The sequence below is a fragment of the Psammomys obesus genome, unplaced genomic scaffold (assembly GCF_907164565.1).
Source record: "Psammomys obesus unplaced genomic scaffold, mPsaObe1.curated_primary_1811, whole genome shotgun sequence".
Lineage (NCBI taxonomy): Eukaryota > Metazoa > Chordata > Mammalia > Rodentia > Muridae > Psammomys > Psammomys obesus.
This window is the reverse complement of record NW_026591816.1, coordinates 5,113,928-5,186,016: the sequence shown is the minus strand read 5'-3', so window position 1 is coordinate 5,186,016 and position 72,089 is coordinate 5,113,928. Positions and strand designations below refer to the sequence as shown.

The following is a 72,089-nucleotide window of genomic DNA, read 5'->3' as shown; positions in this document are numbered from 1 at the left end:
TTTCTACTTGGCAACCAAAATTAAGCATCATAGCTCTATTTTTTGACAACTTGATATGCAAACACTTCACTTTTAATAAAAAAAAATATTTCATCCTTGACTCCTAAGTTTCATAATGCAAAATTTATTTAGTATATCTTGAAATGTACCAATCATCTTTTTTTTTAATTTTTTTTTATTAATTACACTTTATTCATTTTGTATCCCCCCCATAAGCCCCTTCCTCCTCTCCTGCCAATCCCACCCTCCCTCCCCTTTCTGCATGCATGCCACTCCCCAAGTCCACTGATAGGGGAGGGTCTCCTCTCCTTTCTGATCTTAGTCTATCAGTTCTCATCAAAATTGGCTGCATTGTCCTATACTGTGGCCTGGTAAGGCTGCTCCCCCCTCAGGGGGAGGTGATTAAAGAGCAGGCCAATCAGATTAGGTCAGAGGCAGTCCCTCTTCCATTCGCTATGTAACCCACTTGGACACTGAACTGCCATGGGCTACATCTGTGCAGGGGTTCTAGGTTATCTCCATGAATAGTCCTTGGTTGGAGTATGAGTCTCTGGGAAGTTCCCTGTGTTCAAATTATCTTGTTCTGTTGCTCTGCTTGTGGAGTTCCCGTCCCCTCCAGCTCTTACTATTTCCCACTTCTTACATAAAATTCCATTCACTCTGCCCATTAGTTGGCCATCAGGCTCAGCACCTGCTTTGACAGTCTATACTGCAGAGGCTTTCAGAGGCCCTCTGTGGCAGGTTCCAAGGTTGTTTCCTGTTTTCTTCTTCTGGCTTTCAGAGGCCCTCTGTAGCAGGTTCCGAGGTTGTTTCCTATTTTCTTTTTCTTCTGATGTCCATTCTCTTTGCCTTTCAGGATGGGGATTGAACATTTTAGTTAGGGTCCTCTCTTTTGCTTAGTTTGTTTAGATGTACAGATTTTAGTGGGTTTATTCTATGTTGTATGTTTATGTGAGTGAGTATATACCGTGCATGTCTTTTTGCTTCTGGGACAACTCACTCAGGATGATCCTTTCAAGGTCCCACCAATTACCTGCAAATTTCATGATTTCCTTATTTTTCTTTGCTGAGTAATACTCCATTGTATAGATGTACCACAGTTTCTGCATCCATTCTTCAGTTGAGGGGCATCTGGGTTGTTTCCAGCTTCTGGCTATTACAAATAAAGCTGCTACAAACATGGTTGAGCAAATGTCCTTTTTGTGTACTTGAGCCTCTTTTGGGTGTATGCCTAGGAGTGGTATGGCTGGATCTTGAGGAAGCGCTATTCCTAGTTGTCTGAGAAAGCGCCAAATTGATTTCCAGAGTAGTTGTACAAGTTTACATTCCCACCAGCAGTGGAGAAGGGTTCCTCTTTCTCCACAACCTCTCCAGCATGTGTTGTCCCTTGAGTTTTTCATCTTGGCCATTCTGATGGGTATAAGGTGAAATCTCAGGGTTGTTTTGATTTGCATTTCCCTAATGGCTAATGAGGTTCAGCATTTCTTTAAGTGCTTCTCTGCCATTTGATATTCCTCTAGAGAGAATTCTCTCTTTAGCTCTATTCCACATTTTTTAAGTGGATTACTTGGTTTATTGCTTTTCAGCTTGTTTAGTTCTTTATATATATTGGATATGAGTCCTCTGTCAGAAAAAGGGTTGGTGATGATTCTTTCCCAATCTGTAGGCAGTCGCTTTGTTTTGATGACGGTGTCCTTTGCTTTACAGAAGCTTTTCAATTTCATGAGGTCCCATTTATTGATTGTTGCTCTTAGAGCCTGTGCTGTTGGTGTTCTGTTCAGGAAGTTTTCTCCTGTACCAATGAGTTCTAGGGTATTTCCCACTTTTTTTCTAGCCGATTTAATGTGTCTGGTTTTATGTTGAGGTCTTTGCTCCACTTGGACTTCAGTTTTGTGCAGGGTGATAAGTATGGATCTATTTTCATTTTTCTACATGTAGACATCCAGTTGGACCAGCACCATTTGTTGAAGATGCTATCTTTTTTCCATTGTATGGTTTTGGCATCTTTGTCAAAAAGCAGGTGTCCGTAAGTGTATGGGTTTATTTCTGGGTCTTCTGTTCGATTCCATTGATCCACCATTCTGTTTCTATGCCAGTACCATGCAGTTTTTATAACTGTTGCTCTATAGTACAGCTTGAGATCAGGGATGGAGATACCTCCAGAAGATCTTTTATTGTAGAGGATTGTTTTAGCAATTCTCGGTTTCTTGTTATTCCATACAAAGTTGAGAATTTTTCTTTCCAGGTCTGTAAAGAATTGTGTTGGCAATTTGATGGGAATTGCATTAAATCTGTAGATTGCTTTTGGTAAGATGGCCATTTTTACTATGTTAATCCTGCCAAGCCATGAGCATGGGAGATCTTTCCATCTTCTCATATCTTCCTCTAATTCTTTCTTCAGAGACTTGAAATTTTTTTCATACAAGTCTTTGACTTGCTTGGTTAGGGTTACACCAAGGTACTTTATGTCATTTGTGGCTATTGTGAATGGTGTTGTTTCTCTAATTTCTTTCTTAGCCCTTTTCTTTTTTGTATACAGGAGTGCTACTGATTTTTTTTGAGTTAATTTTGTATCCGGCCACTTTACTGAAGGTGTTTATCAGCTGTAGAAGTTCCCTGGTAGAGTTTTTGGGGTCACTCATGTATACTATCATATCATCTGCAAATAGTGATAATTTGACTTCTTCCTTTCCCATCTGTATCCCCTTGATCTCCTTCAACTGTCTTATTGCTCTAGCAAGGACTTCCAGCACTATGTTGAAGAGATATGGAGAGAGTGGGCAGCCTTGTCTTGTTCCTGATTTCAGTGGGATTGCTTTAAGTTTCTCTCCGTTCAGTTTGATGTTGGCTATAGGCTTGCTGCATATCGCCTTTACTATGTTTAGATATGTGCCTTGTATCCCTGATCTCTCCAGTACTTTAAACATGAATGGATGTTGGATTTTGTCAAATGCTTTTTCAGCATCTAGGGAGATTATCATGTGGTTTTTTTTCTTTCAGTTTGTTAATATGGTGGATCACATTGATGGATTTCCGTATATTGAACCACCCCTGCATACCTGGGATGAAGCCTACTTGGTCATAGTGGATAATATCTTTGATGTGTTCTTGGATTCGGTTTGCAAGTATTTTGTTAAGTAATTTTGCATCAATGTTCATAAGGGAGATTGGCCTGAAATTCTCTTTCTTTGTTGAGTCTTTGTGAGGTTTAGGTACCAAGGTGACTGTGGCTTCATAGAATGAGTTTGGTAATGTTCCTTCTGTTTCTATTTTGTGGAATAGTTTGAAGAGAATTGTAGTTAGCTCTTCTTTGAAGGTCTGGTAGAATTCTGCGCTGAAGCCATCTGGTCCTGGGCTTTTTTTGGATGGGAGACTTTTGATGACTGCTTCTATTTCTTTGGGGGATATAGGACTATTTAGTTGATTTACCTGGTCCTGATTCAGCTTTGGTAAGTCAAATCGATCAAGAAAATTGTCCATTTCATTTAGATTTTCAAATTTTGTGGCATATAGACTTTTGAAGTAAGTCCTAATGAGTGTTTAGATTTCCTCAGTGTCTGTAGTTATGTCCCCCTTTTCATTTCTGATTTTGTTGATTTGGGTGGTGTCTCTCTGCCTTTTAGTTAGCTTGGCTAAGGGTTTGTCGATCCTGTTGATTTTCTCAAAGAACCAGCTCTTGGTTTCATTGATTCTTTGAATTGTTTTATTTGTTTCTAATTGATTGATTTCAGCCCTGAGTTTGATTATTTCCAGCCGTCTACTCCTTTTTGGTGTGTCTGCTTCTTCTTTTTCTAGGGTTTTTAAGTGGGCCATTAAGTTGCTTGAATGAGCTGTCTCAAATTTCTTCTTGAAGGCACTTATTGCTATGAACTTTCCTCTTAGCACTGCTTTCATTGTGTCCCACAAGTTTGGGTATGTTGTGTCTTCATTTTCATTGAGTTCTAGGAAGACTTTAATTTCTTTCTTTATTTCTTCCCTGATACAGCTGTCATTTAGTAACAAGTTGTTTAGTTTCCATTTGTGTGTAGGCTTTTTGCTATTTCTGTTGTTGTTGAAGTCCAGCTTTATTCCATGGTGATCAGACAGGATACAAGGGATTATTTCAGTCTTCTTGTATCTGTTGAGGCTTGCTTTGTGACCAACTATATGGTCTATTTTGGAGAAGGTTCCATGAGGTGCTGAGAAAAAGGTAAATTCTTTTGTGTTTGGGTGTAAAGTTCTGTAAATGTTTGTGAGGCCCATTTGATTCATGACCTCTGTCAGAGATATTGTTTCTTTGTTTAATTTCTGTTTTGTTGACCTGTCCTTTGTTGAGAGTGGGGTGTTGAAGTCTCCCACTATTAATGTGTGGGGATCTATAATGTGGTTTAAATTTTATCAATGTTTCTTTTACAATTGTGGGTACTCTTGTATTTGGGGCATAGATGTTCAGGATTGTGATGTCTTCCTGCTGGAATTTTCCCTTGATGAGTATGAAGTGTCCTTCCTCATCTCTTTTTATTAATTTTGGTTGAAAGTCTATTTTATCAGATATTAGAATGGCTACTCCTGCTTGTTTCTTGGGTCCATTTGCTTGGAAAGTCGTCTTCCAACTTTTTACCCTCAGGTAATGTCTATCTTTGTGCCTTAGGTGTGTTTCTTGTATGCAACAGATTGCTGGGTTTTGTTTACGTATCCATTCTGTTAATCTGTGTCTTTTTACTGGAGAGTTGAGTCCATTGATGTTGAGAGAGATTAATGACGAGTGGCTGTTAGATCCTTTGATTTTGATGTTGGCTGTATTCATAAGGTTGTGTGCTTGGTTGCTTTTTGTTTTGCTGTAGTAAGGTTAATTATTTCCTGTGTTTTCTTGACAGAAGCTAATTTTCTTGGGTTGTATTTTTCCTTCCAGTGTCTTCTGTAATGCTGGATTTGTGTGTAGGTATTGTTGAAATTTGTTTTTGTCATTGAATATCTTGTTTTCTCCATCTATGAGGACTGAAAGTTTTGCAGGGTATAGTAGCCTGGGTTGACATCTGTGTTCTCTTAGGGTCTGCATGATATCTGTCCAGACCCTTCTGGCTTTCATAATTTCTGTTGAAAAGTCAGGTGTGATTCTAATGGGTTTGCTGTTATATGTTACTTGGCCTTTTTCCCTTGCAGCTTTTAGTATTTTTTCTTTGTTCTGCATACTTACTGTTTTGATGATTATGTGGCGAGAGGATTTTCTTTTCTGGCCAAATTTGTTGGGTGTTCTGTAGGCCTCATGTATCCTTATTGGCTTCTCCTTTAACTTGGGGAAATTTTCTTCAATGATTTTGTTGAAAATATTTTCTGGGCCTTGGAGAAGGGAGTCTTCTTTTTCCTCTATTCCTATTATTCTTAGGTTTTGTCTTTTCATATTGTCTTAGATTTCTTGGACGGTCTTTGTCAGGAATTTTTTGGATTTAACCTTTTCTTTGACAGATACGTCGATTTCTTCCATTGTATCTTCTACACCTGAGATTCTTTCTTCCATTTCTTTTATTCTGTTAGTTATGCTTACCTCTGTAGTTCCTGTTTTCTTCCCTAAATTCTTCCTCTCCATTATTTCCTCCATTATACCAATCATCTTTAATAGTACCATTATTGTTCCAAAGTTCAAAGTCTTTTCTTAGACTTAATCATCTCTTAATCGGAAATACCCATAAAATTTTAAAGGTTATATACTTCCAATATGCACTGATACCAAATAGTCATTTTTATTCAAAAAGGGAAAAATAGGAGGATGACAAGGAAACACACAAACAACCCCCAGCAAAGCAATCAATCAAACAAACAAAAAACCCATATTTCTTCTCCGTATCTGAATATGGGACTCATGGACTCAACAGAGTCCTGCTTCTCCATCTTTATGACCTAGAACACACATAGGTCATATTGTTGGCCAGCTTGACCTCAAACTTGCCTTTTCTCAAGTGTACACTCCAGGTTTCCATGGTCTGGCCTCCCCAACATCCAACAGTCTCTCCTACAACTTTGCTTTGCTTTCCCAACATCATGCAGCACATTCTCAAGGCTTCATTAGGGTCTCTAACCCTGTCACAAATTGCCTAGCATTAGTAGATTTTTAGAATCTTAGAGGAAGCCTTAGGGATCACCTCACAAAACTAATTTGAAAACTAACTTGAATGTATTGGGAGTCAAATAAGACAAAGAATAACTAAGTCTAGTAATTCAGCAGCAGTTAAAATTTTTACATTATAAGTTGGACAGCCAGGAAGGACTTTAATGCTGAATAAAAGTCCATCTGTCGTTTGTGTTGTGATGTTTATTATAGCATCCCCTATTGCTGTGCTTTGTAAACTAAATTGAAATGAATTGAGCAAAACAACCATATTAGTAATTCATCTCCTCAGTATTTGTAAAAGAAAGCATTTACTGCTTGCTTCCCATTTATAAAGTAATATATATTCATCATAGAAAATGCAGGTATTATAAGAGCATATAGACATATTACTGTAAATCCACCATTACCACCAGACAACATAGTATCTGTTTTAAAATGCACCAGACATAGTTTGTTTTATTTTGTTAATACAAATATGACTATAATATGCCACAAATATATAAAGAATGAAACCTAGACTCCAGACTCTATTTGAAGCTCCAATAAACTTGTCTCCTCCCTCATCATTTACTGTATAAAGACTTGCAGGAGCTCCTCAGCTTTCATAAGCATGACCACATAATTGCCTGTAAATATCCTATAGATTTACTGACCTAATGTTAGACAGTGTTTTAAAGGCTATATCAGTTAATTATTGTGACAGGGATTTTAGAATAATGCCAATTTTTTTTTCTAAAACTTGAAATGACCTGCTCTCTACCACATGCTCACACTAGTTATATTACTTATTCATTTTTAATAAAAGTAATAGTTCTAGATTTCCAGCAGTCTTATGTAAAAAAAAAAAAAACATATTGTGTGCAGCTATTTTAACAGAGCATTCTGGTCCCTGGTAAATTATGACAATGAACCCTGCTGAGAGTGTTTCCATGACCTGTGTAGCCCTGAGTTAAACATTAGGTTCTGCATTTAATTAATAGTTACATGTCTATTTCTTCAAGTATTTATTTTGGTTTAGAATGCAGAAATCTATTATTTTAAAATGTAATCCTCAGAGGTGTGATAATTTAATATAAACTAAGACTTAAGAAAAAAAAAAAAAGCTGATCACAATTCTGTTTAGTCCCTTGAGTCAAACTCAGTCCTTTTCTCATGTGTAATGCTGTCCTCATTATTGCTTTTTTTTCTACCAGATGGCTTGCTAATTTAAAATCCCTCAAGTGATAGGTGTTTTATTATAGACAACACACTTGGCTAGAAAAAGTAAGATCACGGCTTTTTACACTTTCATGATGAAGTTAATGAATTCTTATCAACTTTATGAAACTTGCCTCACTTACTCATCAGATTTACAAAATTGTACTCGAGGAAGACCAATAAGGACTTCAAGCTTCAGGCATATTTGTTGAAAGTCTTTGCCCCAAAAAATTATAGCACTGAGACTGAAGGCACAATGCTCCTCTCCATTCTATGACTCCCTAGTCAAATCAAATGTATTACGGGTCCATTGCCAGAGATTGCTGTTTTTTGGTGTTTGAGCCTTTCATGTCTCCAAATCATAGATCATTGCCTTACAAGGGCAAAAATATGTCCAGATCTCTTTACTGTCATCTATTAATAATATTAAGTAATAACTTCCTTGCCCTATCATTCAAGCTCATTTCAGTCATCTGTGTCACATTCTTACCCGTATTGTTCCACGTAAACTTTATATTTACGCAAATATGAGTCAGTTCCCAGTAACTTTATTTTATTTCAGATGTTTGTAGTATTTTAATTCGTGGTTTTAGGGGGTTCAGGTTGTGGTTGCTTGGTGTCACTCATGTCAAGGCAGTGGGGATGTACAGTTAACTGAAGTTAATGGTAGACGTGAGACAAAGAGTTAGAAGCATTCATGGCCAACACCATCTCATGGGTCCACACAGAGTGACCTACTTCTTTTGACAAGAATTCCCAAAGAGTGGCACCAGATGTAGACCAAGTCCCCATCCTACAATTGTTTGGGGGGATACTTCGTATCCAAGCCACGGCATTCTATATACTTATACTTGTTAGTAGCCAAAGCTTTGCCAAACACCATTTACTATTCAAGTTTATTCAACTCTTATTCTAAGCTATCTATGGCTTTTTTGAATTCTCACAAGATTTTCTGTAATAGTTCTAATCAGCAACAAGAACATTAATATATATATATATATATATATATATATATATATATATATAAAAATTATATTGTGTTATGAAAAACACTGTTTATGATTATGATACAGAATAGTTGTCTGGTTACCTAATATTGGCTGGACATGTTATGGTCTCCCACTTAGTGAAAGGATGTTCTGTCAGTGATCCACACATAGAATCCAATAAAAATAGATACTAAAACTGGGCAATCACAGGAATGTTGTCAAATCTGTCTTTTAAACAAAGAATTTCAAGGGATTGTTCTCAAAGAATTCTCAATAGATTGTTGAGAATACTGGAGGTCATTTACAACAATGACACATGATACTAGCTTGAGGGACAGAGCGAGCAGAAAAATGGGAGTGCAAATCATATCAATAGCATGATTTAGAAACAAAATCCACAAGACTGGCTGTTGCAGTGTCTACTAGAAAGCCAGAAATTAACCAAGATTACTTCATGACTAACCTGGGAGAATGAATGCTGCCTTTTCCAGATACACATATAAAATTCTTAAATTTTGAATTATTTGGGTTGTGTAAGAAACTTAGTTTCTTGTGTCAATAGATCAAGTAATGAATTCCCTGTGATCTGTGGTCCTGGAAAGAAATCTGAGCTGAGAGCCCATCTCAAAACTGACCTTTGAAACAAAATGAATAAATTGACTCTAACTGTAAGTTAGAAGTTTACTTAGAAATGATGCTACTCTCTTTCTAACTCTCCTAAGTGCATAGTCTATAGACAACTTGGGCAAGAGGCACTTCGTGATTGATGTTAATCAGCAAACTCTCTTCTAAGCTGAAACCTCGTGGCAGGGATGAAGGGCAGCTATCCTCAGAGCCCACATTGGAGTCCACATAGCTTCAGCAGAGGACTTGTTTACACGAATTCAAATAGTTCTTCCTAGAGTCTTTAACTGTTAGAGGATTATTTTTATTTAAACAGTATCAAGTTTTTCCGGCAAGAATAGATAGAAGATAGGACTTTAACAGAAAAAGTAATCCGTACTGTCAAGCCCAGGGCACCACCTCTTTAGCCTCCGTGACTCCTGCTAAAGAGGCTCACAGGTTCTCACTCTTCTCTTCTGACTCCTTTCCCTCTTCCTCGTTTTTCTTCTCTCCCTCTCTCTGTCTCTGTGTGTCTGTTTCTCTCTTATTAATCTGTCTCGAGTCTTCCTTCCTTTATCCATTTCTTTCTTCTCTTTGTTTCTATTTAAAATAATTAAATTTTAAGTTCATCCAGAGGAAATTGCTTTTATGGTTTGTGTTCACTAGAGAGTCTATAAATGTATTAATACCGCTAGCTTTATTTTTTCTAAGTAATTAAATTATTTCATGTTCTTCAGATCGCTCACTTATTTACTGGCATCCATTTTGAAAGGCAGGCCAGACTGGCTTGAGAATTTCCATGTACTCCATAGTCTTTTATTTCATTTTTGTCTGGCTTGTTGCTGCCATGTCGTAAAGGATTAAGGCCCTCATTCTCTATCAGTACTATAAAAAAAACGTGTGATGGACCGTGGCTGTATTCAGAACTACAGTCCGATAAACTGTGTTAGTTGATGACACTTGCTGGAAGAGTGAAAGTGCATGTTTTAGGTGCACCATCATTTAAAAACTTTTCAGTTAAGGTTGAAAAAAAGATGTGTGTACTGTAAATCGCAAGGCTGGGTGAAGATATAAAATAGATTAGAAAAGAGTGTGTCTCATATATTTATTATTTATATTCCTAAGCTTACTGTCACCCACACTCATTAATTAATGGCTGTCAAAATAACTCGAGGACAAGGGAGTGGGACTCATCTTGACTTTGGCATCGTAGGGCAGATGAGAGTCCTCCTAAAGCTTGCATCAAACAAGCAGTGCAGCATTGCTGAATGCTGTAATGCTGACCCAGTCACTCCTGATTCTTCTGAAATGTGTACTGCTTGAAGCAGACACTGCACATCTCATTGTCCCGAGCCCATTTTGCCAGCCTTTGAGGAACCAGAACAACCTAACTCAAAATTCCTGGTGTAACTGGAGAAGAGTAACTTTCTGTTATTTTTCTCCCCATGGGTTACCTTGTATCTCCCATTTTTGTGCTTCCCCTCTCTTTGGAGGACATCAGTTTGCATCTTGCCAGAAACATAGGTAGACATGGCCAGTCCTGCTCTGTTTTGGATTCCCCACCTCATCTACCTAAGCCTTCCAATCCTATCACAAACCTTCATGCATGAAATGCTGATGAGACCCGGCACAAGGAATGTGGAGAAGTTGGTTCCTCCCTGTTTAAAACCAAAATGAGTGTTACTTCTTACTTCCTTAGAAGGATACACTGCTGTGTAGCTCACCCTAGGAAGCTGCTCTTTTCACTTTCACAAGACAAATATGGTATAGCTTTCTACTAATAACTGTCTTGTCCAATAGGGTATCCTAGTTTTAACAGCAGCTCCTAATTAAATCAAGTCTTTAAATAATTTCAGTTTATATTATATACTTCATGAAAATTTATTGACAATGTCCAACTAAACCCATTCAAGTCCCTTTCTAAGACAATACAAATAAAACCTGGATAATAGACCAACACTCCACAAAAGTTTTTCTTCATAGTGACATGATTCAGTTCAAATGTAGGCAGTTACATTCCTACACTAAAAAGTAAAATCAAGTTAGATGGTGATATATGCTGGAAAGATCCAGAGCTCTCAGTGCCTAGGCAGAAGAATGGCAAATTCAAAGATAGTTTGGGATACACAGGGAGTTTAAGGCCTGCATAGTGAAACTGCATTTCAATAATAAAGGTCTGTAGATTCAGTACTCACATATGTGAGTTCTAGCTCCAGAAACACACACACCAGAATACATTCCCATATACACATACAATTATGTTTGGAACCAAAAATAATGAATTTTCTAGGAAATGTATCCCTGTTTTGCTTCATGGAATTAACTTGAACTGTTGGAAGACAGATTTTATTTTCAACAAAAAAAATGATATTTTTATTTCTTTCTTGATAGCCATCCATTCATCTATAAGACTATTGAGGATCATTCCAAGGTGCAAGTATGGAGATCAAAAGAGGACTTGCTGGTGTAGATCCCCTTCAATTACCACATAGGTCTTGACAACCGAGTTCATGTCATCAGTCTTAACACCAAGCACCCTCACATACTAAATCATCTTTCTCCCTTGCTCTTCTCTCTCTATCTCTCTCTTACACACACACACACACACACACACACACACACACACACACCCCTAACCTATCTTTTATTTTTGAAATGAGGCTATGTTTATTTTCAAGTTTGTAGTTGCCTTGATGAATACAAAAAGTACAGAAGATTTGAAAACCACAGAAAACTGTAAAGTGATTATCTATGAGTGGCAAAGAATTCCTTTCACACCAATAGAGAAGATTGCATTTGAAAAAAAATGTCTGGTATCTCACATCGGGCATTTGGCTTGCTAATTCTCAATGTTCTTCCACTTTTGTCCAAGTCTAGGTCATAGAGTGAGGAGATCCTAAAAAAGGATCATTAATCTGCAGTATTTGCTCTCAAACTGTGAGGTGTGTGTGTGTGGGGGGGGGGGGGTAGTGCTCAGCCCTGAATGGGTGGCTCTTCTAACAGCTTTCAGTAAGACTTGAGGTGGGACGGTATCTGCAATCCCAAGACCACAGGCAGAGGACACATAGAAGGTTCTCTGTTTCAGCACCTGTTTGTGAACCTCACATGCTTTGTATTCCGAGACTCTGTCCTTTGACGTCTGAACATTTCCTTGCAGGCTTTAAGGAGGGGTATGCAGCTCATTGCTGTGACTGCATTGAACAGTAAACAGTGTTTCTATAGCCATTATTCAACTCCACAAATGCTGCAATTTACTTTCTGCCAGCACAAACCACTAGCACTTTGTCCTCTGTTGGCCCATGAGATTTCTGAATGCATCAAGAGATCTCCCTGACCCTTCCATGTTTTCAAGAAGGTTTTTAACCAAACATTTCTGAGTAACCAGGCATTGTGTGATTAAGTTAGGTCAATCCACTTGGAAACATCATGTAGAATTATTTTTTTTCCAAATTTCATTTTGTGGAATTGGGGGCTGCCAGCATATTTCCTTTTTAAGATACCACCATACACAGAGGAAAGCCCTCTTACCTAGACAGCTGTTGAAGGGACACTAAAGAGAGCAAAGCCAAACCTGTTACACAAGACAAAAACCTGTATTTACAAAACTTCACGTTGGACTGTTTTCTGCCCAAGGTGTACACTCTGCTGCCACAGAAAGTTTTCTTAAATTTCAATACAATTCACAAATCTTCCATACTCATTGTGGTGACATTTATTGGTGAAGTCTCTTGACTTGCTAGCCTGGAGAAAGACCCTTTGGTTGTCCAGCTCATTATTCACAGCCTTTTCATGTGAAGAGATGCACCATCAATAACTCATCTTATTTACTGAGTAAAAGCAGGACCTTTTCATTCCTTCCACTGCACTTGTTGGAGCATCTTGCTCCAATTTACATGCTGGCATTATTAGTTTTATTTTTGTGAGCAAGAAGTTTCTCTGCTAAATAAATGAATTCTCTTTCCTCTCAAAACTAGAATTTATTGTCATTTGTTCTGGGACTGTAGTGATTGTTGAAAACACTAACACCTTTATTAAATGTCTGAGAACCTGATGTATTTACAAGTTGTTTGTCATGGATTTGAATTAACAAGCCATGTGAAAACACATTGATAAATACATGCCATTCCAAAGGAGATTTCTGTCCCCTGCTGTATTGTAGTGAAATGATGCAAAGATTCAATTTAAAAAAAATTTAAAGTATAGTTTATTTTAAATTACCGCAGAGTAATTACACATATTTATGTTGTACAGTATAACAATTCAATACAATGTTCATTAAGTAATCAGATTTGAGTTAGTGGCATCTGTCTCAGACATAAATTATTTCCATGTGTTAGGTATACTGAGATACTCTAAGTATTTAGAAATATTTAATTCATGTCAATGAGGCGTTCCACTACAGGCCATCAGAAGTCTCTTCTCCTATGAAACATTAGCACCTTCCCTTTGTGTCTCTCAGCCCACACTCTCTCACTCTGATCACAGCTGCCTGGTTCTCGGGTTCTTAGCAATTGACTCTATCTTCTGCATATGAAAACATCTGGCTAGTTGTCCTTCAAAGCCTGAGGTTTTATTTAACATAATGACATCCAATTCTATCCAGGATACTACCAGTGACAGAATTATGTCCTGTTTGTTAATTGATGTTAGCCTTTGACAATTGTATACCCATCAACAATGCACACAGACTATTCACTTCCCATCCCCTACTATTTCGCCTCCCCAGCCCTTACTACTGTCCTGTTTCCTTCAGGTCCCTGTCCCAAATAAAAAATTTCCAGGGGCTTAGTCTTAGAAATTTCATCTATCTGGACTTAGAAAACTGACACAGTGAACCTCATATCTGTGTTCTTAAAACAGAAATAATGATTAAATATAAATTAAAAAATTAAGCCAAAGATTCTAAAGCATACAGAACTTCAGAAAAATGCTGTCAACTTAGATTACCCAAGTTTTATAATATTGAACATAATAGCAGAGCAGTGGAAGAAAAGGAGGATCAGGGGAGGAGGCAAAGCAGCAAAATCATGAGATCGAACAGTTCCTTCTTTAGTTTTCCTTCAGATCTCTGCCCAGAAAATCCTCTCTCTCCTATGTGTTCCTTATGTAAAATTATATATAAATGCCTGTGGGCCCTGTAGTATTCATGAATATAAGAGATAAAGACAGAAATATTGTAAAGAAAATGCAGAGAGTTCTATGCACTACTTAAGAAGTCTACAGCAGGCTGATGCCAGCAATTATTTCTTGTTTGTACTGTTGTACACAAGATGGAATGTACAAAAAGCCCTCTTGGAAAGGCACAAAAATGCTACTTGAAAAGGCACAGCACGTGGATCCCAATATTGGTTCCTCTGTTATCTGTGATTTTAGTTCTGACGTTTATAGATCTAGAGGGTAAAGTGATAAAAGAATATCAGGTTCTGGGATTTTATAATTGGTCTCAAGAGGATGCTTGAATGTATTAAAGAGAGCAAACTCTTCCCTTGTCATAAACTTAGAGTTTGAGAAAATCTTATCTGATGCCGTGCTGACTTTGTTCCTTGCAGGTGAGGAGGCATTTCCTTCTGAATGTGGGTGGGTTTCTGTGCAGGGGTGCCTGGGATGCACAGGAAAGGTCTGAGCAAAAAAACTGGACCAATTTACAGGAATTACTAAGACAGATAAATAGGTTACTTCCTCCCTCTAACCTTTCTGCCTCAGATTCCAGCTTTTCTATATTTACATCGTGGAGAATGTATATAAGAAAATCAACCTGGACGATGCCTTCCCATGGTGCTCAGCATGCTTGTTTAGGAAACTGCAGTTGTGGCTTCATCCTCTTGCAATACCTCAGACCCCAGAACCATACAGGCAGCATCTGTTTCACTCCCTCACACTTGGTTGTTGATATGAAGCAAAACAAGCAGTTCTCTCTCTCTTCACACAACATAAGGTGAGCTATTGCTGCTCCGATGCTCAATGATGCCATTGTAAACAGTGCTGTGTACGAACGGGAGTTAAAAATAATTGCATCCCACTTGAAGGGTATTTTTTTTGTAAACTATGATACAGAAAAAAAACAAATAACTACTGATCACTTTTAATTCTCCCCTGGTGGAGAATAAAATACGTGGGATCTTCAAAGTTTGCCTTCATGCTATAAACTTACTTCTGCAGTGTGGATGTCTTCAGCTTCACCCTTTAAAAACACTACATTATTTATAATCTTTGACATGAATACAAGTTGGAATGTCATCCACATATGTCTCTCTAGCTCCCAAAGAGTATCTTGCTTTAAGAATTAGGATTTTAATAGTTAAACTTGGATGATATTTCCATCAACTTCATTAACAGTTGCTCTACAGAGATAAAACAATAAAATAATAAATGTAGTGTTATTTGTGTTGACTTCCATTCAAAGGTGTAATAAAATTAGTATCAATAATCTTCATAATGTAAGCTAAGGACTGAGAAGGCTAGCAAAAGGTGTTTGTTTTTATTTTTAAGTTTTTTTTCTCTACAATTTATTCATTATGTCCCGATTGAATCCCCCTCCCTCAACTCCCACGGTCCTGCCCTCCTTCCCTCTTTCCCTCATTCCATTCCCATAGTCCACTGAAAGGGGTAATTCTCCAGTATTGCCATCTGCTCATAGCTTGTTAAGTCACATCAGGACTGCTTGAATCTTCTTCCTCTGTGGCCTGACAAGGCTGCATCACCAGGGACAAGTGATCAAAGACCAGGCAACTGAGTTCCTGACAGAGGCAACCCCTGATCCCCTCACTCAGTGATCCACATGGAGACTGAGCTGCCAATTGACCACATCTGAGCAGGGGGCCTAGTCCTCTCCAAGTATGGTCATCCATTGGTGCATCAGTCTCTGCAGAAAAGATGTTTTTACCATATAGGCTGGCAAGAAAGAACATCCTTGCCAGGTGGGCTGTATTTGATTATAGCACTACCTCCTTCCTCCTGGTTCAATGAGGGTTCTCACATCTCATCATCGCCTCTGCAGGAACAATTCCATAGGACTCTGATTAGGTAGTTCATGAATCCAACCAGTCAGCACACTGCCTTGTGTATAGAGCATGCAATCACCCTTATCTACTGCTCAAAGTAGCTCAGTTCCATAGAGAGAAAGGTCAATATATCATTGACTGCTTGGAGTCTCCTTGCACTGTATCATGTCTTCTCTATTGTAGACTTTAATCTTAATTTGTCATTTTTCTAAAATCTTAGAAGTTCCTATTACTTCTTTCTTTGAGCTAAGCTGAGTTTCAGTTTCTAAGGATATAGAGAAACACGATGACATGGTTGTACAGAGGCTAATGTTTGATTCTTTAACCAGGAGTACTGAAAACTAGCTCAGCAGTGGGTCTCTAGCAACTCATGGGCACACACGCTGAAATCCTTTCTGCATTCATTAACAAAGCCACGTGACGCTCACTGCTCTGTTGCCTGCAAAGAATGCCTTGTTATGGGCTCACAAAGAAGCCAGCTGTGACAAACGTGTTTACAATTCCTCCTCCTTGACCCAGCACTGGAGAAAGGGCAGCTTTCAACTTCCTTTTAACACATTCTCCTTTGACTGATTACCAACAGTGGTTTGTCCAGTTGTTCTTGTAATAAAGTCTGTCTCCCAATTGCCTAATTCATCCTGCTATGGAAGTAGACTATTTTTAATATGGAATAAGTTACCTGATTACATATCTGAAAGGATATCTACATGCAAAATTGCTTCAAAGAAATACAATTTCATTGCCTTTATTGGTGTTGATAATAATGGTATCGATTTTTTATCCCCTCTATACTTTATATTATTTCCTGCAGGTTACATACAAAACAGAAAATAAAAATATTACCTGCATAAACTCCTGAGGCTCAGGACAATCTAGAAATTTTAATTCCTTGAGTATTTTATAAATTCCAAAAGCATACTTGTTCCACTTAAAAAACAGCAGACTGACTGGAGAATTTAAGATCACTTGTTGCTCTTACATTAGACATAGGGTTGGTTCCCAGCACCCACATGGCTGCCAAAAACCACCCATAACTTCAGGTTCATGGGATCTGATACTCTCTTGTGCCCTCCATGGGCTCACACAAGTTATATACATGTATGCAGGTAAATATGCATATAGAAAATAAAATAAATAATATTTTAAATTGAATAGAAGAGAAATATTTAAACACACACATCTACGAGTACTTGTCTATGTCCTCATCCACTTATATACATTCTCTTCAACTCCCAATATAGTTTTTTTTCAGCACTATAATTCTGGACTCACTGAAAAAGTGTTACATATTATAAGACAATTACACAAAGGAAGTTTTCCTGTAAACAAAGACTCTCCTATAGAATCTTCGTTAAAACACATGGGCACAAAGAAAAAACTCTTTTTAGTGAAACCCTCTCATTGCATATATCCATTCTTTACTGGCTTTGTAACTTTAAGAAATAGTCTGGGCACTGAACTGCCATGGGCTACATCTGTGCAGGGGTTCTAGGTTATCTCCACGAATAGTCCTTGGTTGGAGTATGAGTCTCTGGGAAGTTCCCCGTGTTCAAATTTTCTTGTTCTGTTGCTCTCCTTGTGGTGTTCCTGTCCTCTCCAGCTCTTACTATTTCCCACTTCTTACATAAAATTCCATTCACTCTGCCCGACAGTTGGCCATCAGGCTCAGCATCTGCTTTGATAGTCTGCAGGGCAGAGGCTTTCAGAGGCCCTCTGTGGTAGGTTCCTAGTTTGTTTCCTGTTTTCTTCTTCTGGCTTTCAGAGGCCCTCTGTAGCAGGTTTCTAGGTTGTTTCCTGTTTTCTTCTTCTTCTGATGCCCATCCTCTTTGCCTTTCAGGTGAGTTACCTAGCAATGGGAAGAGGGAGTGCCTCTGACATAATCTGATTGGCCTGCTCTTTGATCACCTCCCCCTGAGGGGGGAGCAGCCCTACCAGGCCACAGAAGAGGACAATGCAGCCACTTTTGAGGAGAACTGATAGACTAAGATCAGAAAGGAGAGGAGAACCTCCCCTATCAGTGGACTTGGGGAGGGGCATGCATGCAGAAACGGGAGGGAGGGTGGGATTGGGAGGGGAGGAGGGAGGGGCTTATGGGGGGATACAAAATGAATAAAATGTAATTAATAAAAAATTAAAAAAAAAAGAAATAGTCTGGGAACCAGCGGTAATGGAACCAGTTTTGTTGTTTTGTTTTGCATTGGCTTTTTGTTTGTTTGTTTTTAGAAAGTGTCTATATCAGTGGTTCTCAATCTTCCTAATTCTGTGACCCTTTAATATGGTTTCTCATTTTGTGGTGACTCCTAACCAAACAATTTATTGTTACTTCGTAATGGTAATTTTGCTATCATTATGAATGGTAATGTACATATCTGATATGCAGGCTATTGGACCAAAGGGATCACAACAGGTTGAGGAACACTGGTGTGTATGAATAGTGTTTGGTCGCAGGAGGTTCTTAGGCCTAGAAACAAACTCACGCTGAACTATGGAAAGATTTGGGGAGTTTCATAAAAGCCAACATTCCTCAGAAAGTTGTGAAACAGGTTTCTATCCCCCCATTTTTTCTCTCCCATGACAGAACTGGCACATTGTTTGCTCTCCATTGCCATATACCTGTGGTTGCCTCTGAACATCCATGCTGGCCTCCAGAATCCCACAGTTCCTATTCACAAGCAACCATCATGCATTCGAAGCTCTCACACTAGCACATTGGCCCCTTCCACTTCTCCAGGCTTCAATCCCTCCTTACCCCAAACATCCAGGCCTGCTCCAGCTCATGAACTTCCCTCACCCAAGCTACTTATCCTCCTGACAACCTGCTGCTCTCACTAGTCCTCTTACTGTCTCTGCTATTCTCGCTCCTGCTATTCTTTGCCATTCGCTCTCCCTTGCTTCCCTGGCCATGCCCAGTCTAATTTTTCTTTTTACTCCACTATTCCAGATATTTCTGGATGTTCTCTCTCTTCTTCACAATAAAAGCCTTTCCCTAAAGGAGTAGCCATTTCATTTTGGCAGTTTCTTTACTGTGGAATTCACATACAAATAGAAGGTCTATAGTGAAATTTATATTTTACAGCTGCTACCATTAGTTTGGACTGGAAAACAAACAAAACCCCCATAGTAACAAAACCTCCTACCCTGCCTGATAGCAAGAATGCCTTTATTCCCTGCTAGGACTCCCTTTCTTTGGGGTAGCCAAAAGCACTTTAAGGACACCCCCACCCCCTTCTCTGATCTGGGTGTTGATCTCAGGTTCTTCTATTGGAGTGAGAAGTTGGGTGTACCCTTCTGAGAAAAGAGGAGTCCAAAACAACACCTGCAGTCTAGATAACAGTGGGGTGCTGTGGTGCCTGGAAATCTTAGGTCAGAAGCACCGCTGGGTCCCAGACTTTTACAGAACCACTGATGCCTGGAAGGCCTTGTTAAAAGGGTTGCACTTCTCCCCAGTGTGGCTGGAGCTTAGCAGAATGCCCTGAAGTTAGGAAAGCAGTGCTGGTTACTGGAATTTAATTGTTCTGCATTCTGTGTGGCCTGGGATCTCAGAGCTATAGTTCTGCAGAGACACGTGTCTCCCAGTGTGAACACAGACAGCCTGCAGTTTCTCATCCTCACTTCTTATATTACTGTGGTGAGTTTGTTAGGATTAATGAGGCAACTTAGATACATTCTTATTAATGAAATCTATTTGGATTTCCTTAGTTTTTATCTATTGTTCCTGTCTGTACTTGCTATTCCATAAAAGACTTCTTATTGCTTTGACTCATTACATCTCTTCAAGCTTCTCTTTGCTGTAATCACACATTTTCTGTGGTTATCATACAAACCTGAACAGTTTTGAGACGTTTTGTAGAATGCAGTTCTATCAGAACTGGTCTGACATGTTCCTTGAGACTAAGCCCCAAACAATGCATTCTGCAAGGAAGGATATCAGGCAATAGGCCATCTTCATCACTTCCTAACAAACGTATTTGCTTCCAATGCCATTTGTCCCTTGACCTTGATCATCTAGTTCATCTAGTTGCCAAGTTATTTGTTAAGTTTCTCCATTATGAACTTCCTACCCTTTGTAGGAAGTTATTAAATAAGAGCAACTCTTAACCTGTCATTTATGTGAAGTAGTTAATTATGGCTGTTCATATATATATATATGATATATATATATATCAACTCTTTATTGCCAGAGATTTGTCTATTAACTTATTTTCCAGTCATTTGCGTTAGTGATTATTCAGCAATATTTAATATTAACTTTGGGTTAAAAACCAAATATGAAACAAATGATTTGGGGTTCAAGTCATTCAACTTTTGCCACCTACAGCACTTCCAGTTGATTCCTGGAGCTACAACCCAGGTTCAACCTGTATGTTTAATTGCCTAAATCTGAGAATCAGCCATTTCTTCAAGTAGTCCTTTTGTCTTTTCATTGGCTAACTTAGTTAAAACCCAAAATATAAGTTTATGCTGATAATGGGGTGCCAATGTTTTTAAGCCCTCACAACCACAAAAAGAATTCCCCAGTAAAACAGAGCCAGTGTGCTATGTGTGTGGTCGCATCTGGAACACTGGTTCTTACATGTGTAGAGGCCTCACTTTTGCACTCTATAGTCTAGAGTAGGAAAGTAGGTGTGGAGAGACTTTTGCCAAGATACCAGAAAATGAAGTTATTTTCGCAAGCGTGGCCCCGAAATCTCAAATAGTAAAGCCTGCAGGCAAACTGCAATCTGGGGAGGGCTGTAACCTGACCTCACAGAACACTGACCCTGTGCCCAGTTTGACCAGAACTGAACTCTGAGGGCCATTATTTGCATGGTCATATTTGACTGACTGTTGTTTTCATGCTTGAATACGATAAAATTGCACAGTGGCTCGTGCTGCCTCTCAAACTACACAGTGGCCAATCCCGACTGCCCTCTTCACATGAAATGGCAAACCTACCAGTAATCTACATTCTAAGACCTTCACCCTAACCGTAAAGTATTTCTCCAAAGTGGGTACCTCCCCACAGCTACAGCTCTACACTTGCAGGAGGTGTTCTCATCGTCGGCTAGACACTTGCCCTCTACAGCTGTGCACAGCAAGTGCTTTTCTGTTCTTATTCTGGGTTGATGGATCAATCTAGTCACTGAGTGACAAACTTTTCCCACTAAGGTGTTGGCAAATTAACTACAGTTTGTGTTCTAATGGTCTGAGAATTAGTGGCCATTAATTACTCCTAGTTTGATTTTAAAAACAAACTAGACACCAAGGCCCCCTGATATGTGAGGGCAGATTATGGTAGTTTCAGTCTGTGACTGCAGAGTGAAGCTCTTGATGGGCCAGAATGAAATGTTCAGTGTGTGTAAATGGAAGCCAGTTTCCTGCTTACTCTCTCCACCAAATTCTTACCTTTGCTTGTAAGTATTTTTAAGCATTTTCTATTTAAAAGTAAAGAGCAGCCTCAAGTATTTCCTTCCGGGTCTGGTTACCACTTTCCAACCCTTCTGAAAAATGCCTTCAGCTGAATGTGCTGGAGACCAGTACTCCAACCTGGGCAACATTTTAAGACTTTGTCTCAAGTAAAGCGAATCAACATACAAAGAGCACCCTCAGAGAATAGTCTCTCTTTAATCTCCATTAGTCCTTCTCCATTCCCTCAGGTTTTGATTTATTAGCTATCCCTGTGTCTCCCCTGTATCCATTCTTTCTGACATCACAACCTCCTTGTTGCCATACTGAAATAGATGTTATATTATCCACCTGATGCCATAGTCTACTCTTTCCCTCTAGAGAGTTTTTATTCATTAATGTTACAGACAACATACTTTCCTCGTTTCCTAAACTTAACTGTTGTCTCACAATAAGGGGATCCTTTTTAGATGCATAATTTATTATCAGCATTCAGTATTGGAAAAAAACCTCTGTGAATCCCTGTAGGACTAAGGATAAATGTGGTCAGCTTGGCAAGTTGTCCAAGAGCTGTGGTACAACCTTGACCTGGGAGAGGTAGTTTCTTACCTCTCATGTCACTCCTAAGAGCTAACTTTAGCACACCTCCAACAGGAAGTTGGAGTCTGTCTTGTTTCCTCCAACTGTTTATTCATTTGTTTGTTTTATAGGTTGTGATGCTTTCATCCTTTCATTGTTATATGGTTCTATGTTTGGTAGGGGTCTTTTGTTCTAGGCTACATCCCAAGTTGACTTCACTTCTGCTATCTAAAGATACAGCTTGGTGTTAATGCACAAAGAATACAAATGTACTGTTACTCATAAACCATTTGAACACCAACTGTAGTTGATTGGCCAACACCTGAGTTTTAACAATTGTGTATATGATTTTGTGTACGGTTGTGTAACAATTGTTATTAGAATTTTATCATCTATCATTAACTTCTTTACTCTGTAATCAGTTTATGAAAGTCAAAAAGTGATGTGCTGTATGTCATGTTAGGCACTACGGGATTGAAAATGAGTGTTAGGATGGCTGCTGTCTATCTGGGACCAGAATTGGATAGTGAATGTGTGTGAATATATTGGGAAGGTGGCTCAGTGGGTACTGCACTTGCTGTGAATGCATGACGACCAGATTTCAGGTCCCCAGGACCTTCATAAAAGCTGGGCAAACAAGGCAGAGCCCTTACAGTCCCAACCCCTAGAAGGCAGAGACAGGAGACTCTAGATCCAGCTAAATCACTAGACTAAATAAAATGGTATCCAGGTCCAGTGAGAGATCCTGCACCAGTAAATAGAGAAAGACACCTGATGTCAAACTGTGGCCTCTAAATACATAAACATGTAAGTATATCCTCAAGTGCAAACATGTTCTGTGCACACACCGAACACATATGCACAGGTAAAACAGAGAAACAATAGCTATTTTTTGGATAACTACAATGTTGCTAGCTAAGGACAAATCGTATCTGATCCTCTTACTGACAAATACTTCAAGACAAAACAAATAATGTTGTTTCCTGTACTCATTCTTTTGCATTGTCATTCTGCTGAATCTGAATGAATGACAGACAGTCATGTTGGGATCCTACCACAAGCAGACCTCTTCACAGGCTCCCAACCTGCACTTAGGAGAAGTAGTCACCCCTCTGGGTTACCAACGAGGACTGTGAATGGAGAGTGTGTAGCTGAGTATCTAATCAGGACAAAATCTGCAGAAGGTACTCCCCACGCTCTTTCCGCACATATACCCACTCACCACACCTCTGTGGCTTTTCTCTGTGACTGTGGCCTGCACTTTTGGTTATGGACCTTTCTATACTTTGCCCTCATCTATGTTGTGGATGCTCATCTGTCTCTTCATTTGCACTTGAAACCCTTGTTTCACGACTCTTTCTCTAACTCTGGCCTATTGCTGTTGCAAATCTCTTCCTGAAACCTTGAAATAATATCTACTGGGTTTACTGAAAAGTGTGGGTGCTACTGAGAACTTATGGAAATGGGGGCTTTCCCTAGTTGCCAAATATCATTTCTCACTAATGAATTCTAAAATCAGAAAAGGAACTTTTCATTAGTCTCTGCAGTGGTGCCCAGAATCAGGACCCATGCTAACCTTCTAATGATAATTATTTAAGACTGATTTGTGATTGGCAATGCACACAAATTATTCTTTATTTCCAACCTTAAATTTAAGTTTTTCCTTCATCAGAATTTGGCAAAAATAAATCTGTTAAGTAATTGTGAAGCAGAGGATGGCAATAGACACACATTCTTTTTTAATCTCAGTATTGGAAATTCATGTGATAAGTTCAGCATTTTAATATTTTATTTTTAAAATTAGACATTGTCTCAACATGCCCCTTTCCACTTTGGTTGACAGTAGAAAATTGATACTCTTCCAACTTAAATTTGTTCTTAAAGACTGGTTGTCTCACAAGTATCCTTAGTTGAGAGCTGTGGAAGTTTATCTGGTCTCCTAATTCTATTCTGTATTCGTTCAAACAAAGAGCAAACTCCACCAGTTCAATTGGATTGCCTCCTATAACAAATCGCTCTCCTAGCTCAGTGAATTTTCTCTTTAAGCATTTCCCACTAAGCTTTAGATTTTTATATTAAAGAACCTAATTTGGTTTTCCAGTTCACTGTCTTACTGGCTAAATATATTTATGCAGCAAGCTTCTTTTAACATAGCCTCTTGCTTAGGTCTAAAGCTTTCTTCTTCCTTTATAGAGACCTAATCTGCTGCCTTCATTCTCCATGATTTGTTTCCATAAACAGGCTACTGTACAAAGGTCAACAGTGAGAGTCTAACATCCTGAAATTGAGCACATGATTATCATTTAATGTGCTTCTTTTTTCTCATTCAGGGATAAAATAAACCTCATGTGGAGGTAGGGTGCTAGAATATTTTATTTTCTGCATGGAACAAATGCATCTGCTGAGAACTTAGGACCTGAATGCTTTTGCTCTTAGAATGAATTATGTATGGGCGAAGCATCTCCACTGTATCATACACCTTCAGACAAAGACAATAGAGCTTTCCTGTAAAAAAAAAAAAAAAAGTACTTAAAACAGCAGGGTTGAGGGGAGCTAAAGATGCCAAATGAACCACTCTTAGACTGTGTTAAGATTCATGATAGGCCTCTGAAGTCAGTATGCCAGCTGCCCTGTGCTGTTGTGCCATTATGCCTAAGTCTCTGACCACAGGGACCATTACTGAGAATTAAAGGGCCATCCATTCTCGGTGACTGTTGATTACTTTGCTGCTATGCTGAGGACTTCCAGTTACAATGTCAGCTCTTAGGCATACACCAATTCGCTGGGCCCAGCCTCAATGGACTGCCTGGTTTATTTCAGCAAGCCACCAAACTGATAGTCTTTAATATGGCTGTGATCTACTCTTAATCTCAATAGATTTAATTCAAATAGATAAAACCAGAAGTGCGGACCTGTGTCAGTTGTCAAGAGAATTTACATTATACAGAAGTAATGAAAAAAAAAGTATAACTGGGAATATAGCTCTATGGTAGAATGCTAGCAACACACACACACACACACACACACACACACATACACATATATGTGTATATGTACATATATATGTATACATATATATATATATATGCACAAACACTCTAATGGTAAATGGAAATATAAGGGTTAAAATAATGAACCTATAATTATGTAAGTACAAATATCACACTTTCAGATTTACTTGCATGTTTTCTTTGGCTTGATTTTCCCTCAGGATATCAATAGACTGTAATAAAATTAAAATGATTAACTGCTAAAATGAATTCTACTAATGTAAATCTTATTATTTAATCTCTCCCAAAATAATCTTTTTTGTTTGATTTTCATACTTTCTTGTTCCAAACTCTTTATTCTAGCTGGATTGCTTACTGTATTCACATTCATTTTTTTTTCTTCATGACAATTTCCAAAAAATCTTCCTCCTTTGCATTTCTGCATTCCTTTGCTGTATATTATCTGTATTATTCTAAGGAAGAGGTGCCCTGACCTTTCTTTCAGTTTGAATATGATATCAGATGTGATCATTTCAAAATTTAACTGAAAGCATTCGTAAAAATAAAAAAAAATGAAATTTCATGATAATACACTTCCAAATGATTATACCATGTTATAAAGTACTTTGTTGTATTCACTTCTGTATATTAATTTGTATCAATCTTCATATTAATTTTTAAGACTTACAGGTGAGGACCATGAAGCATACGGAGACTGTTTCTATACCCACATGACCGAGGGTGACTGATGTCAACTGTAAGGTCTACTCACAATCATTGAATAAAAAGTGATGGTGCCTTCCCATAGAAGATCTGTCATCAACTACCCATGCCTTCCATGTGCTTTTCTCTTTCTTACCCTTCTTGAATGGTGAGTTCATTCAACTAGTCCATTTGATAATGTTTTCCCAACACCTAACCATGCTCGGGTGATAGATGACAAAGACATATGTGAATGTGACCTGTGGCGTTTCTATCACCATAAAAGCAGTCTACGAGTGATCTCTTTCTCCCCCCAGCTTGCTCACAGCTTAGACACCGAAGCTTGGGCAAAGCTAACCAAGAATGGGCCTTGGTTCCCACATACAAAGCATGGTGCTTGCAACACAGTGCCTATCTACTAGAGTTGTGAGGCCATTAATGATTCCATGCACAGAAAGCGATTAGAACCATCCCTTGATTCTGTGAAGTGTTCCATTGCTCTGTTACTGTTCATTTTCTCTGCCCACCCCCCTCACCAAAGGGCCATTCATGTTCACATCTGAAACCCTCGGTAATTATTTGTTGAATAGATGGATGTAAGAAAGAAGTGCTACACCCAAAACTTCTAAAGATAATGTTATTCTTTGAAAGCTCTCTCTGCTTGACTAATTTGCTTTGATTTTTATTTCCTTTAGCACATAATGCTGAACACAGTCCTTACATTTGCCAATGTCTGCTTTGGCCCCTAAAATGTGTGCTTTTATCATTAGTCAGCTAATGAATAAGAGTTCAGTCATTGCTAGAGAGACTTGAACTCAGAAAGAAAAAAGGTTATTCTTTTCACTGTAATGAATCTATTTATATGAGAATAGACCATTATGTCTTTGGTGTGAAATCTGTGAGTTTTGAATGGTTTCTTGAATTTTGTTCTTTCTCTTTTCTTTAAACAAGCCATTATTATTCTTTTACTCATTACTTATTCTGTTTGAAGAAAGATCTTTTTATTTTTTTTCCTCCTAAAGTCCAAGTCAGCACAGTTTCTGACTTCTCTTTTGTTGTAAGCAAAATTACATTGTCTTTGCCAAAGAATTTGGAAAGAGCATATTTAAGCCAAATTTAGTTTATAAATTCTTCAAATCTGAAAGAATTCACTAAAATTTCCTACCCAAATAACAACCATGGATGTTTGTTCGAAGATAACCTCTCAGATTCCAGTTTGTGCAAACCAAGGAATGGGGGTGTGCTGTCTGCTGCATCCTGGAATAGCATCACAGTGGACCTGAAACAAAATGAGAAACCGCTCACAGATGAAATGAAAGGCAACAAAGCAGTTATCCTCCAACAGAAATTCTGTGGCAGATTATATTCTGTGTGCACCCATTTAGTCTCCTCAGGTGTCAGGCTCCACTGGGCTAAGTGGTGAACTAACAGTGACATTCATACTTATGTCTTCTACTTCAGGTGTTCTTTGACTAGGTTAGGGATGTACAAAAACTGATAGGTTTTGTTTTTGTTGAGGGAATGATAGAGACATAGAAACACAAAGAATGCTGGCGAACCATCAAATCTACAGTAGTTTCTTGAAGAGGTAATGCCAAGGCTAAGGTTTATAGATTGAGAAAGAATGACTAGAAAAGGGTTACAACATTCTAGTTATGGCAATATAACAGCATTATGGTTATGGAAACAATATGAACAAAAAGATGTGGGGAAAATGGGCATAGTGTGTCTACAGGTTTGTGTTTCTGTGTTGCTTTACCAGGTAAACAGGGGAAGTATCTTGGGGAGGAAGGTCTGTGTGCGTATATGACTGCATATTGTCTTCTTTTAACAGCGTTTTGCTTCAGTCTCTGAGCTACAAGGACATAGTTATATAAGTCTAGTAAGGCCTGGACAGCCGTACATTTCAATAGATCAGTCCATGAACTGTGCCTGGACTTGACTTGAGAAATTCAAGATTAGATATATGGAAATGTAGTTATGAAAGATTGATTAAGACCTGGAAATCAGACTGAATTAGAAAGCTGGGAGGGAAAGGATTTGACCAGAAAATCTGGAGCAGCTGAAATCTGCAGGAATCAGTGTTTTCAAGAATTTGGGGGATGATAAGTCAAAGGTAAATGTAAGATATATTGTTTCAGTAGCTAAGAAGAAAATAAAGAGGCCATATATTTTAAACAAATCCCTTTTAAGCAGTCTATACTTGGTTTATTTCTAAATGTGCAGTACTAAGATAAAACAAAACAATCCCATGTCCCTTTATGAGTAGGACACAATTCCAAAGCAGTCTTTTTATTTTCTTTTGACTCAAAAATAAGAGAAAACAGACAAAGAGAAGACTTTTCTTTGTGAACAAACTGAAATGGCAAAGAAATCTGTCTTTTGTAGAAATACTCAGGAATAACTCACATAATTGAAGATAAGGCATGAATTCAGTGGGTGGCTAATGCTACGTTATCCAATGCCACATTGATAATGAAAAACGTCTATCTACTGATAGTTCTGTAATTGCAGTGAATTAAACAAAACAAACAAACAAACAAAAAAAAAACACAAAAGCAGAAATGTAACAATGCATAGACTTTTTGATCCAACATGACATGGCAGAGAGCTTGCCTGGATGTCTATTTCTTATGGTTGGTGTTCAATTCTTGCCAATGCTCTAAAACTGGCTGAATTAGGGTCCTGTTTAATTTTTGTTGAGGATTATGGCTATAAAGGATTTTCCACAGATGACAAAAAAATTAAGACAATGTGTTTATAAACCAAACACAGTTGATAGTTCAATTGAAAAAGACAAAGAATAAGTAGTGGGGAAAGGCTGTGACCCTCCTTAATCTGCTGCTGAGTTGTCTATTCTAATCCTTGGGCCCAGATAATGAAAAGGATAAACAATTATCTTATCTCCAACTCTTTGTTATTTATCGTCATTTAATTATCTAGGTGTTTTGCCTGCTATTAAAAATAAATGTGTACTTTTAAATTCTGGAGAAAACAGAAATGAAATATGCTAAATGCTCACCATGAGCCTCACTCATGGTTTATGAATAAACAAGTAGCAGAGACTTTGGAGTCATAGATAGGAGTTGAGTCAGATGTGGGGAGAACGGGGGTGGGAGGTGAGAAGGCTGGGAACAAGAAGGGAAACTGAAGGGGGACATCTCTTTGCAAGCTGGAGGCCTGCATCAGGGTAGGCTCCTGGGAGGATATGGATGTGACTCTAGCTGAGACTACTAACAGGGATGACATGAAGACTGAAGTGACCACCTCCTAACCATTTAGGACTAGTGGAATTAGGGGATAGCAACAACCCACCAACAAAAGCTGTGATCCAAAAAGTACCCTGCCTACAAGAAGCACAGGGATAATGGTAGAGAGCCAATCCCTGACACTAATAATGATGCTCTGCTATGCTTGCAGACAAGAGTCTAACTTGGCTGTCCTCTTGGAGGTTCCAGCCAGACGAGGATTGATACAGGTGCTGGGACTTTCAGCCAAGCATAGAGTAGAGCTCCGGGGGTCCTGTGGAAGTGTTGGGGGAAAGATAGAAGGTCCTGGTGGGGAAAAGAACCTCACAAGAAGACCAACAGAGACAACTAACTCAGTCTAATGGGAGCTTTCAGAGACTGAGACATCAACTAAGGAGCATGCGTGATCTGAACCTAGATGTCCTGCACATATGTAGACAATGGGTGGCTTGGTCTTCATAGAGATTGCCTGTCAAGTGGAGGGGGTACTGTTTTAGACATGGACTCTATTGCCTGCTTTTGGGTAACTTCCTTCTGGCAGGGCTGCCTGGCCTGGCCTGAGGGCATGCTCAGTCCTGATGTGACTTGATGTGCTGGGAAGGTTTGATATGGGGGGCTTCCCTTTCCTGGGGAAGAAAGGGAAGGAGGAATGGGAGGGACAGGGAGAGTGACTGGGAGAGGAGGAGGGAGGGAGCATCCTTGAGATGTAAATAAATTGAAATTAAAAATAAATAAATAAAGACAGAAAATTGATACATGTTCAACAAATGTGCAGTTCAAACTGTGTGGCTGGATGTGGAAAAATACAAACAGAGCCACACTGCACAAACATCAGCTCAAAATGCATCAAAGACCTCAACATAAAGCAGATACACTGAACCTGATAGGAGAGAAAGCGGACGGTAGCTCTGAACTCGCTGGCATAGGAGAAGAATTTTTGAACAGAACACCATTAGCACAGGCACTAAGATCACAATTAATAAATTGGTCCTTATGAAACTGGAAAGTTTCTTGTATGGCAAAGGACATCATCATTTATATAAAGTAGCAGCCTATAAAGCAGAAAAATATTTTTACCAACTTCACATCCAACAAAGGGTTAATATCTACCATGTATAAAGAATTAAAAAATGTAGATATCAAGAAAGTAATCCAATCTAAAAAGTGGGTTACATATCTTAAAAGAGAATTCTCAGAAGAGGAAACCAAAAGACTGAGAGAAACAAAGAAATCTTCAATATCCTTAGTCACCAGGGAAATACAAATCAAAACTACACTGAGATCTGTTATCATGTCCCTAACAATGGCCAAGATCAATAACACAAGTGACAGCATATGCTGGCCAGGAAGTAGAGGAAGGGGAACACTCAGCCATTGCTGCTGTGCCTGCAAACTTCTACAGCCACTGTGGTAATCATGTAGTGGTTCCTTAGGTTGATGGAAATTTATCTGCCTCAAGATCCAGCTATACCTCCCTTTGGAATATACCCAAAGGATCTTTCATCCTACTACAGAGACACTCACTGAGCCATGCTGAGTTGTGGGTCTCTGTATTTGTTCCTAGGTTCTGTAGGAGGAAGCTTCTCTGCTGAAGGCTGAGGAAGACATGGACTTATGAGTATAGGTAAAGGTCATTAGAACTTATTTTACTGCTATATTTCTTTAACAAAGCAGTTGTATTTGTCTTTCCTGGGTTGTCTGAAGTTTCCACAGGACCCCTTTGGCCAACAGCTCACTCAGCTATAACCCATTCCTGACACTGGAGGTCTCATGTGGTGGTAAGAGGTATCTAATTGAGCTTTGCCTCCCCTGCAGTTTGGTGATTCTGTTTAGATTTACTTCATTTATGTTTATGTTTTAGGACACTTCTACTGCAGTAGGTTTTACATGACCCCTCAGGTGATCCTTAGCTTTAGCTGTCTCTCCCTCCATCCCCTCCATTACTTCCCTTCCCAGTTTAATACTTTTATTTCAGTCCTTCCAAACATTTATACATAACTTTCTATTTAGTTTTCCCTTCCTATGGAAATCCTTTTCTCCTTTCCTTAACCTCTGTAGTTCTATGGTCTGTAGCCTGCTTATTGAAGAGTTAAAAACTATCATCCACATATAAACAAATATATACCACATTTGTCTTTTAGGATCTGGGTTACCTCCCTCCGGATAATTTTTTCTAGTTCCAACCATTTACCTTGAAATGTTATGATTTTTTTTTTTAAACAGTTGAGTAATACTCCATTGTGTAAATGTACTACATTCTCTTTATCCATTAATCTGTTGAGGAACATCTAAGTTGTTTCCAGTTTCTCTGTGGGTGTGTGTGTGAGTGTGTGTGTCTGTGCCTATATGTGTTTGTGTGTGTGTGTTTACTTTGGCTCTTATTTTTCTGTTCATTTGTTTTGTCCTATTCAACTTTTTTTTTTTACTGTCTTTCTTTCTTTCTTCCTCCCTCCTCTCTCCCTCCTTCTTTTAGATGCCTGTTTGTTTTTAATGAAATCAAAACATGTGTGGACTTGTGTGGTTGGGGAGGCAGGAGAGTCTGGGAGAGTTTGTTTGAGGGGAAATGTATTCAGAATATTTTTTTTAAAAGGGAGAGGGACTTTTGATACTTGAGAAGTTAATGTACTCACCGAAGGCCAGACACCCAGCAGCCCCCACTGTCGAGAACACAGCGCACACCCTTACATCAACACAGATAAACTCTAACACCCTCATCTTCTCTTGTCAGTCTACTGACACTGAAGACTTGTTAACATCAAGACCAACACAAGAAAAGCTGAAGTTTGTTATTTGTGTATAATTGAAACTTAGATGTATGCGCACACCTGTACTTGGGCTGCCCCGGAATTTTAAGTACATGCAATAGACACTAGTGTTACCTATTAGTAGGATGAAAGGAATTTTTTGAAAGGCCACTGATTATTTTGACCTTTCACTGTAATGAGACAAAAATAAAAATCTTCAGTAACAAGAGTCAAATGCATCAAGCCAGTTGAGGTTGGGGTATGCCTAATGACACCATGGCCTAAGGAGCCGGGCCCCGGGACCCTCTGTTATGCATACAGCATCCTCCCCAGCAGCTCTTTCCTGTGCCCTTGAGGACATGTGCACTGACCTCCAGACTGATGTCCACGTGCTTTTGCATTGTGGAAGTGACTATTAAAGCAAAGGCACTACCAAGCAGTCTCAGATTCGGTCATTGGAGGTGGCCTCTGTCTCTTCCATCCAATACAAAAAGAAATTTAAGACTCTGAGGAGTAGTCTTTTTCTAAAAAATATTTTTTTTAAAAAATTTTAAAAAGATAAGTCTATGTACTTAATGATCAGGCAATTCAACTCTTTTCAATTTAAGCTCACCAAGCCTTCCCATCATATATTTGTCAGTGCCTTGAGGCTTTGTTGTTGTTGTTTTGAGCTGAGTTAATAATAAATGTACAAAGCCATTCTTTAGCATGCATTTTTAATTGACCTCATATATATTATGCTTTGTTAAATTTTTATGTAACTTGGGAACTTAGGAAAACTTTGTGACTCAGTAATAACTGTTCAAATCTTGATGAGTAATATCCATGAGGCAATTATGTCATAGTTAGTCAGGCAAGTGACTCATGAGTTTCTAGAGGGTTAAGAAGAACGGAGTCACTAAAAACTGGTCATCCGTGGTCTGGTGATATGACTCAGTGGAGAAGTTGCTTGTGTGTATGCCTGACGACTAGATCTCACAAGGTGTGAGGGAGAAACTAACTGCAAAGAGATTTGCTTTCTGCTTGCCTGCCTGAACATCTTCCCAGAGGCAGCTGGCCACACAGCATCCAAGCTGGGAAACAGAAAGTGGTGAAGGCTGGTACTCGGCTCCAGCTTTCCCCTTTACGGTCAGGACAGCTGGCCCAGGAAAATGCACCACCTATGTTAGGAGCATGTTTTCTCATGTCAGTCCAATAGCCTTCCCTGGCATGGCTGGAGACTTGTCTCCAAAGTGTCTCCAACTTGTCAATCAGTACGTCATTGCAGTTATTGTATAGAAATATAAACTCAGTCTATATTGAAAGTAGATCAGTTAAATTGGACACATATTACCAATCTTTAAAACTTCTTATATAGAGAGAAAAACACTCAACTTTTGCTGCTACCACATATTATGGTTTTTTTTTTGTTTTTTTAAATCTCACTGGGTTTCTTATCACAAAAACATAAATAGGACTGGAACGACAGGGAAACAATAAACACCAATCTACTTCATTCTGCCAAGTGTGTGTGTGTGTGTGGTGAGGTGTGTGTGTATGGTTATGTGGTTGTGTGGTGTGTGTGTGTGTGTGTGTGGTGTGTGTGGTGTGTGTGTGTGGTGTGTGTGTGGTGTGTGTGTGGTGTGTGTGTGGTGTGTGTGTGTGTTTCTTTTAAAGAGTTTACTAATCATAGTAAGATGCAAACTTTTAGACAGGAAATATGTGCTTGAAAAATTATATGCCTAAAGATTAGAATTAACCCTTCCTGGAGAGGTTTATACGTATGAAAATTACAAGTCAAGCTAAGGCCATCTTACTGAACTAGTGAAAACTTCAGATAGCTGTTTTATAGACTATTTCCACTTACAAGAGGAATAGAGGTAACTTTGTCATGGTTATAATTTGGAAAACTTTGTTATGGTTATAAACGGTAATGATTATGGTTATAAATTGTTATGGTTATGATTTGAAATAACATTTTGAAATAAAATTTGGCATTTTATTTCAAAGGGTAGGGGAAGTTGTTGATGGATTTTGGACAATGTAATTTTGGTGTAGAAAGAACTTTCAAATTTCAGATTAGAATGTAAAACAAGAGATGAAATTAGATGTTGTGGCAATTGATGAGGACAGGTAGCACATGCAGAACTTCCAAGTCCTGATGCATGGAACTTACTGACCTGTTAGCTATCATGAGAAATGAGAAAGAAATTTAAAGAGGAATCTGCTATATAGCTTGGGATTTTTTTTTTTTAACCAATTCTTGGTTTTCAGCTTCCTTTAGCCAATTTCTGAGACCTGGAATTCCTATTACCCTCAAGCCAGTTCCTCTAAATCCTACAAAGCTCACATATAGAGCCTCAACATTTGGCATCCTACAGACGTTTAGCAGAATCCCTACTTTGGCTTTTTGTTGGACTCAATGGTTTGTAAGACCTGGTTCTTACTGGATTAGTTAGCCTAGCCTTCCATCTTGTCTTGAATTTACTTCTATGTGCATGTTTCTTTCTAAATGCAAAAACCAAATTTATGGTCTTCTTCTCTTTCAGTTAGAGTCCCTGCCCAACATAAGATTCTTCTGAATATTCTCTATTCTTCCCTCCCTTGAATTTTTAGCTTTCTTATTTACCACCTTCAGCCTTCAGAAGGAACACTTACATTAAAAATGAGGAACAACAAGCCTTTTCAGTAATTTCAAGAATGAGACAACAGAGGCAAGCAACTACATAACAGCTACAGCAACTGTATTTTAGTCTTAGAAGTAAGGTCTTCAGAATCATAAAGCTATTATGGAGAATAATAGAGACCAGTTACTTTCATCTCCTTCAGGCAAGTACCTGAGGGGAAAACTAAAACCTGTGGTTTCCAGAGATGAGAATGTATCTCTTTGTGTCAATTAGACCTTCCCTGAATTATTGACTGTGGCTACAGATAATTCATTTAAAACAGTGCAATGCATTTACCAGTACTCAGAAGGCAAACACAGCTTTTTTATAACTCATGCCGGCTATTCTAGCCAGGTTATTTCTAAATCCTTCATTTTCCTGTCACTGGCATACTCTGGGCAGAAGTGAGGATTTCCTTGTGTTCTTGGAATGCAATTTCTAGGTCAGTTTTGGAAATGTCAACACAGTTTCGGAATACATCTCATCTGAGAATGAGCTTTATCAGAAGGTTTGAAAGAAGCCCCAGCTTTATGCCAAGGTCGTCTCTCATAGAAGGGAGATGTGCTTGCCATATCCGTTCAATGTTAAGGAATCTGACTGTTCCTGTTAGAGAGAGTGAAAGGCACAGCACGAGCTTCAGTGAGTTGGATGGGGCAGGCATACAGAGCAGGTATTGATGGAGCAAAACTTCCTGGAGGATGGATTGGTCAGCCCTTATCACACCAGCAAATGTTTTCACAAGGACACTCATCCAACCTCCCAGTTCTTACCACCATTACTACATTTTTCTTTTCTGGGGAGTGCCCCAGGATTGTGTGTATGTTAAGCACACCAGACTACATGCCCATTCTCAAAACTGAGAACACTACATTTCAGTGAAGGGGCATGGGGATGGGGTGGGGAAAGACTGCTCATCCGCCAGAGTCTGCTCTTCAGCTCTGTGCTCTACAGCCATCATTGATCCAAACTCTAACAAAGGAGGGTGATGCTGAAGATTGCCTTGGATGCTATTACATAAAAATAATGCATAGAATCAGAAAGGAAGAGGTCAAAGTGTCACTATTTGTAGATGATATGATAGTATACATGAGCAACCCCAAAAATTCAACCAGAGAACTTCTCCAGCTGATAAGCACCTTCAGCAAAGTGGCAGGATACAAAATCAACTCAAAAAAATCAGATGCCCTCCTGTATACCAAAGACAAAAGGGCTGAGAAAGAAATTAGGGAAACAACACCCTTCACAATAGCCACTAACCACATAAAGTACCTTAGGGTGACACTAACCAAGCAAGTGAAAGACCTGTTTGAGAAAAACTTCAAGTCTCTGAAGAAAGAAATTGAAGAAGATCTCAGAAGATGGAAAGATCTCCTGTGCTCATGGATTGGTAGGATTAACATTGTGAAAATGGTCATCCTGCCAAAAGCAATCTACAGATTCAATGCAATTCCCATCAAAAAACCAACTCAATTCTTTACAGACCTTGAAAAAAAGATTCTCAGCTTCATATGGAGAAACAAAACCCCAGAATCTCCAAAACAATCCTGTACAACAACAGATCATCTGGAGGTATCTCCATCCCCGATCTCAAGTTGTACTACAGAGCAATAGTACTAAAAACTGCATGGTATTGGCATAAAAACAGAAAGGAGGATCAATGGAACCAAATAGAAGACCCAGAAATAAACCAACACACCTATGAATACTCGATTTTTGACAAAGAAGCCAAAAAAGACAGCATCTTCAACAAATGGTGCTGGTCCAACTGGATGTCCACATGCAGAAAAATGAAAATTGATCCATATTTATCACCCTGCACAAAACTAAAGTCCAAGTGGATCAAAGACATCAACATAAAACCAGATACTCTAACTCTGTTAGAAGAAAAAGTGGGGAACAGCCTAGAACTCCTTGGCACAGAAGACAACTTCCTGAACAGAACACCAACAGCACAGGCTCTAAGGGCAACAATCAAAAAATGGGACCTCATGAAACTGAAAAGCTTCTATAAAGCAAAGGACACTGTTATCAAAACAAAATGATTGCCTACAGATTGGGAAAGAATCTTCACTAACCCTTTATCTGACAGAAGACTAATATCCAGTATATACAAAGAACTAAAGAAGCTGAAAAGCAGCAAACCAAGCAATCCAATTAAAAAATGGGGAACAAAGCTAAACAGAGAATTCTCTATAGAGGAATATCGAATGGCAGAGAAATACTTAAAGAAATGCTCAACCTCATTAGCCATCAGGGAAATGCAAATCAAAATGACCCTGAGATTTCACCTCACACCCATCAGAATGACCAAGATGAAAAACTCAAGTGACAACACATGCTGGAGAGGTTGTGGAGAAAGGGGAACCCTCCTCCACTGCTGGTGGGAATGTAAACTGGTACAACCACTCTGGAAATCTATCTGGCGCTTTCTAAGACAATTAGGAATAGTGCTTCCTCAAGATCCAGCTATACCACTGCTAGGTATATACCCAAAGTTTGCTCAAGTACACAAAAGGGATACTTGCTCAACCATGTTTATAGCAGCTTTATTTGTAATAGCCAGAAGCTGGAAACAACCCAGATGTCCATCAACGGAGGAATGGATACAGAAATTGTGGTATTTTTACACAATGGAATACTACTCAGCAAGCAAAAAGGAGGAAATCATGAAATTTGCAGGCAAATGGTGGGACCTAGAAAAGATCATCCTGAGTGAAATATCCCAGAAGGAGAAAGGCAAACACAGTATATACTCACTTATATAGACCTATAAGATATAATAAACATAATGAAATCTGTACACCTAAAAAAGATAATCAAGAGAGTAGACATGGGGTAAGATGATCAATCCTCGTTTAGAATGACAGATGGGATGTGCATTGAACGTATGACAGGAGTCTACTGAGCGCATTGGAAAGACTCTAACTAGCAGTGTTTTCAAAGCAAAGACTCATGATCAAACCTTTGGCAGAGTACAGGGAATCATAAGAAAGAAGGGGAGTTAGCCTGATGAGGAAAGGATAGGAGCTCCACAAGGACCAATGATATCTGGGCACAGGGTCTTTTCTGAGACTGTCATGCAACCAAGGACCATGTATGAATGTAACCTAGAACCTCTGCTCAGATGTAGCCTGTGGTAACTCAGTAACCAATTGGTTTCCCATAGTGAGGGGAACAAGGACTATTTCTAACAGGAACTCAATGACTGGCTCTTTGATCTCCCCACCCCCCAAGGGAGGAGCAGTCCTGTTAGGCCACAGAGGAGAGCTTTGCAGCCAGTCCTGAAGATACCTGATAAAACAGGATCGGATGAATGGGGAGGAGGTCCCCCCATCAGTGGACTTGGCAAGGAGCACGGTGGAGAGGAGGGAGGGAGGGAGGGAGGGAGGGAGGGAGGGAGGGAGGGAGGGACTGGGAGGGAATGAGGGATCGGGACACGGCTGGGGTACAGAGTTAATAAAATGTAACTGATAAGAAAAAAATAAAATACAAAAAAAAGAAAGTTTACTAGTTCATTCATTATGTCTCCAGCCTGCAGGTTTTGTTATGTAACTGTATCGAGATATGACTCAGAGATCATGCAATTCAGCCATTAAAGTGTACAGTTTGGAGTGCTGCTACTGCTGTCTGTTTTCCCTCCTGAGTGCTTTTGCTCTCACTTCCCATTTTCTTTCTTTTTAAGCTAAGTTAAGTTTATTTCCTCTAACACCTGGTGACTAAGAAGAGGCGTTCCATTGTGGTGTGTATGTACTGTTCATTTGTGTATCTTCTTTGGAAAAAAATCATATATAAATATGGCCGCTTTCTATTTGGATCATCTTTTTACTATTACATTGTAAGAGTTCTATAGATGTTCTGATCACCTTACCAGACATTATTAGAAAAGAAAGTGTGTGTGTGTGTGTGTGTGTGTGTGTGAATTTTCTGCTTGCTTTGGACCAGGTTCTCAAGTATCTCAAGCTGGATGTGACTCTGTTGCCAAAGGTTACCTGGAACTTCTAAACTGCTCATTCCATCTCCCATGTGAAGGGGGAGACAGGGACCTGCGGCCAGTTTCCTGTGGCTATGAGTTTCAAACTCAAGCTATGGCGCAGAATAATCAAACGTTGTAACATCTGAAATCCACCCGTAGCTTCTTTCCTTTGTTTTGTAACTTTCATGCACATGCACACATAATTTAAAATAAAAGAAAATATTTTTTTTAAAAAATGAAGTCTAACTATCTAGACTATTGTGTGTGGTTGTAAAGTCAGGAAATAGGAGGATAAGGATCAGAAGTTCAAATCCACTCTCTGCTACATAGCAAGCTCGAGGCTGCCCTGGGTACATGAATGCATTAGAAAACTGAAGTATGTCTGGTAAAAAATATATACTTTGATGGTTTAATATTCATTTACATTGTGAAATTATTGCTGCAATTTTGATAACTGGTATATTAACTTACAGAGTGTTACCGTTTGGGGCATCTGTGCAATGAGAAAACTTAAGATCTTCAGCATTTTATAAGCAAACAGAAAAATAGCCTTGAGTATGTTCACATTATATAGTGATGCAGCAGACCTCCTATAACTGTCATCTTGTAAAACAACACTTCAAGTTCCTTATCTAACAAATGGAAATGTCCATGTGTGTTCCTTCACAAATAAAGGCTGAACACAGGCATGATAGGCAAGCACTCTACTGCTGAGCTATGTCTCAGCTCCATGAGCCACACTCTTAATTCGTATTTTAATAATTCAAACATCTCAGGGTTTCCTGGATTTTGACACTTTTATTCACATTATCAATATTGCTGTAAACCCTACTCTTTGTAAAAATGCAGAACTTATGGATGTTTGCTGACTTGCATACAACTGTTGCACAATCCCCCATTCGTTTACGAAGTATATATATCGTTTTGAATGTGTTAGTTAAATTTTTCATACATGTATACAGTGTTTTTGAAGATATATGGTCCCACTAGGACCTCCCAAACTTCACCTAGACTCCTCCCCCACCAGGTCCCCCTCCCAACTTCATGTCCTCATCTTATTTTAAAGTTATTTTTATGTGTGTGTGTGTGTGTGTGTGTGTGTGTGTGTGTGTACCACATGTGTGTGTACCTGTAGAGTATAGAGGTATAGAGGCATTGCATCCCCCTGGAGATGGAATTATAGGTAGGTGTGAGCTCTCTGGTGTGAGTGTTGAGAAGAGCAGAGGTCAAACTCAGGCCAGCTAACCAGTGAGTCATCTCTCTAGTCCCTTCTCTTCCTCTTTAACACAGGGAGTCCAACCTTTGTGCCTTTATATGCATGAGTATGTGTCTGTGTATTAGAGCATGAGCAACCTACCAGAGGTCATACTTACCAATAATGCTTCAGACAGCAGTGGGGCCTCCTAAGCCTCCCCCTACCCCTGCTGAAGAGTTGGCTGGCTTTGTGCCAACAACCACAGCTGCTATGAGATCACACATAAATGCCCTGGAAGACACTGCCTCCCAGCAGTCCTCCCTGACCTCAGGCTCTTACAATCTTCCTGCCCCCTCCTCCATCATATTGCCTGCACCCTGAGGAGAGATGGGGTACTATCACAGATGTACTGAAAATATCTCTTCCTAAGCCCCATCCCTTGCTTTCATATTGGGTATCAGGCTACTTGTAGTTTAAGAATTTCTTTTACAAGCTTCATGCAGACAGAAAAGTCTTATTACAGATATTATGGCCATTTGTCTTTCCTGAAACTCCAAATTAAAAGGAGTGTGCTGAAAACCAAAGCAGTGTAGTGTGAACTCTGCATTGAGGGTAGGATCCTGGAAAACCATACGTGTCACTATTTTGAAACATTTGCTCACATCTATGAAATTTTAGTAGTAATTTGCTCTTTCCTTTCCTTCTGCTGTTTTTCTTACCATCTTAGATGTCTATATTATTGGCCCCACTACTTAACGCAGTAAGTTAACTTAATGCATTTTGCCACAGTGCATCCTACAAACACAGACACTTTGTCAGATCCTGACTCCAGTAGATTCCACCCCCTTCCATCTCTCATTCCCTGCCATCCATCTTCTTTCTTACCCCAGCTGCCTTATTCAGGCATAATCACACACTGTCTCTATTACTGCTACAGTCTTTTATCTGGCCGATTTTTATTTTCACTGTGGTGCTAGATCAGTGTTTCTTAAAAGCAATTTAAATCATGTCTCCTAATGCCCCTCTATTACAGTCAAGAAAACATTGAGTCTCCTTATCCCTAATGCCATGTGGTCTGATGCCTGTCTCCTGTTGGCTCCATGAACATTCACTGGCAGAAGTATTTCTTTTCAAGAAAAGTCCAGCATCAAACAAATATAAGTCCTCCCCTAATACTTGACAGGTTTTAAACCTTCAAACTTCAGCACACACACACTATTAAGCTCTTCCATTGATTCTTCAAAAGTTTTGTTCATTGTTCAGCAGAAGATCACTTGCCCTGAGAAGGCTTGGCACGGATATTTAGTTTAAATATTCAGTTTAGTTTTCATGATTATGTTCTGATGAAAACCTTATTTTATTGACTGCTTCTCCCATTATATTGCTTAAGGTGAGAGTTTCTGAGTTTCAGCTTGTGACTTCTTAAGGCAATGTGCATGAACTCTGAATAAAGAGATATAGGATGACAATGAATTATTCTTGGTGCAAAAGATAGAGAAACAAATTTATATTATCAGCAGACTTAGAGAGTGGCAGGGAGGAGATGAGGGAGGGAGGGTGGTATTGGGAGGAAATGGGGGAGAGGGCTACAGCTGGGATACAAAGTAAATAACCTGCAATTAATATAAAAAATAAAAATTTAACTAAAAAAAAAGCAGTACCACAAAAAAAAAAGAAAAAAAAAAGGAAAAGAAAAAAAAAGAATTAGCAGGACAGGAAATGATGGGTCATGTCCATGAATATCAGCAGGCAGGAAGCAGAGAGTGGAGGATTGCTGTGAGTTTGTGAGAATTTGGTTTGGTTTGGTTTGTTCTATCAGAGGTGGCTTAGCCTAACAAGAACTAATATTCCATAAATCTCCCAGATCTGGAAAACCTTTGTTTGCTCAAAAGTCCAGTGTATCCCTGGAACGTGGTAGACCGAAGCAGCCAATCTTTTTACCTTTTCTATTTTCTTTGAGCTCTCGTTTAAATTGGCTAATTCAGAGTACACTTTGAACATCAGCCACTAAGGAACCAAGCTCTTCCTGGCATTAGGAATTAAACACAGATGCCATCCATTCCAGATGTGCTGCTTGCTCGCCCTGTTTGAAACTGTCGTGCAGGGGACATATGTTTCTGAGTTTGACAGCCTGGGCTACATAGCAACATCTGTTCTTTTCTAGATTGTTTCATGCCTATGGTGTTAATCCTGCATACATGTCTGCACCATGTGTGGGCCTGGTCCCTCAGAGTCCAAAGAGCTCCTCTGAAACTAAGTCACAGTTGGTCATGAGTGGCCAGGTCAGTGCTGGGAATCAAATCTGGATCCTCTGAAGGAGAAGCAGGTGTTCGTACCTGCTCAGTCCTATCACCAACCTGATTCTTAAAAACAAAAACCAAAACTACTCCAAAGAATCAATCAGCATGAATATTTTTCTCAATACTACTGACATATAATAACCATTCCAAGTTTTTGAAAGTATTTTATAAATTGGCAGGCAGGCTTATGTGTTTTACCCGTTTTTTCTTGTAGGTAAGACTTTTGGAGTTTTTGACACCAGACTGTCTACTTAGCCTTTTAACTGCTGGTCAGTAAACAATTGGTTTTGAATGTTTTCTAAATAAGATGAGTTATTTTTTTTATCTCAGATAGTAAAAGTATTAGTAGACCAGCATAACTGTTTTACCTTGCCAGATCACTTCTGTTACAAAAACAATTCAGATTGTTTAACTTCTTTGTGTATTTTATATGAGTGAGGTGACAGGTAAAGGTGACTACTATGTTTGCATGCTACAATTCTGAATATTAATTTTAATTTAATGTTATATCCAAGTATTCTATACTTTTTTTAAGAAATTGCTTGGCTTCTTTTGAAATGTTACTATGAGCATGTGACAAAGGCTCATTTAATGATAAAGTATACTGAGGAGTAACAAAATAAATGCAAGTTATATACATTAAATATGTAGAAAATATCAAACTTCATCTCTTAAATGTCAATAATCAACTCTGAGTGTGGATTCAGATATCTTAAGTACTTGCGATAAAAATAAGGTTATGAAGGGTTACCGATTGGCACTAATATTTCTTTGAAATTAAAAGATATGCCACTCATATTCTTCTTTGTGAGACTAACTTGCATGAATTAGAAAACAAACATGATAAATAATATGAGTTGGTATTTAAAATAGCTTACACAAATTGTACGCTTTTAAGTCATCCCTGAATGTTTTGTCAGATCTGCCAAATATCAAGTGGCAATTTGGAAATGATTCCTTAAGTACAAATATATTTTTCTTCCAACTGTGTCCCTGTGAATTTTGCTGAGTTCCCTTCTCTGCAGCCTACAATTAGCAGGCACCATCTATTTGAGTCTCAAAGTGGTGCAAGGCTTACCTACAGGTGGGAACACTGGCTGCCTTATTTCCACTGACCTCACTTCAGTTGTCACATGAAGAACTTGAAGGTTGATAGAAATTGATGTGAAGAGGCCACTTCTGCAGCATTGGTTAGGGGGAGCATTCTTTTCTCTCACAGGTGGAGCTGTTACACAGACGGCTCTCTGGTTATTGTTTGCCAGGTCCTGAAGGTGGATAATCTCTTGGACTTTTGCTATTAATAGTTTGTCTTCCTTCAGGCTTTCTGCTTTGTCTTCTCTAAGGGATCATCCTACCTTCATCGCTTTTGTTTTCCCTTGTTGTACCCTGGCTTCTTTTTCTATTTCCCTTGTAATCTTCCTCTGCACACACTACGTTTCCAGAGCTGATTTGTTTCCCGGAATGGAAAGGATTGCTTATCTCAGGGAGAGGAACTTTGCCCCAGGGAGCTGTTCTGGTCAGATAAGCAGACAGCTGCTGATTGGTTGGGGCAAACCTGGCTCTGCTTGCTCTTGGCCTAAGCCGAGTCCAGGAACACAGCCATGCAATGAGGATGGGCAAGGGGAGTGGGGCTGCAGCCAAAGCTGATAGTAGGCAATGTTTGGGAGTGGGATAAACATTTCAGGGACTCTAAACTGGAATATTTTGCGTGAATTGGTCGTTTGGGCTGCTGTTCTTCAGTATATCCCTCGCAGAGAACCAAAGGCCACTAAGCAAGTACTGTGTCATGGGCCTGAATTTTGGAAACATCAGCCTTTCTCAGAAAGTCCTCCTGCACTACTCCTTTGCAAGCATCAAGTCTCCCAGAGTGTCCTAATACAGTTCTTTCATGAAAATTAGCCCAACCTCTGGTTTCTACTTGTCCAGCATTCCATACTCAAAATGACGAGTTAAATACTTATGGCTGGTTTTCTTTAGGTGGGCAGCAGGAATTACAATGAAAGAATTATTTGGCCGGCTTTTTGCCAGGGAGGATGATCCGTGCGACCCCGCAGCTGTGTGTGGTAGTGACATCTGCTACAGGGCCATCTTTGCCTGCCACAGCTCTGATTACACGTGTAACAGCTCAGAAACTGGCACCAATGCCTCTTCTACTTGCCGATTGTGGATTTTCTCTTTTCATTTTCCTACAGGCTGATGTTGTTGTCCTGCATGTATTCAGTAGATGAAAAAGTGCAGGATTTTCTAAGAAGGCATCACATCGCCCTGTAAATTGGAACACTGTGGATAAATCCAGAGTGCTCAGTAACAAAACGCGTATGTGAGAGCCACCTGGAGACCCCACTGAAACGCAGACCGCTGACCTCACTACCACTCTCAGAGTTTGCACTTACTCCACATGTGTTTTTAAACACATTTTCATGTCATGCTGGTACCAAACCTGGAAAGTGTCTAGAATTGAGGGAATCACCCTATAAATGCCCCAGCTGCACAGCATGTCTCACCACCTGCTCTGCTGTACATCTGGAGGCAGCAGTCAACACTTGGGATCTTGCTATTACCCCTCTGTCTTGAGCACCCATGTTTAATCAGAAGGCATGCTTTATCTTGCCTTCCTCTTCCCTAGTATTTCTGAGATGGTTCATGGTGATTTTTTTAATTTTTTATTGATTGATTGATTGATTGATTTTTAGATGATGTGCTATGTGCAACTTCATGTCTTAGAAAGGCAGTTGTGTCCTTTGAAGTGGACTGGCTGTGCGAACTTGATAGTGGCTTCCTGACCTGGGCTAGCTAATCTAAACTTTTGCATAACAGAGGCTCATGTTGTTCCAGGTCCATTTATTGTAAAGCTTAGGTGGAAAAACCCCTAAGCAGGCAGTTTTTTTATTGCATGAACATTGCAGAAAGTACTTGCAAGAAACAAGGTTACTAGTTGATACAGTATCATGCGGCCAACCTATACTTCTCATCTGTCATGAATAAAATATAAATAGTGGCACATGACAGCACACACACACACACACACACACAGACACACACACACCAATCTTGCAGTTAATCGTAAAGCATCCCATCCACTTATTATGCCCACTTTGCAGATGATAACACTACAGAATGGAGACATTAATCATTGGACCTATGGCTTCCCACATGTGTGTCATTTTACATCATTATCTAAGTGCAGCACAGATGAACTACTCAAAAGACCAAGCCCTTGCGTAGAGTGATGAAAGAAGCAAATGCAGCCTTTCATCTCACATCTCCTAACCACATTGCTCACCATTCTTTCTATTGCCTCTACTACTCCATCACTTTCCTCAGAAAATTTTGTTAATGGCCTTAAATCATGATGTTTTATCAAGATTTCCACAATGAAGCATCCTTTGTCAAAGTCATTAGCATAGCCAACAGTCTCCAATTTTGATCTCACTGTCAGCTTCTCCTCCAATTTTATGAACTCAGCTCTCAATTTGTGGTTTTACCAACAGCTTCTTCCAAAGGTCCCTCGGTATTCCCTTCAGCATTGGATTTCTCCAGGCTTGGAAATTTATTGCTTGCCATTTTGCAATCTTTTTCTAGACAATTTTCTTTTTCTAGTCAACTCCCCTTCCATGAACCCAAAATTTGTCTTAAAGTCATGACCTCTCCCGTAAATTTCAGGATTCCCATGGAAGTATCTAATGACCTAGTGAGAGCACAAGTTTTTAGTACAATGTGAAAAACGATGTTATCAGGCCAAACTGAGTCTCTACAAGGTCGATTGAACTAGTTTAATTTTTGTTTGTTAATACCACAAGCCTCATTCACTTGATTAGATGAGTATTTGCCCTGGTTGCAGCTTTACTCAAACTAGACACTTGTGCACAGGGCAGGTGAGGAATTGACTGAATCAGATGGGCCTGTGGGATTTCTGAGCTAATTTCTTAACTGCTAAGTGATCAAGGTGGTCTCAGCCCACCATGGGCTGTGCCTTCCCCAGTCAGGTGGACATGGGCTATATAAGAATACTAGCAGAGTAAACCAGGGGAAGTAAGCTCTAAGTACTGTTTGTTCATGGTCTCTGCTTCATTCTTTTTCTCTAGGTTCTTACCTTGAATCCCTACTTTTGTTTATCTAGATAATAAACTATATCTAGATAATAAACCATATCCTCTAAGTCAAATAAAGCCTTTCCTTTCCCAAGTTGCTTTTGGTCAGTGTTTTATCACAGCAAAAGTAATCAAACTATAGACAGAAATATTAGCACAAATTTCTCCTTAGAAATTCTACCAACCTTACTTCCAATATAGTCTTTGTGGATGTCCTTACGTCCTCCACATATACTCCTACCACCCTCAACCAGACTGATAATGTGTCAACTGCAATTGGCTTCTTAGTTGGTCATTAAAATTCTACTACTACTCTTCACCTTTCTCAGTTCCACTTATGCAGAGCACTGGGCCTTGTAGATACTAGACACATTCCCAACCACTGAGCTCTATGCCCAACCTGGCCTTGAAGATTTAATCCCACTCTTAGAACCATGCCACCATGACTCACACTACACAAATACTCTCGAAGACAAATCAAGTCAAACTTAGATTCTTGGTCATTACCTCCACTGTAAACTGGTATGATTAGGACATTGTTTTTTTTTTTTTTGTATTATATGTGATTTTATTCTTCAGAATGTTCTATAATGGCAGTAGCCTTTGCTCAAGTTTTTTAAACTCAAACTCTCTTCTGCCTTAGCTCTTGGCACCTGTTTTTTCTGCCTCAAATTTCTGCTTTGAATGACTAAGTTCTCCACTCAGATCTTCCTTCCATTGTGTTCCCCTCTAAGAGAACTTCTGAAATTCTCTTATCTACCCTTACTTAACTTCAATCACATAAATATGCATTATTTTCTTTGCAAATTATCACCAATTGGAAGTTATTCTTCAATGTTGCTTTCATTTTAATTTTTGTATGTGCCTCAACTGAAATGTAAGCTACTCTCTGATTTGTTGGCTTATCTAATTTCATTTTTTCTCTGTGTGAAAGACTTACAATAGAATAACTAGATAATGAAAGGCAAAATATAAATTACTTTCAAAGCTCAGATTGCATTATGAATGCACAAAAACTACAACAAAGGCTCCTGTTCTCTAACGGGAAGAGCTGATTGTGTAAGGTCATTAAAAAGTAACTCAAACTCCATTACATTAACAAAAGAGAAAAATTCCACTAATGTAGGGCTGTGCAGTCTGCTAGTAATTAAAATTATAGTGTTTACCATGTACACAGTCCTCAGGAACCAACCTAGTTTTTTTTTTTTTCTTGAAGTAAGCCAATGTTAAATGGTTATTTGCAAATAATAAGCACAGCCTTATTGAAATCATGGAAATAATGGAGTCTTTACTTAATGAAATAATGAAGCTAGCATATGACAGTCAGTGGATGCTGAAACATTAGGAGAGATGTCTATATGGAACTCTTTAATGGAAGATTTAAAGGAATAAATGTATTCCTAATTAACATAATTCAGATCACAGTTAACATTATTAAAAGATGGAAACAGTGTTATGTGTGTCTTCTGATATAATAGCTAATTCAGAAAAATAATTCATTCCAGATATCCACAAAAATAGAATTAAATTAAGTCTCTAGGTGTAGCTAACTAAATGTGTGAAATGGAAGCACATGCACAGACACATGGCAAGAACATAATCCAGCACATTCTGAATGCAAGGTGCAGTGACAGACACTGGACGCCAAAGACTTCTGCCTAAAATCTACATTAGCTAATGTGAGCAACATCTAAATGCAACGTTGGTGGGAATGGTTGTGCTATGGTATCAGCTGCAGAGAACGAACTGCTATGTGAAGAATGGTTTATGGCATTTTGGTATAATCAAGATAGTCACAAACAGTAAATGTACGTGCAAGCAACTACAGGTGTGAAACTAACACGTTTCTTTACAGTGAACAACATCCTTTTTTTTTTTAATGGAAAGGGAGTGCACTGAGTAAGAGTGATAAAATTGTACTAGTTATATATCGTAGATAACTTCAGTTGTCAACCCAGTAGGAAACTGGAGTCAACTGGAAAACCTCAACAGATTAGTTGTACACATGTGTTTGTCCTAGAACCATGTTTTGTTAACTGCTGACTGATGTGGGAGGGCACAGCCCACTATAGGAGATGCCATTCTCAGACAATTGGTCTCAGTGTGTAGGCTGAACAAGGCAGGGGAGTGAGGAGGTAAGCAGCATTCCTCTGTGGCCTCTGCTTCAGTTCCTGTCTCCAGGTTCCTGCATTGAGCTCTGACCCTGGCTCCTGTTGAAGCTGGACTGTAACTGAAATAAATGCCTCGTCCCCTAAGCTGGTGTATGTCACAGGACAGAAGGCGAGCCGTGAAAATATATTGACCAGTGACATAGTTGTTTGTTACCCTTGCTCCACTACTACATACAGTGTTTAGTGCTTATTCTCCTCCCCACGTATGTGTGTGCCTTTGTCTGTCCCTTTTAGGCTGTACTTTTATACAACTGGCCACAGACGAGATTAATTTACAACAGATTCACTGCAAAAAAACATGAGGAATATCCTGTGTTGAGATTTTATGGTCACCATAGTGTTTCCAGGCAATGGGAAAATTTTCCCTCCTTTATAACTCACAAAACCATCACTGTATGTGGAGTCTGTTATTAACATTATCGTTCCTGAATGGGACATACCTGCACGTGTGTAATACACTCAGGCACATAGGCAGCTTGAGTTATATACCCTGCTATTCCTCGCAGTGACATCTCTGCTCTGTTCTTTTGGGCACTCAGACATGTCATATAATTTCCCTACAAAATGTGAAGGTAGTAGCATTCTGTTTATAGAATTTTCTAAAGAATAATTGTGAAGACAATATGGCTAGATTTACAAAGTTACTTTGTGAGCGGTAGGGTTCTGAATTCATCAGATTGTTAGATGTGATTCATCAAAGAATTGGCTCGCTTTTATAAATTTTCTAGCCATTTATCACAAACACTGCTCACTTTGAAAATTACACTTATTTATCGCATTATTTATCCTGATTATTAAGCATTTCAGTACAAATTTAAATATCAGAATTTTAAATTTGTGCCTTGTTTTTTTTTTTTTAATAGGAACCAGAAAAATTGTTGTGCTTTTTCTAAATGCTTATTTACTCTCAAGCAATCCCTGAGCTTTGATTTAAGTAGTTGGAAAGCTGACTATTACTTAGCCAGTAGACACAGTTTAACTTACTTGTAATTGTGTGGCAACATTTAACTCAATGTGTGAAGTAAATTGTGTCTCTCATAGTACAGGGGCTGTCAAAGTTAAGAATGTGACTTGATAGATATTTGCCACCTTTTGATTAATGGCAGGCTGAATTTCCTCCTTTAATTTTTTCCCCCCTCAAAGTGATGATAGACCACAAAATCATGATCTCTTTTCCCTTTCTGATTCCATATTTTCTGCTTCCCTCTGTCTCTCATCTTTATACCGGGCTCCACCTCAAAGCTTAAATTACATCTGAACAAGTAGTTCATTGTAGGGTCTGAAGAATCAAATCTTGCGAGGGAGAAGTTACAGCAGTTGTCATAACAGCAGTTCATGCTCACCCCGAACTGAATATAAATGCATGATCATCCATGCATAATTTTTATATTTGAGTGATTGTTATGCAAACTTGGTCTTTCTCCTTTGCTTCTTCCTGTATCAACCTAAATCTTAGAAATCAGACAGATATTCTTCAAAGAACAGTATTTATATAAGATTAGGAGAGACTCAGGAAATATGCACGTAATGCAGTGAACTACATGTGTATTCAAAAAGTCTGAGACAAGCGGAAGTGAAGAAGGCTATATCCAGTATTTTCACACAGTAGCCACTGGCCGCAGTCACGCATGCCCTGCCAGCAGAATCAGCCTGAGGATGAAAGAGCAGATTGCTGCTGGACAGTCATCGGGTGCGGGGTGGGGGTGGGGGGGGTATATTTCCTACAGGTTTGTTGTTCTGGCAGTCTTCTGTGACAGTATCAAGTGATCATGTGCGATCCCTTTAGAGCCTCTCTACTTTTGGTTAAAGTAGGCACAAGAGTCTCAATTTCATCATCATAACTTCTACACTAATGATTATTTTTTTTGTTAAAACTACTTATAAACCACATCTAAATTTCACCTACACTCAATACCTTTTGCTGTAGTGTTTATCTTTGGAGGTGGGCAAAAAATGTCCAGATGTTTGATACCAACTACAATTAATATACCAGTACAAAGGTAGAGGAAAATGAGACTCTAGCAAACAACTTCAGTTTTGCGTGAGCAGTTCTACAAATCACCATCATTCCATTATTTATTTATTTATTTATTTATTTATTTATTTATTTATTTATTTATTCTTACATTTGAGATTATAATATAATTACATTTTACCTTTTTCTTTGATATTATAATATAATTTTACCTTTCAGTGATACATTATTTTTTAGTAATAAGATACTCAAAAACTTTTTTTAATTAATTTGAGTAATAAAATATTCAAAATATTTCTGAATAATAAAACTTATTTAGTATAATTTAACTATAATTACATTTTTTTCCATTTTTCTTCATGATCTCTTTCTCCATTACTTTTTCTTGCATGCATATATGTATATGATGTACATATGTATATACATATATTTTCCTAAATATAACTTTCTCAACCTATATAATGTTACTTATATGAATGCTTTCAGGGCTGAGCATTAGGCATTAGATGAGCAATTGCTGTGCTCTTCGCTCGAGAAGACTATTTCTCATGACTCTATTGAAAGCTATTTTCCACCATTATGGTTTGCTTCAGGAAATGTATACGACTTAGAATCAGCCACAGGATCATGCATAGTTCGATGCCAGAGAGGGTTTCAAATAGAACTTCTATTGCCATCAGGTGTGAGCCTGGTGGCATTGATATCTGGGAACGCTCACACAAACTGCCAACCAGAGAAGTTTGTAAGAGCTTCAGAGATCTGGGCCAGCAGGTTGTTCTTCAGAGGCAGGGTCCTGAGGAGGAAGTTCCAGGGGATCAGAGACAGTAAAGACACAACAGGTAGGCTCAGGAAGTCTTGCATTCCCTGTGTCTCATGCCAAGCAAGGTTATTAAGAAGCTGTTATATACTGTTAGTATGTGTGTGTGTGGGGGGGTGTGAACTCAACATGAAGCTAATCAAGACACACTCTACATGGAAGAGGGTATTTCAAGGTTGCCCAAGACTGAGCTCACAGTAGTGCTGGGGCTGATAACAATAGCCTCCCAAGGCCCAGGCCCAGGCCATTACTGGATCTGCCAATCACTTGCCTGGTTTAGAGAAGCAGGGAAAAAGGGACATGCTCCCCTCTTTGAAAGCTCATTGTTAAGGCCTAGCTGATTCTAAACAACTGAGTTTAGCTTTCAGAGCCCATTACCCAACACCTGGAATTCAGGATTACATGGACCTCACCTCCTGTCACTTCAGTGATACAGTTTATCAGCAGCCTCCTCATGAGGCACCTCATGAGTTGCTGCATTAGTATAAGCTGAGGTGTGACATGTGTACCCACCGTGGTTAGCAATGGCGTTCCCTAAGCAAATCCCAAGGCTTTGTAAGTTGCTTACTAAGGACTCTTCTGTATAAAGAAAACTGGATTCTTCACCACTCCATCCAGCATAGGGTAAACCTCAATGGATACCCTGTCTGCCTGCAGTGATCTTTCCACGAGAACATTTTATTTTCACTGGATAGAAATGTCACAGAGTATGCTGTGCATTACCTTTATAGTACTCTGATGCTTTCTCAAGACCTGGTTAGTCCTTTCAAGACTATTCTCTTATGCTATAATTTCATGCTAATTAGATTGTTACTACTTTTTAATCCAACTTTCTCCACTATAATCTAGATAATAAGTTCTATTGACTAAGAATTAATACTTATTCTTTTCACCATTTCTACCATAGTATCCGACACACAGTAGGAATACAGAACCCTTTTGGAATGGATGACTTCATAGGCCATTAACTCTGCCTTACAGCAGGAAGGCTGTAAAGTCTTTGAAATAAATTAATTTTCAGAATCCTGCTGGGTGTTTGACACATACAAAGCTTACAATTAGTGTGTTTAATGACTGAAAATGAATTAAAGAGCTCTCTATCTTATATTCAGGCTTAGAGACCTTAAGGGATTAAGATGTTAGACTTCTTAGAAAACATTTTATGGAGCTATTAGTTGTATTGAATGTATAATTTCATGTTAAGTGTTCTGATTCAACATTTTCAAGACATAAGGATAATCATCATAGTAGACGCTGTAATAAACACAGCAATGTGTTTTGAGTATGAGGATCACACCATTTACTTTATGATCTTAGAAGTCACCTCTGCTCTCTGAATAATTTATTATTAATTAATTAAATGCTCCAGGCAGTGTAGGGGATCAAATCTAAGTGCTTCTGCCTGCCAAGCAACCACTGTACTATCAAGCTTTACTTTTCAGTTTTTGAAAGCAAATAAAAGTAATTATATATAACAAAGAACATTTGTGAAGGCAACTACTTGGTGTTTACCTTTGTAAATATTTTAAAGATATTTGAAAGGGTTTTGTCTTTGTTGTTTGCTTTATTTATTTATTTATTTATTTTACTGTTAGTGTGTATGTATCATTCCTTTTATGCTCAGGTCAAAAGATACCTTAGGGCATAGAGACTTGAGGAGTAACTGTGGTCCTTGTTAATCAAGAGGGGGCCAACTGTTGGGCAGAGTGCATGGAATCTTATATAAAAAGTGGGAAATAGTAAGAACTGGAGAGGACAGGAACCCCACAAGGAGAGCAACAGAACCAGAAAATTTGAACACAGGGGTCTTTCCAGAGACTCATACTCCAACCAAGGACTATTCGTGGAGATAACCTAGAACCCCTGCACAGATGTAGCACATGGCAGTTTAGTGTCCAAGTGGGTTACATAGTAATGGGAAGAGGGACTGCCTCTGACATAATCTGATTGGCCTGCTCTTTGATCACCTCCTCCTGAGGGAGGAGCAGCCTTACCAGGCCACAGAAGATGACAATGCAGCCACTCCTGATGAGACCTAATTGACTAAGATCAGAAGGAAGGAGAGGAGGATTTGCCTTATCAGTGGACTTGGGGAGGGGCATGCGTGAAGAAGGGGGAGGGAGGGTGGAACTGGGAGGGGAGGAGAGAGGGGATTATGGGGGGATACAAAGTGAATAAAGTGTAATTAATAAAACAAAATTCAATTTAAAAAAAAGATACCTTAAGGAACCAGTGCTTGCCCTCTGCCTTGGTATAGCAGGGTCTATCCTGTTTTTGCTGTAGTTTAACCGTGCTTCTGATCTCATCAGAGAAGTGTTGAGATTGCAGATCAACACTAGGTTGTGTGTGTGTGTGTGTGTGTGTGTGTGTGTGTGTGCAGGTTTTAAAGATTGTGTGTGGGAGTTTGCAAACCTCAGGCCAGCATTGCAATGATTTGAATGAGGCAAGAAGGACATCCAGTTCAACACAACTTAGTGGCCAGTGTTGGTTCAAACTTCCAGAGTCTGACCCTGGACAACTGATTTTAGGTATATTTAAGTTACTGCAATTTGGGGAACAAAAAGTTTCTGGGTGATAATTATCACAATAAAGCTTAAGGTGTGATTTCATTGGAGCTTTTTGCAAAGTAATGTGACTTCTTCCATAAAATAGCTTATATAGCATAAGGGCCTGGGGGGAGAATCTGGTGTAATTTAGGTTATAGAGGTCACCAAGCTACAAAGTTCATGTTGACAACTCACCTAAGAATGGGTGTGGTCTGACCCTAAGAATAGCACAATCATCAGGCTATTGACTACATCCACTTTTACCCTTCTTGACAGAAAACAGGTATACATTTCTGCCTTGCATGTTTAACATTCCTTCTTTTCCTAGTGATTGTCATTAGGGTTGTGTTCTAAGCACTTTCACTCATTGTGATATTTTGCTGGCTATAAATAGTTCTTTAAAAAAGAACTCTTTCATATCTATCCCAACTGCTCTGCTGTCTCTTTATTCCTCACACCCTAATTGGGCTATGGATCTTATTGGCTGTTATACTTTGGAAATTGAGCCACAGTTTGTTCCTAGATGATGGGACTATGTATATAATATGCAGAACATTGTACAAGTATGTTCACGTATGTGTTATATCGATATAAGAACAACATCTGTGTCAGTTATGTTTCACATCATATATCTGGAAGTTTCTCAGAATCCTTTCAACTCAGCAGCTGGACAAATAGATGAATTTTCCACAGTACATGTCAGTGTTAGACATATAACTATGTAGTTACAGCATTTCTGTTTTTAAGGCTGTGAATAAAAAGAACCACTAATGCTTTATGACTACGAAGGATGCCATCCATTCACAGGACCCACTCCTGACACATGGAGTAAGCATTCCTGAGATATTCCTGCTAGGAGAGTTTATCAGATATATCTAAGCTTTCTATTTGGGACATCTTTGACAGTTTGGAAACATCATTTTATTTATTCCATTATGACAATTATGCAAACAGAATACAGACTTCAAAGAACTCAGCTGCTCACATAAATCAGGCTAAAGTCAGTGAAAGACAAAATTGAAAGGGAGATTTTTATATAAACCTCCATAGTGTGTTTTTGAATAATGAAAGTTTAATTTTTATTTTATGCTTTCCTTTTTAAAAAAAAACAGTAGCTTATATACTTTTGAGACACTGGAATGGGAAATTGAAAACAGTTCATCAGAAGAGCTAATATTGTGAAATAAACTCACTACAGGGATCGCAGAGTTTGAAATCCTCAAATCATTACATTTTTTGACTGCATGGAATGCCAAGAAGTCTCAGAGTCAAAGTATGTAATTTTTATAGTTTCATGTGTGTCATTCTGAAGTGTCATTCTGCACATGACCAGGCTGTTGGGGTATAGTCATTATTATATGAACTTCACAACACTGAGCTGGTGGCAAGCCTGTCTACACACATTAAAGGGACACTTCCTATTTGACAGCATTGCTCTGGGACTCAAAATAACCTGTTGTGCACACTCTGTCAGAGATCCAATCTTATAATGGGGGGGGGGAGGTGGCTCACAGTAGTTAATTTTGGTGTTAAGGTCATTATAGTTGCAAGGATGAAGGAGAAGGGAATAAAAAGTTTTAGCAGAGATCTTATTTAATAGATTTATGTAGGGTATGTTAGGAGCTAAAAATAATTCTAATAATAATAGTAATAATCATGCGATCTAAAACCCTGATGCAAGTGCAACATATTCGATTAAAAAACTAAACAATGACATAGACACAGTGAAAACCAGGTGACAGAAATGTAGCCGTGAATTATGTAGGCAACAAAAAACACTGAAATTTATTGCCAGTGTTTCAGTTTGGTGTCTTCATTGTATAAAAACATAAAATAGTTTGTTACGTAATGTTCTCAGATGGGAGCTGGTAAGATGGGTCATTTGGGTAAAGGCGCTTGCTGCCAAGTGTGACAACTTGAGTTTGAACCTCTGACCCACATGGTAGAAGGAAAGAACTAACTCCCACAAGTTGTCCTCTGACCTCCAACTGCAAATCATGGTACATTCAGTATCCCCCACCACCATGCACTACAAACCACACATACACACTAAACAGATGAACAAATACCTGTTTAAAATACACTTAAGATATTTTTGTTTGAAATAAAATATTCAGAAAAATTATAAAAAGCTCTTGGCATAGAAAGAAAGCATTCTTAGTGCTCCAGGGACACCTTGTAGCAGGTCCACGACACCATGTGTCTAAATCTTTTAAGACTGTTGTAGGCTTAGATTTTCCACCAAACCTACTTTATTTAGGGGTTTTTTAAAAGAACTTTAGCTCCTTTCCAACCCCTGACCTAAGATAAGAAATTAGTAGGGAAAAGGGCTGTAGACCTATTTTATCTACTTCCTGCTTATTAGGGTCCATGGATGTTTAGGGGATTACCACACTCAGTCACCCGGATACCACCAGTCCAGTCCAAAGGCCAAAATCAAGCAGCAAGGTGAATCAGCAAGACAGTCATCAAAAGCAGCAAGACTCAGTTGGATTGCCCTGAGAAGTTCTCTGGAATGGTTCTCTCTGTGAAGTCAAGTGTCAAAGCATGAAGATCAGCACAGCAATGTCGATCCAAAAAGAGATGTCTCCCTGTGCATGGGCTTTTATATATCTCCTTTCCTTTAAGTACACCCACGGATATTCTCAGCTAGCCAAAACCATGCCCCTCGCATGAGAGAGCTCACAGCAAAACATTACATGTCCTACCACAAGCCAGCCTCCAGCAAAACATCACGTGTTCAGCTTGCAACAAAACACCACATGACAAAAGCGAGTCTTCAAACAAACTTGAAACTTCCACTTCAGACTAAAAAAAAAAATGGGAATGACAATAAGATGATGGATAGGACTCTTCAGTGCTAATCCCCTAGCAGAAGAATCAATTCATGGATTTCTCAGTGGTTATGAACATGTACTGTACAGAAGACCTGAGTTTGGGTCACTGAACCCCACTGGGTGGGTCACAACCATCTCTATAATTCCATCTCTGGGGAGATCACATCCTCTGGCTTTGGCAACACTTGAACTCATGAACATGAGCATAAACACACATGAATATAAACATAATTAAAGATAAATGAAAACAATTGAACCGAATATAGATATAGAAATAAATCCAACTAATTATAGCCAAATAAATTTCTTTAACAGTGTGAAGAAGGTACAAAGAAGAAAAGACATGCTCTTTTGGTAAGGGAGGTTGTGACACCTGGATGTCTAAAGAAGAAGTAAGTGAACCTTTTCTCATAACTTAAACCATAATCCACTTGACATAAAGAAGGTAATGTAAGTTATGAAACTGTAAAACTACTAGAAGAAAGCATAGGAAACAAGCAGAATTTAGCCACATTGTAATATATCAAACAGAAAGGTTTGGGAAGGCCGTTGATGTGATGATCACAGTGAAGAGACTAGTGATTGAATAAGGAGAAATGCAGCCAGGTGGTACAAGTATAGATCTGCAACTCAACAGTAAAATGCTAAATAGCTTCATAGAAGGATGAGCAAAGAAACAAAGTTACTATTTATCCAAAGACATTACATTGATGGTCAACTGGTATATGAAAATAAGGTCACTAAAATGTGACCAATATCACTATTCATCACAGAAACTTAAATCACCTCCATGATTCATTCAACCTGTGAGAATGGCGACTATCAATGAATAAAATATGCTGATTGAGGGACAGGAGTCCTTGTATAGCTGTTGGTGACTATGCAAATTATTATATTTTGTTTGGAAAATAGTTTGAAGGCTTTGCAAACAACTAAAACTAAGCAATGAACCAACAATTTACCATTTAATATGTAACCAAAGGAAGTAAAAAGGAATATATCAAGAAAATGTCTACAAACTCAAATTCATAATATTATAATAAGCACAAAAGGAAAAGTTTTGTCCATTAATATGTAGATACATACATAAAATTTGGCTTTTGTATACTGTGATATGAAATTTAGCCTCAAATATGGCTATCCTTCAAGGTTACAACAGCACAGCCATGTTTATTACAATATTATTCATAATAAATAAGATGAGAAATCCAATCCATCTGTCCACCAGTACGCGGCATAGCCGTGGATATCACTGTGGAGAATTCTCAAAAGCTAAAAATAAATGACCCAGCTAAACCATTACTTTGCATATTCCCAAAGCACTGGACACCATACTCCACACATATATGCTCAGCTGTGTTTCTTGCTGCTTTATTTACAATAGCTAGAAAATGGCCTAAATGTTCTACAACTGAAGAACAGATCATGAGTCCAGCCAGCTTGGAGTAGAATTCTGGGACCCAAGCCCCAGACATTTAGAGCAAGAGGCTTTTAATGGAAAACACCATATAATGGTTTCTCAGTCTGCATCTTCAAGGGAAGGATTTTGCACAAATAGAGAGTTCAACAGAATCAAAGACAAGTATCTTGGGCATCCTGACCTAGGGTTCCTAGACTAGAGTTGGGTAATTTTCCATGGATTTCTTTACCAAGGAGGTCAAAGTCTAGTTAAATCTGAAATGGCCTCAATGAGAATACAAGGTAGAGGAACCTTTGCATTGTCTTGCCCTATCATATTATGTATGTTTATAAAGAAATAGAGGGCTGGAGAAATAGCTCAGCAAGTAAGAGAACTGGCTGCTCTCTTCCAGAGGTCCTGAGTTCAGTTCCTCGCACCCACATGGTGGATCACAACCATATGTAATGGGATCTGATTCCCTCTTCTGGTGTGCATGAAGACAGATTGCTCATATACATAAAAATAATATTTTTTAAAAGAATAAAGGTTTAAAAAAGAGTTAGACAATTAAGGCAACAAGCAAGTTGGGCAGAGTGCAAAAGTCATGACAGATGATTATACTTGGGGTAACTTGCTGTTACCTAGATCTCTTAAATAGTTAAACTAGTGCATCTGTCAATGTTAGAACTTTCTTTGGCGGTGCAGTCCTTAATGCATTAAGGTAGTGAGGTAGCTCTCCATTTTTGTTGTGAGGAACACTTGGAAAGAAAACAGGATGTAAAAATAGGGAACAAAGGCAGTTGGCAAGTTGAATATAATCACAATAGCTATGGAAATATTCAGGCAGCCTGGATAAGAATGCACACATATGGAACGGGCTGCTGGTATACGAATAGCAGCAGGTGTTGTGTTTTAAGCACCTGTGTACATTGAGATTGTTATAATAATGCTAGCGAATAAGGAGATATTGAGAGACAGCCCAGGGTTTGAGGAATAGGTGGGGTGTGCAGAGCCTCTGGGCCACGAGTTGGACATGACTGGAATTTTAGACTGACATTATTGTTACTCGTTTGTACCCATAGGTTCCTGCATCAGAAGGAAGGACTGACCAAGGAAACAGAAAATAATTGAAATCTCAATTTTAGCATGCCCAACCTGAGAGTCAACTCCTAGCAGTTGTAAATAGGGATAATTATGTGCACTGGAAACACGTGTGTCCCCACTTCTGCAATGAAGAGATGATTCAGGACAAAGGTGTTCTGCTAACAACTGCTTAAATCCCTGTGTCTGACTCAGATTGTGTGATGATGGAATAGATGGAACAAGTTAACGGGAGGCATGTGCCAGTTCGTAGCTTTCTCAGAAGAGTTCTCCTGTGCAGTCCCCTACTGTGTCTGTTTGTCTTAAACTGTGGCTATATGGACAAGGAGTTTGAGGCTCCATGGGTGAAAGACCACAAGTTGGAGGAGATACTGACAAATGATGAGAGTAGCTAAAGATACCAATCTAGCTTGGAGCAACATTTGATGACATTCCAAGTGAAAGATGACCAAATAACGTGCAAATTTGGAAATCTCCTGAAAATAAACCACCAATAGATTTTAGTAAATCTTATTTTTTTATATCATAAAATAGAAGGAAACCATCCCTTTGATGACTTTGCTTGAACTGTTAACTGTTGAACAATTTTACTCTTGTAGTTTGCGTTCTTTGAATTGGTTTTGCTTTCATGTCTAGCAGTTCACCATGTAGAAATTGTAATGTGCAATACTGCAATAAATATCAGGAAAATATAATATAAATACTAAGACCAGGATGTAATAATGTCAATTATTACTAATAGAGATAATTTCTCTTTAGTTCTCATTGATTTAAATGTGACCATGCCTTCTGTACCTTGTCACAAAAAGTGGGTTTTCTGGGTGATTACTTTGGTAAATGTTAATATAAGAATTTACAGTATATTACTGTTTATTCACTTGAAATTAAAATATATATCTCAACAAAGGGAAAAACAGAAGTGTTATCTATAATACTCTTCACTTCATCTAATATGTAGCATTTGGAAAGTTAGCTGATGGATTTAAGAAGATGGGTTCAGGCTTCATCACCCTCCTATTAATATTTAAAGCCCATTAGTTCAGTTTTCATTTCACTCCTCTATTTGATATATCAGATGTGATTCTCTGCAAGCATGCAAGCCTCCTACCAGATCTAGATTTGTGCAAAAACTATTGAAAACTACAACATCATTTTTTGCATTTTTCACTATAAATGCTGCCCTTTTACCCTCTTGTCAAAAACTCTGGAACTTTTCTGACGCCTTGAGCACTTTGCTGACACGGTCCTGACTTCCAGCTCTGCAGACATAGGGACATTTTTTTTTTCTTTCCATGTGTTTTTAACTAGATTAACTTGCATCAGCTGATACCCTTGGTGTTCTACTCAAAACAGTATGTCCAGCTGAATTTTAGTCCTCAGTATGTTCTACTTAGAGACCTATTGTAAGGTTCTAGTACTCCAAGGTTCCAGCTAATGTCTGTGGAGGACTTTGTGTTGCAAATTTGGATTAAGTTTTTTCTTCATTTTAAAAACAGAGTAGTTACCTCAGAGTTTATTGTTTGCTGCTCACATGGTTTCCTCTCTAGCATCCCTCTTCACCTGTCATGTTTATTAAATCTAAAGGACTCCAGACAAACAACAAAATAAAATCTTCTTTCTTAAGTTGTTCTTTTGTTGTTGTTGTTCAGTTATATATATCTTTTTTCTTCCTTTTTAAAATTTTTTAAAAATTTTTATTTTTTATAATAATTAGTTTAATTATCTTGTATCCCAGCTATAGCCCTCTCCCTCATTCCTTCCCAATTCCATCATCCCTCCCTCATTTTTTCCCTGCCCCTCTCTAAGTCCACTGATAGGGAGGTCCTCTTCCCCTTCCGTCTGACCCTAGTTTATCAGGTCTCATCAGGACTGGCTGCAATAACCTCCTTTGTGGCCTAGCAAGGCTGCTCCTCCCTCTGTGGAGGAGGGGAAGAGATCAAAGAGCCAGCCACTGAGTTCATGTCAGAGACAGTCCCTCTTCCCTTTACAAGGGTAACCCACTTGGATACTGAGCTGCTATGGGCTATGTCTGAGCAAGGGTTCTAGGTTATATCAATGCATGGTCCTTGGTTGGAGAATCAGTCTGAGACAATGTACCTGTGCCCAGATACATTTGGTCCTTGTGGAGCTCCTATCCTCTCCAGGTCTTACTAACTCCCCCATCTTTCATATGATTCCCTGCACTCTGCCCAAGGTTTGGTTGTGAGTCTTAGCATCTGCTTTGATATACTGCTCGGTAGAGTCTTTCAGAGGCCTTCTATGGTAGGCTCCTGTCCTGTTTCTTGTTTTCTGTTCCTTCCAATGCCCATCCCATTTGTCTTTCTAAGTGAGAATTGATCATCTTACCTGGAATCCTCCTTATTGTTTAGCTTCTTTAGGTGTACAGATTTTATTATGTTTATCCTATCTTTTAGGTCTAGTATCCACTTATAAGTAAGTATATACCCTGTGTGTCTTTCTGCTTCTGGGAAACCTCACTCAGGACGATCTTTTCTAGATCCATTTGCCTGCAAATTTTATGATTTACTTGTTTTTAATTGCTGAGTAATATTCCATTATGCAAATGTACCACAGTTTCTGTATCCATTCTTCAGTTGAGGGACATCTGGGTTGTTTCCAGGTTCTGACTATTACGAATAAAGCTGCTATAAAAAATGGATGAACAAAGACCCAGAAATAAACCCACACACCTATGGATATTTGATTTTTGACAAAGAAGCCAAAACCATTCAATGGAAAAAAGACAGCATCTTCAACAAGTGGTACTGGTCCAACTGGATGTCTACATGCAGAAAAAAATGAAAATATTTAACACCCTGCACAAAACTAAAGTCCAAGTGGATAAAAGACCTCAACATAAAACTAGATACACTAATCAGTTAGAAGAAAAAGTGGGGAAAGCCTAGAACTCATTGACATAGGAGACAACTTCCTGAACAGAGCACCAACAGCATAGGTTCTAAGATTAACAATCAATAAATGGGACCTTATGAAACTAAAAAGATTCTGTAAAGCAAAGGACACTGTCGTCAGAACAAAATGACAGCCTATGGACTGGGAAAGAATCTTCACCAACCCTATATCTGACAGAGGGCTAATATCCAGAATGTATAAAGAACTTAACCCATCAGAATGGCTAAGATCAAAAACTCAAGTGACAACACATGCTCGAGAGAATGTGGAGAAAGAGGAACCCTCCTCCACTGCTGGTGGGAATGTAAACTTGTACAACCACTTTGGAAATCAATCTGGAGCTTTCTCAGAAAATTAGGAATTATCCTACCTCAAGACCTAGCTGTACCACTCTTAGGCATAGATCCAAAATATGCTCAAGTCTACAACAAGGACATTTGCTCAACCATATTCGTAGCAGCTTTATTTGTAATAGTCAGAAGCTGGAAACAACCCAGATGCCCCTCTGTAGAGGAATGGATACAGAAATTATGATACATTTACACATGGAATACTACTCAGCAATTAAAAACAAGGAAATCATGAAATTTGCAGGCAAATTGTGGAAAATGGAAAAGATCATATCTAGTGAGATATCCCAGAAGCAAAAAGACACACATGGTATATACTCACTTATAAGTGGATATTAGACATATAATATAGGGTAATCATGCTAAAATCTGTACACCTAAGGAAGCTAAGCAAGAAGGAGTACCCTAGGTAAGATGTCCAATCTTCATTCAGAAAGGCAAATGAGATGGACTTCAGAAGAGGGAGAAAAAAGGGACCAGAACAGGCTCCTATCACAGTTGGCCTCTGAAAGAAAGACTTCACCCAGCAGGGTATCAAAATATATGCTGAGATGGACAGAAAACCTTTGGGCAGAGTGCAGGGAACCTTATTAAAGAAGGGAGAGATAGAAAGACCTGGAAGGAATAGGAGCTCCACAAAAGGAGTAACAGAACCAAAAAAAAAAAAAATCTTGGCACACGGGTCTTTTTTTTTGAGACAGATACTCCAAACAAGGTCCATGCATGGAGATAACTTGGAACCCCTGCACAGAAGTAGCCCAAGACCGCTAAGTATCCAAGAGGGTTCCCCAATAATAGAACCAGGGACCGTCTCTGACATGAACTCATGGGCTGGCTCAACTCCACATGATGGGGGAGCAGCTTTACCAGTGAACAGAGGAAGACAATGAAGCCAGTCCTGATGAGACCTGCTAGACTATGGTCAGATGGAAGGGGAGGAGGACCTCCCCTATCATTGGACTGGAGGAGGGGCATAGTAGAAGAAGAGGGAGGGAGGATGGGTTTGGGAGGGGATGGTGAAGGGCGCTACAGCTGGGATAAAAAGTGAATAAACTGTAATTAACAAAAAATATAAAGAAAGCAAAAAAAAGAATAAGATTAATATTAAAATAAAGCACCAAATCAAGCAATCCAATTAAAAAATGGGAATACGTAGCTAAACAGAAAATTCTCTGTAGAGGAATATCGAATGGCAGAGAAACACTTAAAGAAATGATCAACATTCTTAGCCATTAGGGAAATGCGAATCAAAACGACCCTAACATTTCACCTTACACCCATCAGAATGGCTAAGATCAAAAACTCAAGTGACAACACGTGTTGGAGAGGTTGTGGCGAAAGGGGAACCCTCCTCCTCTGCTGGTGGGAATGTGAACTTGTGCAACTACTTTGGAAGTCAATCTGTCACTTTCTCAGACAATTAGGAGTAGTGCTTCCTCACGATCCAGCTATACCATTCTTAGGCATATATCCAAAATATGCTCAAGTACACAACAGGGACATTTGTTCTTAAGTTGTTCTTATCCCCAGCTCTTTCCTACTTTTTGTTCTTTTAAGATTATTCCAGTTTTCACTAACACCCTTTGCCATATTTCACCTGGGTTGTTGTATCTAGGATTACCTATGATATTGGTGGGTTTAGAGTCTGAAAGACTTATGAACACAGCTCTGGAGAGATTGCTCTGATCTGATAGAGGACACAAGTTCGATTCCAAGATCTTAAGCTGGGCAACTCACAACCACGTGTAATTCTAGCCCCGGGATTCAGAACTTTCTTCTAGACTATGAGGGCAACAGCACTCATATGCCCTCAAACCCTGCCCCCTTACACCCCACACAATAAACCTGTGATCTTTTGTTTTATCTTTGATGTTTTTTTGTGTGTGGTTCATCTCCAGAGCTTGGATTGTTTCCTTGTTCTGATTTCCTTATTAAAAATAATCTTAGGACTTTTGAAATGTACTAAGGTTACCCATGAACTGGCCCACTCTTAAATCTCTTTGTTGAGGTTGTTGGCAGAGTTTCTGTGTAGGATAATTCCAGCTGTGCAGGCCCAATACAAACATACCCCACGTCCTTTCAACCACCTATAGCCAGTTTAGAATGCTGGCAGCACAGCATTTTGAGGTTTTCCTTTACTAGTTTCCTGGACCATTAACATTTTTGTCTGTGAAATCTTTGGTTGTTGTACATGTATGTATGTATGTATGTATGCATGTATGTATTACCCTACTACTGAAGTTTCTTACTTTTATCATTGGCTCAGTAACAATAAAAAAATCAAACAAAGGTGAAAAAGAAAAACCCTTTCATTCCTACACATCTATTTAAAAGGAATTGCATTGATGGAGTACTGCTGTATTCATTGTATACTTATCTGCATTCTATGACTCATGCATCTCTTGATAAAGACATCTATTTCTGCTAGTTTGCCTTTTACAATCTTCAGTGCTATAAATGATCCCTAAAGAGAGCGTAGTGCTCTTTGCACTCCTATTGTTATGGTTCAACTTCCTGACCAAAGTCAATCCATAATTTCTGAATCACAGTGATACTCCCAGTCTCCCTCAATACACATGTTAAATTTAATGATGACTTTATTTAGCTTTTCACCCCCTTCAACTCAGTAAAAAGAATCAGTCTCCATGTGATGAGATTTCACTATCTTTCCTCAGTCATTGTCATACAAGATCTGCTGTATGTGCAGATAAACCGACTGTGAGTATTTGCATAAGTGTTCATTGAGTATTTACAATACTCAGAGTAACAGGAGAAAAATGAGAGAATATTTTTTTAGTTTGTTCGTTCTAACAAACATGAGAGAATAAGTAGTTCATAAACTACAGAAATATGCATATCAAAATTCTTGGCATGTGAGAGGTCCAATATTAAGACTTAGGTCTACGCAATGTTTGATAAGGGTCCGCTTTCTGGCTTGCTGTTGCATATTTAACCTTTGTGTTCTTATATGGTAGAAGGAAACAGCTAGCTTCTAAATGCCCTTTTACAAGAGCATCAGTGTAATTCACAAGAGTTATGCCATTGTGACCTAATAAGCTTTCAGAGATGACACCATCACCCTGTGGGGTTAGAGTTCAAAAGGAATTTGGCTGTAACACAAAAATTCAGTATTTTTCAGAAAGGAATGACTCTAGAAACTCAAAAAGTTCAACAGAAGTTAGCATTTTTTGGGGTGGGGTTGTTTGTTTTGTTTTCTTTTCTTATTCATGATCTAATTTTACAGATTAGAACTTGTGATAAATACAGGTGAAGAGTTTTTTATGATTCCATGGGACTCAGAGATGTCTTCTGTTTTATAGCAATTTTTATCCTGTATGGAGACTCATTAAAATTCAGAAAGTAAACAAAGCTTATAAGAATCAAAAGGCAAAAAACTCACATATCTCAAAAAGTTTCTAAAACTTAAGGGTCCCCATACAAGGTTATATGAGCAGTACTCATCCCTGGGGAGAGGAGACTTAGAGACACTTGCAAGTCATGTAGGGAGATGGAGGACACAGGTTTTGTGAGATGTTGATCATGCTGGCATAAGATTTTTAGTGAAGTAGTACATTTGTGTCATCCTTACACCTATGAGTTACTTCTCACCTATGCTCAGTAACTTGTCCCAATAAACATTTGCTTTACCAAGTTGGAATTTTTATCAAGTAGTGAATTTGTTACTTTCATCTATAGTCTTTCTTCTATCTGGGGTAAATAGACATTTCTTCATGCTTCTCAACTTGTGCAGAAATCACGATCCATATATGTATTTCAATATTAAATCATGGACAGTGTTCAGCAAATAGCATGGTAGGCAACATGTTCCCCACTGTTAGTCAACTGTGATAGAGTAAGCTAGGAACACTTACAAGGATGAGGACCTTTAGTTCACTGCATATGACAGCGTCGCTTTATCTCCGTTCATTCTAAAGTAGATGGCAACATACTTAGAGATTCACAAGAACCTGCATCTATAATAAATATTTTTATTTTGAAGGTTCCTGAAATTCTAGTTCAATAATTCTGAATAGATACAGATTCTTGGGAATTCTACTATTCGATGAATGCTTTAAATATTTAATCACATTGAAATTATACGAGTTTTGCATATGTATGTTTGTGTGTGTAGATTAAACGATATGGGATCCCATAAATAAGTCAAAAATATTTTTGTTGTGTGTGGTGGTGGTGGTGATTGAAATCAAGGCCCTTATACATCTTAGTCAAGTGTTTTTTCACCAAACTACATTTCCAGCTCAGAAAAAATATATATTTTTACATTTTTATGTGAGTTAATGATATACAATTCTCTCTCTCTTTTCTTCCTCTCTCCTTTTCTTCCTCCCTCCCTTCTTCAGGATTGTTATTTTTATAATGAACTCTGTATGACACATACATCTTCTGCTGTTTCCCAGTTCACATATTTATATTACATGTTCAAAGAGTCTGCAAACACTTGATGATTCTCAGATATATCAAGTGACTATTATTATTTTTATTTTTATTTTCAAGAAAAACAATAATCATTCAAGGTCAGCTCAGGAAATAAGATTCTATCAAACTGAATTGTTTTGGTTGTAAAGTATAAACATTTATTCCTTTTTTTAAACTTAGGTTTAACAAACTAGAATGAGTTACAGGAACATTTTTCCTTGCTCTCCGCCTATTTGTAAGTCTGAACACATCTCTTCTTAAACTGCATAAACATAATTTTGGATAAGCAGACATACAAACACAGCTTTATGCGTTGGGTACGTACAAGAATCTGGTGTTTAAATCTAGTAATAGGCTTAATGCATTAATATTCAAAGAGAAAATGACAGAAACACGTTTTTCCCTACTCTAAAATTATTATCATTGGTATTCGAGAGCAGATGCATTTAACAAGCATGAATAAGTGAGAAAATATGCAGTTTTAACCTACATTAAAAAGTTAAAAATAGAAATGTTATATAAACACACACACACACACACACACACACACAGAGTCTGCACCTCAGGCATACTTCTTCCTTTCCAAAACAATCATGGAAAAACCTGTTGTATCCAATTTCATGCCTTATTTTTTTAAATATCAAGTCACATTCACTTCATTTTACTTTCCAAATGTCAAAAATTAATGAAATATTTATATCATATGGTCATAACATGCTCCACAATGTTTCTCTCATCCATTAGTTGTCTAACCTACACACTATACTTTAGTCTTAAAAATATGATGGCAGTGAGGAATACCTATTCAGGATAGGCAAGTGGGTTTCTCTCATTGTATTGAATTTGAATTTGAGAAAAATTGAATTTCTATACTTGATTGTATCCCACAAGAAGAGGTTGATTTCTTTGAATGCTTATTATGTACTGTGGCTTGTGGAAAGCTTAATCAGTCACCTAGTACGAAATGTTTAGATTATTTTATTTTAATGGAGACTAGTGATAAGGATCACATTCCTTCAGGGTGAGCACATATGTCTCAGTAATGGCATCACCACCCATCCCTCTGGTCATGACAGGTGGGAAGCAGGAAGAGCCATTCCAGCAGTGCCCCACATGCAGGCTTGGTATAGAATAAGAAGAAGTGGGCTAGATTTGTCTCTGAAATTGGAGGGAGCCCTGATATGGTCCTCTAGACTGAGTTGGCAAAACCACTGTTTTCAGCACCATTTGGATCATATGATGCTAGAAGGATGCTCTGCCTATATGACTAAAAGGAACCTAAGGTGTCTCTTTCTTTGGGACCAGGGTCTGACTTTCAAATTTTAAAATCTATCACAAATATTATCATCCCATCCTTTTGGATGTAATTTCAAAATTTCAAACCTATTTTTGCATCACTATCAAGAGTTAGGTCTATATTTTGAGGTCTAAATGCTTTTGTTATGTGTTCAATAAAGTGATAATGACAAATGAAGATGAATCTTAAAACCCTTGCAAACTAGGACCAAAATGAACAAACACCCTCTATGACTTCACTTTAGTGTCAACATCTTGCTTCTTGTGCCGGTCTCTTCTAGGTACTAGTTTTGTTTATTTGATCATTTTTAAATGATATAATTGGCCATTTTCTGTAATGTCAAATGAACTACCCTTTGCAGACCTTACCTCTATTTCTCTAAGGGTGAGCATGGGAACACAGTACTTAGAGTTGGTCTTAATTAAATGAGCATGGTGCAGTAACCAGAAAAAAACACATTATTTTCTTTTATCACCATTACTTAGATAAGAATTTTTAATATAAAGCATAGAATCAGATATAATTTCTTATCTATTTAATTAAATGTGACATTAACATTTGAGATAAACATAAGGTCGTATATTTCTTACTATTTTTTAATGACGAGATGACTGATAGAGTTGTGAGCTTTATGAGTATTGAGCAGATCATGAAAACATACTGAGATGTAGCAGAAAGCTCATCAAGAAAAGCTGGATTCAGTGCAGGTGTTTGCAGCTGCTTTCACTTCACAATTTGTTGTTGAATCTGGACATTAAGGACTCCAATGAGATAAATTTTGCAGAAATTACATGAAACTTATGAAATTTGGAAAAAGTTCACAGTGACATTTTGAAAGCCGTAAGAAAGCCAACCAATGTATAAAATAAAGATTTGAAGTTAGACCCTTTGGTGTCTTTATATAGGATATTTATTAGCCTGGACAATCTCTTTTTATCAACACATGCAACATGCCATGAGTGAAAAATAAAGAAAGTAGATAAATACATAAAAGGATAGTGTTTTGTAATTTTTATTTTTTGAGATTATAATATAAAATGTCTCCTTTACCTTGTTCCTTTAAATTTTTTTCCATGTACCCTCTCCTTGTTCTCTTTTAAATTCATGGCTTCTTACCTTTCATTGATTGTTATTACACACACCCACAGAGAGAGAGAAAGAGAGAGAGAGAGAGAGAGAGAGAGAGAGATCTAAGTATAGTCAATTAAGAACAGAGTTTAATGTGGTATTAGCATTCCTTATATACTGCTAGGTGACATTGTGTCTTCAAATCTTATTTACATAAAACAATGTTTTGTCTCCTGCAGTGGGTTGATAGGCTCACTTACTGATTTCCTATGATTTGATTTCCTATGATTTCCATGATGGTCACAGACCATCATGTTTACAGATTAAGAAATGGTAAGAATGGGTCGCAAATTTCGGGCATCTTTAGAGAATAATTATCTCACTGAAGATGATGATCAGTGCTAAGAACCATGAAATTCCAGAGTAAAACACATACTTTTTCCCGTTTTACTGTAAATTCACCATCCATTCTTAGCACAGGAACTGATCGTAAAGGTTCTCCACAGTAGAGAATTAAGATTCCAGAAATCAAAGCCCAGATAAGAGAACCAAGAGGGTTACATTTATAAGGACAAAGCCATGTACTGTGCTTCAGTGTCATTAGACTACATGATGTTCATATATTTAAAAGTTAATGTAAACACGAATTGAGGTATATGAAAAGTAAAACAAGCTGAAGAAATATGCAGAAATTTATTTGATACAGCTAAGAGAAATCTTATCAGATATGCCTAGGGTAGACACTGGTTTCAGATTTCTTATTTAAAAACAAAGGAGACAAAAGATTGTGTTTAAAGCCATTTAAAGAATTTTGGAATCCTATTGTACTTCTTGTTTTATCACTCATAAATTTAAAAAGAACTTTGCAATGATAACTTATACCATGTACTTAGTAAGAATGTTTTTATTTTTAACATCTTTCATTTCAAGCTGGCAGATGATAAAGACTTGAATTATTTTCATTAAGCCAAAGTTATATTTAAGAAATTACAAAATGGTGATAACCCACCTGGGTCTTTCCATATATTAGGAAATTTACATGGGGAGAGAAAATATTCAAAAGGATGTGATAGCCCTTAGTTATTTTTTATGAATTCTTTAGAACAAGCAATATTAACAGGGAGAGATGTCGTTCCTCATTATTGTAAATGGGTAGTGAGTGCATACACAAAAGCCAGGGTCTGTGGATACAACCTTTGGACTGGATGCATAAGTTTGCAATGTAAGAACTCCCATGAGCAAACTTGAGTGCACACGGAAAGAAAGGCTCCTTTATTTCACAATATCACATTGAAATATGTCAAGCACACGAACTGAGACTAGCAGGGCTGATATGTGTTCTGAGAATAAAAGAAACATAAATTGGTAAGGCTCAGGAACATGCCCATTCTATGAATAGAGATTGAATTAGCTGCCGAGGGAGGTAGCTGCTTGGACTTCTGGTGACATGTTCCCGCTCTTTACTTTACCAAGAAAAAGACCTGGAAAGCAAACTATTTGAAATGTTTTCCCAACGGTTTCCAAAGAATATCAAACCCATCAAGCATCACATTCATTTTAGATGCTCACTCAATGCCTCAGGAACTCTTCAGCCCTTATGTCATTGGATGCACCTGTCATCTCCCTCTGACTTTTGCTGTCAGGCGAGCTGTGCCTTTAAGGTAGGTCACCTTTCTTTGTTATTCTGCTTCTTTACAGGCTTGGAAGCTGAAGTTTGAATTTATCTTTTGCTCTTTTTGTCCTTACTCATTCTATCCATTTCCTACTATAGGGTCAACATGTTGACTCTTACTTATATACTAATTTAAAATTTCCCATATTTAACCATATAAATATTATATATTAAAATGTTCAATATTATAAGTTCATATTTCATTGAAGTGTTATTTATTGGCCTTTAATTATGACGTATAAATGGTGCTATGATAGAAAGGTAAGGGAGAGGGCTGGAATGACAGCTGTGTGGTTAGGATTGCTTGCTGTTCTTGAAAAGGCCCCACATTTGGTTCCCAGCACCCACACTAAGTGGTTCACAGTTCCAGCTCCAGGGGATCTGAGGCTCCTTTGGCCTCTTTGAACACCAGCATACACGTGGCATACATGTACACAAACAAATGAAACTATTTCAGTCTACCAACCTACTGACCACCTACCTACCTAGCAGTATAAAATGGTGTTTTAGTTGGTGACACCATGGCCATGAAAACTCTAATAAAGGAAACATTTAATTGGGGCTGGCTTACATTCAGAGGGTTAGTCCATTGTCAGATGGTGGAAACATGGCAGGATTCAGGCAGACGCGGTGCTGAAGAGGAGATGAGAGTTCTACATCTGGATGTGCAGGCAGCAGGAAGAGTGTAACACTGGGCACTGGGCCTGGCTTGAGACTCTCAAAGCCCACCTGGAGAGACAGACTTCCTCCCACAAGGCAGCACCTTCTAATAAAGTGAGAAAGCATTTAAGCCTATGAGCCTCTGGAGGCCATTGTTATTCGAACCACTACAAGTGGCAAGGGTGATGAGTGTGTCTTTCAGTCACTGAAGTTTAGCAGGACATCAAAGAAAAAACAAAAGTAGATATATAGAGTTGTTTTTTTTTTTCAATAAAATTAAGGTCTGGTGACCCATAGCATTTTTTTTAATTACACTTTATTCACTTTGTATCCCTCCATAAGCCTCTCCTTCCTCCCCTCCCAGTCCCACCCTCCCTCCTCCTTCTTCATGCATGCTTCTCCTCTAGTCCACTGATAGCGGAGGTCCTCCTTTCCTTCCTTCTGAGCTTAGTCTATTAGATCACATCAGGAATGGCTGCATTGTCATCTTCTGTGGCCTGGTAAGGCTGCTCCCCCCTCAGGGGGAGGTGATCAAAGAGCAGGCCAATCAGATTATGTCAGAGGCAGTCCCTCTTCCCATCACTATGTGATCCATTTGGACACTAAACTGCCATGGACTACATCTGTGCAGGGGTTCTAGGTTATCTCCATGCATGGTACTTGGTTGGAGTATGAGTCTCTGGGAAGACCCTTGTGTTCAAATTTTCTGGTTCTGTGCTCTCCTTGTGGGGTTCCTGTCCCCTCCAGATCTTACTATTTCCCACTTCTTATATAAGATTCCATGCACATTGCCCAAAAGTTGGCCATAAGCCTCAGCATCTGCTTTGATAGTCTTCAGGGCAGAGCCTTTCAGAGGCCCTCTGTAGTAGGTTCCTAGGTTGTTTCCTGTTTCCTTCTTCTTCTGATGTCCATCCTCTTTGCCTTTCTGGATGGGGACTGAGTGTCAATTGAGTGTCAGGGTCCTCTCTCTTGATTAGTTTCTTTAGATGTACAGATTTTAGTAGGTTTATCCTATGTTATATGTCTATATGAGTGAGGATATACCGTGTGTGTCTTTCTACATCTGGGACAGCTCACTCAGGATGATCCTTTCCGTGTCCCACCATTTACCTGAAA

The 72,089-nt window shown here is 38.6% G+C and overlaps 1 long non-coding RNA gene across 1 annotated transcript; it reads right to left on the bottom strand.

Moving 5' to 3' along the window:
- Positions 1-23,558: 23,558 nt before the first annotated feature.
- Positions 23,559-43,089, bottom strand: LOC129680360 (uncharacterized). Its single transcript, XR_008720679.1, has 3 exons — positions 42,756-43,089; positions 26,700-26,813; positions 23,559-24,347 (listed from the first exon to the last, which is right to left on the bottom strand). It is a non-coding gene; the product is annotated as an uncharacterized LOC129680360 (long non-coding RNA).
- Positions 43,090-72,089: the final 29,000 nt, after the last annotated feature.